Genomic DNA, 55,687 nt, shown 5'->3' on the forward strand with positions numbered 1-55,687 from the left:
CACAGAGGTCAGACGTTTCTTGTAGTTGGCCACCAGGTTTGCACACATCTCAGGAGGGATTTTGTCCCACTCCTCTTTGCAGATCCTCTCCAAGTCATTAAGGTTTCGAGGCTGACGTTTGGCAACTCGAACCTTCAGCTCCCTCCACAGATTTTCTATGGGATTAAGGTCTGGAGACTCCAGGACCTTAATGTGCTTCTTCTTGAGCCACTCCTTTGTTGCCTTGGCTGTGTGTTTTGGGTCATTGTCATGCTGGAATACCCATCCACGACCCACTCACCCAAGATTTGATGGTACATGGCCCCGTCCATCGTCCCTTTGATGCGGTGCAGTTGTCCTGTCCCCTTAGCAGAAAAACACCCCCAAAGCATAATGTTTCCTCCTCCATGTTTGATGGTGGGGATGGTATTCTTGGGGTCATAGGCAGCATTCCTCCTCCTCCAAACACGGTGAGTTGAGTCGATGCCAAAGAGCTCGATTTTGGTCTCATCTGACCACAACACTTTCACCCAGTTCTCCTCTGAATCATTCAGATGTTCATTGGCAAACTTCAGACGGGCCTGTACATGTGCTTTCTTGAGCAGGGGGACCTTGCGGGCGCTGCAGGATTTCAGCCCTTCATGGCGTAGTGTGTTACCAATTGTTTTCTTGGTGACTATGGTCCCAGCTGCCTTGAGATCATTAACAAGATCCTCCCGTGTAGTTCTGGGCTGATTCCTCACCGTTCTCATGATCATTGAAACTCCACGAGGTGAGATTGTCACAGTTCCCTAGCCCTGACCCTCTTCCTCCACTAGAGGCCGCCAATGTTCTCTTGCTTTTCCTGCTCCCTTCACTGCTTTCCTTTTTTCATTCTATCAATTAACATTCCTCCTCACCCTTGTGCACTTCTGCTTCTGTCCTTTGTTCTCATTTGTCCTGCTCTTGTCTTCTTAGTGTCTGCTCTCCTTTATAAACCCCTCACTGCCCTCACTCTGGGCAAAGTGTTGTCAGCTCTACCTGCTTCACCTAGCCTTGTTATCCTTAGCTCCTTGTCCTGTAACCTTGTGTGTCTCTCTCTCGCTCTCTCGCTTTGTGTTCTGCATCTGTTTCTCTTGACCTCCTGGGTTTCGACCTTTTGTCTGTGACCTCGACCTCGCCTTTGGATTCTCCTTGGTTTCTGTCTGCTCATTGCAGTAGCTCTGCACTTGGGTCCTTTCTCTATCAGCTTAACGGTCCTCTCACGAGGTAACCGTGACAGAGATGTTGCATGGAGCCCCAGACCGAGGGAGTTATTTTGTGTTTCTTACAGGAATGCAGCCCCAAACTTGCAAGGAACCTCCTCCATGCTTCACTGTTGCCTGCAGACACTCATTCGTGTACCGCTCTCCAGCCCTTTAGCGAACAAACTGCCTTCTGCTACAGCCAGATTTCACATTTTGACTCATCAGTCCAGAGCACCTGCTGCTATTTTTCTGCAGCCCAGTTCCTGTGTTTTCATGCATTGTTGAGTTGCTTGGCCTTGTTGCCACGTTGGAGGTATGGCTTTTTGGCCGCAAGTCTTCCATGAAGGCCACTTCTGCTGCAGTAAGTTTCCTTGGCCAACCACTGCGTCTACAGTCCTCAATGTTGCCTGGTTCTTTGTACTTCTTCAAAAGAGCTTGGACAGCACATCTGGAAACCCGTCTGCTTTGAAGTTTCTGCCTGGGAGAGACCTTGCTGATGCAGTAGAACTACCTTGTGTCTTGTTGCTGTGCTCAGTCTTGCCATGGTGTAGGACTTTTGACAGTAAACTGTCTTCAGCAACCTCACCTTGTGAGCTTATTTGGGCTGTTCCTCACCCAGTTTTATTCCTCCTACACAGCTGTTTCTGTTTCAGTTAATGATTGTGATTCAACCTACATATTGAATTGATGATCATTAGCACCTGTATAGTATAATTGTTTAATCATACACCTGACTATATGCCTACAAGATCCCTGACTTTGTGCAAGTGTCCCTAGTAGAATTGATGCTGTTTTGAAGGCAAAGTGTGGTCACACCAAAAATGAATTTGATTTAGATTTTTCTTCTGTTCACTCACTTTGCATTTAGTTAATTGATAAATATAATCTATTAACGTCTATTTTTGAAAGCTGGAAACCATCTTTCTCTGCATCTGGTGATGTCTATGGGTTCCAGACTTCAGGCAGTCATTCACTGCAAATAATTTGCAACCAAGTGTTGAAACTCACAATTTAATTTACGATTATGTTAGTTTGCCCATATACTTTTGAGCCACTAAAATTGGGGGGAAACACATATAAAAATGTGTGTAATTCCTACACCATTCACCCAATTTAAGAACAAAAAGTTTACTAATGAGAGGAGGCCATTCGACCCATCATGCTCGTTTGGTGTCCATTAATAACTAAGTGATCCAAAGATCCTATCCAGTCTATTTTTAAATGTTCCCAAATTTTCAGCTTCAGCCACATCGCTGGGGAGTTTGTTCCAGATTTTGACAACTCTGTGTGAAGAAGTGTCTCCTGTTTTCTGTCTTGAATGCCTTGAAGCCCAATTTCCATTTGTGTCCCCGGGTGCGTCTGTCCCTGCTGATCTGGAAAAGCTCCTCTGGTTTGATGTGGTCCATGCCTTTCATGATTCTGAAGACTTGAATCAAGTCCCAATGTTTTTAATTCTACACTTTTGACAATATACCCTAACATTGTGCTTGCGTTTTTATTGCTTCCCCACATTGTTTGGATAGAGAAAGTGAGGAGTCCACATAGACTCCTAGGTCTTTCTCCTGTGTTTCTTCATCTAGTTATATTCCTCCCATAGTGTAATTATAGTGGACATGTTTGTTACCTGCATTTGTTCTCTTGTAATAAACATGTTACTACTCCATCGGTGTGTCCTGAGAATTCATGAAACCACTTCACAATTGTAGGGGGAAAATGGACCTTTATTATTTTAAAAATATTTTCAGGGCGTTGTCTGGATTTGATTGTGGGATACTCTATATGTTTGTTTACTTTAGTGGATAAAAGATTAAGCAAAATCCTATGGGGTCACACAGTATAGTGTATAGTATATCTCTTTACTGTTGGCTGCACTAAACAGCTAGTAATATAAGATCAAATCAAGATACAAGTGTTTCAAATGTGAAAACATATATAGGACACAAGAAAGAGCAGTACACACAAAGAATACCCTGTCTGTGGGCCAGAACTGTCACAGAGAGGCACATGAAGGAGAATGTCTCTGTCCCGGTGGGGAGAGAAGGACAGTGGGAAAGTGAAAATGGCAGTGGAGGGCAGCAGGCTTTTCCACTACAGTGACAATGACGGATCAGCCTATTACAAACCTTCCCTTACGAACTATGACACTAAATAATTTGTGGGTGGAGAATCAGTAAGAGCTCATGCAAATCAGTGGTCACAGAATAAGGAGACATACATATTGTGTGTACGTTTTATGTCTCCTTATTCTATTACCACTGATTGGATTGCATAAGCTATTTATGATTCTCCATGTGCCTCTCTGTGACAGTTTTGGCCCACAGACAAGGTATTCTTTGTGTGTACTGCTCCTTCCTGTGTCCTATATTTCTGTTTTTTGTGTCGGGACACTGCTATGTTGAGTGCAGCCAACTTAACACAATACACACTGTCGAGGGTAATATACGCACAGAGACCCACCGAGGGGCCGGGGGTGCAGTGGGGCTTCTGTGGGAGTATCAAAGCAGGGAAAAGGGATCAAAATATTACATAAAAAAGGTCCATAATAAAAACTAAAAGGAGTGAGAGAGAGGGTCTTCATTAAGTGGATCTTCACTGCAGGGATATCATTGCATCTGTCTCTCTCTCTCCATCACACTCTTCACTTGAAAGCCATTCTGCACAAACAGCTCATCGTTCACAATACAGAGCCTGAGAGACGAAGAGAGAGAGACCGAGAGCTCATCATTCACTATTCACAGCCTGGAGTGAAGGATGGGGGATGAGAGGCAGAGGTGAAGAGATGAGTGGAGCTCTTACCCAGAGTTTGCTGCAGGGACTGTGATGAACGTGCGCGAGAACATGCGCACTGAGTCTCCAGACTTCTCGTTCACTGAGAGAGGGAGAGGAGAGGAGAGAGAGAGAGAGTCAGTGCCAGACACTGTGGGATAGTAGAATCCTCCCATCTTCCTTCAAACGGTCTAGTCCACTATAGTCTAGTGCAATTTGCTGTAGTCTAGCTCAGCAGAATACTGTCCAGCCCCACCCCACTCACCTTCTTTAAACACTCCAGTGACAGTAAACGACAGAATCTTTTTCTGAAAGAGAGAGAGACACCTGTCAGTCAATCCATCAATCACTGAAACACTCCCTCTCTCTCACACACACTGTGACATCCAGAGAGAGAGCGAGAGAGACAGACAGGCAGAGAGAGACACGCAGACACATGGGTCAGTGGACACTCACAGTGCTGGTGTGGACGTCTACCACGAAGGAGCTGGGGTCGTGCTGCGTCTTGGGCAGCTCGCTCAGCAGGGCCACCACGCCCTGGCGTGTTTGCTTCTGCAGGTGGAACCACGAGGCTGTAGCAGGAGGGGCAGGAGGGACATGTTAGAGGGGCGCACAGGAGTCCACCTCACTGCGCACACCATTTGTACTATATCCACCATTCGCACTTGGCTTGCACTGCAGCAGATCAGCTTGTATTGTACATAACTTGCAAGCTGCCATTATGCTGTGTATATTATGTGGAATGCTGACATGAACTGTCTATTCTACTGAATACATTAGTCCTGTGAATTCGGACTGTGTCCATTTTACTGTATATACACACACACACTATATACAGCTTGCACTTACTGTAAATACTGTACATCTATTGTAGTGTATTTTGCTGGATTAGTGTGGTTGATGTTGAGGTGTGTGTGTGTGTGTGTGTTCAGTGGCTGTGTTTGTTCAGTGCCTGTGTGTGTGTGTGTGTGTGTGTGTGTGTTCAGTGCCTGTGTGTGTTCAGTGCCTGTGTGTGTGTGTGTGTGTGTGTTCAGTGCCTGTGTGTGTTCAGTGCCTGTGCACTTTCTGTGTTCCAGCACAATCACACTCACTGGGGTCTTTCGGTTCTTTGACGTTGGAACTGGTCTTGTAACCTTCCAGACTGCACCTGTACACAAGAGAGCAGGAGAGAGAGGGGTCAGCACTGTCACCCTGACCACAGTCAACTGACAGACAGACACACACAGAGGCACAAACACACTGACAGACACACAGAGGCACAAACACACTGACAGACACACACATACAGAGTCACACACACATGCTGACAGACACACACATACAGAGTCGCACACACACTCTTGTGGTACCTGTAGGGGTTCTGAGAGCAGAAGGGGTAGCTGAGGGAGAAGGTGGCCCCGTCCTGATACGCCTCAAGGAGAAGCCATCTGTTCCCCGAGTCATACACTTTGTAGTACCTGACAGAAAGACAGACAGACAGACAGATGCATTAACCCACTACAATAGTAGACAGACACATTAACACACTAAAACCAGACTGACAGACAGATTACACTCTAATAGCAGACAGACAGAGGACATTGATATAAAGACCGACAAAAACAGCTACACAAACACTATCTGACTGAGTCACTCACTCCTGCAGGAAGCGCTGAATCACTCTTTTCACCTTCCTACCAACAGAAGTACTGCCCTGTAGAGAGAAAGAGAAACAGAGAGAGGGAGAGGGAGAGTGTTAGGCAAACCTGTCCTCACTCGGGGACATCAGCTGTAATCTTTATAGGGGCATGGAAGTGTGGGGGGCTGTCACTCACCTTGCAGGCCGGGAGTGTGGTTGGGGGATCAATCTCAAATGTAATCAGTCTGGGGAGGACATGACCATCCTGACAGAGAGACAGAGAAGTTAGTGTGCATGTGGTTGGATGTGTGCGAGCGTCAGAGAAAGTGTGTGAGAAGTGCGTGTGGAAGTATATCTTACCAGCCTGAGCAGTCGGGGGAACTTCTCTCTGATGGCGCTGTCAAGAAAGGGAAGCAGAGGATAGCAGTGTGACTACAGAACCACAGAGCAACACTCTCTCTCTCTCACACGCATGCACACGCACACACAAACAGCCACAGAGCAACACACTTTCTCACACACCTGATGTAGGATGGCTGGTCTTTGAAGTTTTCGCACAGGGGGTTGTGCTCCAGCCACAGCTCCTCCAGCTTGAAGCCCTTCACCTTGTCCAGAACCCTCTCTGACTTCAGCTGGACACGGGGACAGACAGGACAGAGAGGGGCAGTATGTAGTCAGTGGGCAGGTGTGGACAAGTGCAGCTCGGGGTTGGACAGGTGCAGCTCAGGGGTGGGACTCTTACCTCATTGTGGGAGAGGTTGAGGATCTTCAGGTTGGGCACTTTTCTCACCAGAAATCAGAATCAGAAGTGTAATCATTGATCCACATGGATATATGTACATATCAAATATGCATATGTATGTACATATGTGCGTGAGATATGCATCAGTAAATATTGCTAATGCGACCACACGATTAGCAATGATAACAGCTGTTTTGTAAGCAAGTGCGCTGGTGTTTCAAAATACTTTTACTGTCTTCCTTGCTAATTATTGGGCAAATTAGTATTCAATTCTCTGCAGACTCACATTCGGCTCGGCAGTGCCTCTGGCGGTCTGCGTCACTCATTGCAGTCAAGCGCGACATGTTTGCAGCTCGTCGGTCGTCTGTTCTCTGCGCAGAATCAGATCCGCAGCCTCGGCGGCGCGGGTTGCCAGGTTACCGCGCAAGCGTCTTCCTTCATTATGACGTCATTCAGCTAAACAACTTCACACTCTGCTGTATTTCTGCACTGTGTCTAAACACAGTGTGACCTGATTTACAAAAGTACAAGCCAGGACATTCTGAAAAAATATGCATAAAACATATTACAGCACGTAGACATGGTATTTGTTAAAAAATACATAAAATACAAGTATTACTTTCCAGATGTCTGCTGCTGTTTCATCTAGTTGTCTTCCTTTATTGAGCATTGTGTTTGCAACAATAACAAGGGTTTTTCACAATCATTGCCATTGGTTTGGTGGGCACAATATCCCAAACCATTAGCTTAGGTCCCAAAAGAAAGACTTTCCACCCATCGTGCTCGTTTGGAGTCCATTAATAACTAAGTGATCCAAGGACCTCATGTGTTCATGCAGAAGGCACTGCAATATACCAAACTCCGATCACTAAAAATCAACACTATTAACACACTGTCCTCCAGATACAAACACTATTAAACTTAAATGTCCAATCAGCAACCAGAACTTCAGCATGAATGAAAGGGCCACAGACTCCATAATAAAATAATGTCAAACAAGTATTCACAGCTGTTTACATGCTTTTTCACAGTAATAATACAGTAATTAACAGGTCGACTTCCTAGTCATGAATGTGTTTCGGTGAGCTCACCTGTGTTTCAGCATCGCTCTCTGTGCAGCTGTCAGCCACCATGTGTCCTCCAGCAGCATGCCATCCTTGGCCCATATCACACCTTGCTGGTCCACTGCATGCTCTGTTCCCACAGGAGCGAAGGGAGCAGGGCTGTTCCTCTGCTTTTCAACATGTCCTGTGTTTGTTGCTCTTAAGGAGTTGGTTGCTGGGTGTCCTGCTCTCTGACACTGGTGTTATTTTCAGGGGTAAAGCACTGTAAGAAGAAGCCAAGCTGGCCATCCAGTCACCATACCAGCCATGACAGCAGCAGGCAGCGATGCTTCAGTGTGTGAAACTGAAACACATATGTGCTGCACTATGACAGGAGACGCACTGTATGGGCTGCTGTTCCTACATAAGGACTCACACTAATGTATGGAGATGTCACTGATCAAGAGACTTGTATTCACAGAAACTCACTCATCAGCAGAGGAAACAGCTCATTTCAATGAAACGCGCATTTCTAGGAGGGGCGCAAATCCTCCACCAGAAAGCGCATCTTTTGCCAGCATAGTGTCGGCGGAGTGATTTGTGTCCGGATGATTTATCACCATATGATGTTTTGGAGTCAAAATCTGAAGATTTCCGATGCGTATATTCCTGGCTGCGTCACTGCCTCTACAGTATATGATCGTCGATCTCACAGCAAAATAGCCAATAGTTTTCCAAAGGCGTAAGGATGGATACATACAGCAGTAAATACACATATACATCAGCACTAATACAGGTATTTTAGCACAAAGCGCGGGTGTTGTTTTCCAACATGTTACCATTTTACCTAACATTTATATATATATATATATATATATAATTGTACTTACTTACATTAAAACTAAAGTAGCTCATATTCCTTGTGTCTTATCTTCATCCAAAGTGAGAGATTTTAAAGCTGCACAAGGACTTTATGGATTGATACACATACAGGATCCTACTGCCGTATTAACTCGCTGTTTAGCCTGCAATGAACCCTAGACATGTCAGATCAAGTAAAAACTTGAAACAATATAAAGCATGAACAGTATAATACAGGAGAGCCGCTGGGCTGCAGATACACAGTATTACTGCAGGACTTACATTAACGTGTTGCTGAGAAAAATATTGAATCCGATATTGTAGCAGCAAAGACAGTGCAGCTCGGGCTGGTGTCCATAACAGCCATATATCCATATATATCCACACACACATACACTCACCTAAAGGATTATTAGGAACACCATACTAATACTGTGTTTGACCCCCTTTCGCCTTCAGAACTGCCTTAATTCTACGTGGCATTGATTCAACAAGGTGCTGAAAGCATTCTTTAGAAATGTTGGCCCATATTGATAGGATAGCATCTTGCAGTTGATGGAGATTTGTGGGATGCACATCCAGGGCACGAAGCTCCCGTTCCACCACATCCCAAAGATGCTCTATTGGGTTGAGATCTGGTGACTGTGGGGGCCAGTTTAGTACAGTGAACTCATTGTCATGTTCAAGAAACCAATTTGAAATGATTCGACCTTTGTGACATGGTGCATTATCCTGCTGGAAGTAGCCATCAGAGGATGGGTACATGGTGGTCATAAAGGGATGGACATGGTCAGAAACAATGCTCAGGTAGGCCGTGGCATTTAAACGATGCCCAATTGGCACTAAGGGGCCTAAAGTGTGCCAAGAAAACATCCCCCACACCATTACACCACCACCACCAGCCTGCACAGTGGTAACAAGGCATGATGGATCCATGTTCTCATTCTGTTTACGCCAAATTCTGACTCTACCATCTGAATGTCTCAACAGAAATCGAGACTCATCAGACCAGGCAACATTTTTCCAGTCTTCAACTGTCCAATTTTGGTGAGCTTGTGCAAATTGTAGCCTCTTTTTCCTATTTGTAGTGGAGATGAGTGGTACCCGGTGGGGTCTTCTGCTGTTGTAGCCCATCCGCCTCAAGGTTGTACGTGTTGTGGCTTCACAAATGCTTTGCTGCATACCTCGGTTGTAACGAGTGGTTATTTCAGTCAAAGTTGCTCTTCTATCAGCTTGAATCAGTCGGCCCATTCTCCTCTGACCTCTAGCATCAACAAGGCATTTTCGCCCACAGGACTGCCGCATACTGGATGTTTTTCCCTTTTCACACCATTCTTTGTAAACCCTAGAAATGGTTGTGTGTGAAAATCCCAGTAACTGAGCAGATTGTGAAATACTCAGACCGGCCCGTCTGGCACCAACAACCATGCCACGCTCAAAATTGCTTAAATCACCTTTCTTTCCCATTCAGACATTCAGTTTGGAGTTCAGGAGATTGTCTTGACCAGGACCACACCCCTAAATGCATTGAAGCAACTGCCATGTGATTGGTTGGTTAGATAATTGCATTAATGAGAAATTGAACAGGTGTTCCTAATAATCCTTTAGGTGAGTGTATATATATATATCGCTGATTTCCAGAAGCCATTTTGCCGTCACGCTTTACGCACAACTCACGTAATACGTCCGAGCCGGGTGAGCGAGTAAACGCGCAGTGCGCATGTGTGACGGGCCGATATGCGCAGAGAGAGTGAGTGTGTTTCAGTGGACGAGCCTGTGAGCAGCACAGTATTGCAGTGTGTAGTGGGCCTGTATATCGGTTCAGTGTATGGGTTTGTAATTTCAGTACAGCATATCTGTTTCAGTAAAGTATAGTGTACTCTCACAATAGAGATAGTATGTTTTATAGTGTATTAGAAATGTAAGTTCAGTGTTGAGTGTATCTTAGTTTCTATCACTGCTAAAAGTAGCTTACTAATTGAGAAAGTTGCACACTTTAAAGCTCCATTGTTGTAAAACTTTCCTGATGATGATGATGTTGATGTATTACTATTATTTAAAGTAGGGGTTTTCAAACTGGTCTTGGAGTACCCCCTGCCCAGCTGGTTTTTGTTCCAACTGAGGTCTTAATTGCTTAATTGAATCCTTAATTGACTTAAAGCATATACCATTCAATTCAATAATTAAGACCTTGGTTGGAACAAAAACCAGCAGGGCAGGGGGTACTCCAGGGCCGGTTTGAAAAATGTACAGTACATTTATGATACATTCATCACATATTATAAGGTTTCTCATAAAGAAAAGGAAATAGTGCAATATTACCTTATGGTAATGCAATAATAGAAATATTGCTTCTTAATAAATGCAGTGTATCCTATTGCTGTGTGGCTCTGCAAAATCACATTTAAAAATGAATTTGACCAATACCAATTTGAGCATGTTGTGTCAACTTGTTTGTAATCTTTCCACTCTCTAGAATATATTAAAATGACGTATTACCTGCAAAATATGTAATGTTCTGTGTGTCATTGACAACATGGCAATCGCCAGGATCCTCCTCCTTTGTGTTTTCAATATTAGCGTATATCGCTTCCATATTTTCTCTCTGCTCTGTGTGTAGTTGTACAAGGTGAAAGTGCTCACATCAAAACAGCTTTAGAAAATATCTAAAATATAAGCCCCCCTGGACTGAGCTTCCTCCTGACACTGTGCTGGTCTTATCATGAAGAGAAAATGACAAAAGTGTGAGGGGCTCACAGATCTGAATTCAATTTGCAGAAGTAGATATTCTGTGATATTTTGGTAGCTCTGGTAGCTCAACTCAACAAGATATCTACATTAGACCATGTATACACGTGTGTATAAATATATACAGGTAGTGGATACAAATTTTAACAACAATGTAAAGTCACTTAATGAAGTGTTGAGCAGCCAGTATGTGCCGTGACATCGTCTACCAGCGTCTGGAGGTCTGCGGGGTGGATGCAGCACCATTCTTTCAAATCAATCAACTTACGCCTTGAAGGTGAAAAATGCTGTCAGGTGTCATTCCAAAATATCCCATGAATGCTCATTTGGGTTCAGATCTGGTGACTCAGAAGGCCATGACATATGTATAACATCAGTGTCATGCTCATCCAGTTATTGGATTCTACACCGATGCCAGCCTGGATGGGCTAGGAGAAATGATCAGAACTATAATTAATTTTACCTTGAACTGTTGGCCCTCAAGTGGATCCATGACAGAAAAGTTCAAGGACTTTTTATGGGGGATGTTGTTTACAGTATTCACTGACAACAACCCATTGGTGCACCTCAGCACGATCCGGCTGGGGGCTGCAGGACAGTGGTGGGCAGCACAGTTAGCTATTTGTACTTTGGATATTAAGCATCGGCCTGGTAAGAGTGATCAGAATGCAGAGAGTTTATGCAGGCAATATGGGAGAGCACTCAGAGAGGTGTCGAACCCCTGGGGGGGGATTTTCCCTGTGCTCTCTGGCATGATGAAGACCCAGCACTGTGCTTGGTGAGGCAATGGGTAGAGAAGCAGATTTGGGGTCATTGAATAGATCATATCTTTCTAACTAAATGACTAAATAACCAAATACAAAATGCAACAGTAAATGCATTACAGATTTTAATTACAGCAATACCAATGTATTTATATAGGTTAACGGAAGTAAAATTAACACATTTTTTACAACTCACATCAGTCTTAAAGTGTTATTTCCTCATCAGAATTTCCAATGCAGACAAGGAATCAAATTATAATAAAACAGTTTAATTTGAGTAAAACATACAAGATGTGTCCAATGACACTTCACAAAGCACTGTCATTTATATATATATTCCCAGTAATTGTTTTTCACCCTGCAACACATAAGCCCTGACAGTCTTAAACATGTCCTGTCCTCTAGTGGTTACTTAATGCATTGCTAGTGCTGGGAGACTGAACGTTTCTGCATCTCTGCATTAAATTGAACTGATCACAGTCCATCCTATTGGGTACTAGAAGCCTTTCTGTCACTCAAATTCCATCTCTCCGTTAGTGATGGTGCAGTTTTTTACAGACACCTGTTGTTCCACCTGTGAATCTCTGCACAATCTCATGAATGATATTGTTTGCATTTAAACTATGAGGCTTGGTAAGTTTTTCTTCCTCAGCATTTCCACAAATATCTGGTCAATATGACCATAGCCAGGACACCTAACAAACCCCAAATATTAAAACTCTATACATCCCACTACATTATCAAAGCCACAAGGTCACATGCTAAATTAATAAGTTGTCCTGGACTAGCATAGATATATTGGAAAATCTAAGACTATTGTTAGTCTGTGAATGCAGCATTACATTCATTAAAGTTTTACTCTCATATGAGGATATATTAATTTAAGAATTACAAACATGCAGAAGTACAGTTAATTACATAAAATGTGATACAATACACCAGTCAGCTTCTGTAGTGTAATGATTTACAATAAATATACTACCATTAGTTGAAGAATAAAGACTACAGTTGTAATTTGGGTTCAGTTATCCAAAGCAGTTTATTATTCAAGCGATCGCAGGGAGACAAATCAGAAAGCAGTCTGACAGAGTTTTCCCTGGCAGCTTAAGATCTCTCTGCATGCAGGCAGGACCCAGCAGTTTATATAGACAGTCACACACAAAACAATAATTCAAAGAGATCTCTTATCACTGGGAGAACTTAGATTTGCAGATATATTGCCACACCCGTCTCACTCTCTTCTCCATCCCTTCCCTCTCATCTGCACATTCTTATCATAACTAGAAACATAGGAGGCCTATTCACTTTGCTTCAGCACATTTTACTAGAGTATTTTTACCCCTGGGCTGGTTTAGTAAATCACAATATAATAAAAGTCTCCACAAGAAATCTACAGTTAGCATCATAACAATGAGTGTTTGTATTATTCCACTTTTCTTGTCACAGATACCCTCTTGTGATTTCCTTACAACAACTAACAGGTTGCTATTGGACACATTTGCACACTCAGCTCATAAACACATATTAACACAAGCAGACTTAAGAGCTCCAATGTAATTGTGTTGGCTACCCCAATACAAGAGAAATGCATGCAGGGACATAGAGCTTTAATGGGCAGACTGCCTGTCTTGGCTGTATTTTGTCTTCCTGAAGCTTAACCCTCACTCTTATAAAGGGGAGACAATGGTAATACCATTCTCGTTTTCGGTATAGAACAGTGGGTAGAATGTCTCTGTGAAGCTCACATCGAAACTGTAAACTAATTCACGAGTCTCCACTTTGTAAAAGGACAGCTGCTGCTCCTCACAGTTAACATACACCCCCACCCTACTGGGCAGCAGCCTCCACTCTATTGGGGTTCGGGGTGCAGTAATGGCACTGAACTTTGTTACAAACCAGCGTTCTACAGCCCAAGCACCATTCTCAGGCCTTAGGTAATTTCCCCGAAGAGCAGATCCTTTGAAGATGCCGACTCCCCAGTTTTGATTGTCGTCCACTTCTGCCTCCCAGTAGTGTCTACCTGATCTAAATCCTGATTTACCCTAGACACAGCAATGAACAACAAATCTTGATGGCAGTGGCGGGCGATGAATATCATCACGCATCACATGCTTCCCATCATCGGAGACCTTTAATATGGCGTGGGCTGAATCATGGTCCAGTGTCACATCAACTGCAGGAATAGAGAGGACATATCTGTTGAGAGAGGAGTCCTTGAAACTAACGAATGTACCTTCTCTTGCATGTGTCTTGTCTGTGCTGGTTTGCATTCCAGCTCTGTTACTAACCTGCATGACATCCACATGTTTAACTGAGAAATTAAAAAAAAGGGGAGTACCTGCACACTCACCACAGCTCTAATGCAGACATACAAGTATTTAAGTATTTAATTATTAAGTATTTAATCCCATGCTTGGATTGGATTAACTTTTATTAACTGAGAAATTTGAAATAGGATGTGATAAGGGTTCAAGAAACTTGGATTGCAAACCAGCTCAGAGAGGTCCAGTTTTGGGAACCTCTGCTATAATGGACTGGAAGTGTTGCATTACCATTTGATTGCTGCACACAACTGAGAGTGTGTAAGTGCAACTGTGGATTAAGAGACAGAGGTTGAGTGATGTAGTGACTGAAGGATCAAAATGACCTCACAAACAGTACCCCTCTGTATGATTGTGTGTGTGAGAGAGAAGGATTTCACAACGATTTATTCTGCCTATTACTGTTTATAATATGCATGTACCTGATGCACTCTGGATCCATTTCCACACTAGGAAAAACAAAAACAAAAACAAAAACATTTAATTTTTTTAATTGACACCCGTCTTCTATTAAACAGCAGTAATGCAATTGACAAACAGATAAACAATGAACAGAAAGGTGTTACTCTTGAGGCATTAGGTAATTAAAACTTCAGATCATTAATGCTAACAGTGTGTTAAGATCTCTGAAAAAAAAAATATATATATATACAGTGAAGGAAAAAAGTATTTGATCCCCTGCTGATTTTGTACGTTTTCCCACTGACAAAGAAATGATCAGTCTATAATTTTAATGGTAGGTGTATTTTAACAGTGAGAGACAGAATAACAACAACAAAATCTAGAAAAACTCATTTCAAAAAGTTATAAATTGATTTGCATGTTAATGAGGGAAATAAGTATTTGATCCCCTATCAATCAGCAAGATTTCTGGCTCCCAAGTGTCTTTTATACAGATAATGAGCTGAGATTAGGAGCACTCTCTTAAATATCAGCTTGTTACCTGTATAAAAGACACCTGTCCACAGAAGCAATCAATCAATCAGATTCCAAACTCTCCACCATGGCCAAGACCAAAGAGCTGTCCAAGGATGTCAGGGACAAGATTGTAGACCTACACAAGGCTGGAATGGGCTACAAGACCATCGCCAAGCAGCTTGGTGAGAAGGTGACAACAGTTGGTGCGATTATTCGCAAATGGAAGAAACACAAAATAACTGTCAGTCTCCCTCGGTCTGAGGCTCCATGCAAGATCTCACCTCGTGAAGTTTCAATGATCATGAGACCGGTGAGGAATCAGCCCAGAACTACATGGGAGGATCTTGTTAATGATCTCAAGGCAGCTGGTACCATAGTCACCAAGAAAACAATTGGTAACACACTACGCCGTGAAGGACTGAAATCCTGCAGCGCCCGCAAGGTCCCCCTGCTCAAGAAAGCACATGTACAGGCCCGTATGAAGTTTGCCAATGAACATCTGAATGATTCAGAGACCAAAATCGAGCTCTTTGGCATCAACTCAACTCACCGTGTTTGGAGGAGGAGGAATGACCCCAAGAACACCATCCCCACCGTCAAACATGGAGGTGGAAACATTATGCTTTGGGGGTGTTTTTCTGCTAAGGGGACAGGACAACTGCACCGTATCAAAGGGACGATGGACGGGGCCATGTACCATCAAATCTTGGGTGAGAACCTCCTTCCCTCAGCCAGGGGATTGAAAATGGGTCGTGGATGGGTATTCCAGCATGACAATGACCCAAACACAGAGCCAAGGCAACAAAGGAGTGGCTAAAGAAGAAGCACATTAAGGTCCTGGAGTGGCCTAGCCAGTCTCCAGACCTTAATCCCATAGAAAATCTGTGGAGGGAGCTGAAGGTTCGAGTTGCCAAACGTCAGCCTCGAAACCTTAATGACTTGGAGAGGATCTGCAAAGAGGAGTGGGACAAAATCCATCCTGAGATGTGTGCAAACCTGGTGGCCAACTACAAGAAACGTCTGACCTCTGTGATTGCCAACAAGGGTTTTGCCACCAAGTACTAAGTCGAAGGGGTCAAATACTTATTTCCCTCATTAACATGCAAATCAATTTATAACTTTTTTGAAATGCTTTTTTCTGGATTTTTTTGTTGTTATTCTGTCCCTCACTGTTAAAATACACCTACCATTAAAATTATAGACTGATCATTTCTTTGTCAGTGGGCAAACGTACAAAATCAGCAGGGGATCAAATACTTTTTTCCCTCACTGTATATACATGATATTGGTGCTGCCATCAGAAACTACAATGTACATTTCTATGCTGATAATACTGTACTGTATTCCTCTGCACCCTCCATTAAGCAAGTTATCTCACAAATAAACATTCGCTCTTTGATTTAAAATTGACAAAACAACATATATGCAAATTGTAATACATTTTTACAATGATCCCACTGAAACTTGTGTTAGTACATTACAAGATACTCATTAACAGAGTTTCCACATACAAAAAATTGGCTTTGGGATTTGGCTTGATGAAACACTGTAATTTAAAACACACTTAGTAGAACTTACAAAGAAACTCTACAGAAATAAGGCATGTTTTACTTCACTTGCAAAGAAAATTGTCCAGTCAACTTTTTTGTCTGTTCTTCACTACAGTGACACTATTAATATAAATTGAGCTGTACGTATTTTAAAACCCTTGAAAGCAATTTACCATAGTGCCTTAAGCTTATAACTGGAAACAGATATTGAACACTCAGTTCGCTCAGTTAGGAGAAAGCAGCATCAACTTTTATTTATCTATAAAGCCCTGTTGTGCAAATTACCTTACTATCTTTTGGCACTATTAACATTCAAAATAACACAGTATGACACTCATTCACGGATGGTTTATTCTGGAAACTCCTTTTGTTTCCACTCCTCTTGGAAGTACAGCCTTTAGTTTATGGAACGCTTTTCACAATCCAGAACTCAGGTTAGACTCTCTGGTTTCACTTGGTCACTTTAAATACCCGATTAAGGATCTGTTTTTAGAGGAGTGTGTGTGTGTTTTTCTTGAATTGTAATTTTATCTTGTAGGTTTTTGTTTATGTTAATTGTTGATTTTGAGATCATGTATTGTATGATAGGCTTTTACATTATTTTTTATTTTTATTCGGAATATTGTACACTGGCTTTTTATGACTTCCTTTGTAACAGGGCACCCTTGAAAAAGAGACCTAGTTCTCAATGGGTTTTCACTAGTTAAATAATGGTTAATAAATTAAATAAATAAATAAGACTTAGCAGTGTCCTGCCCTCCGAAGATGAATGACGCTAGGAGGAAATACAAAGGATGAAAAGACTGTGCCAAAAATAAAATAGGAAATACATGAATAAATAAAACACAGAAATAAAACATGAAATAAATACATACATAACTATATATATTTCGATGTATTTCCTTTTTATATTTATTTATATATATATATATATTTCCTGTTTTATTAATTTATGTATTTATTTATTTATACACTGCTCAAAACGAATTAAGGGAACACTCCAAGTTCAGAAATCAGTGTTAAGTGTTCCCTTAATTTTCTTGAGCAGTATATTTTAATTTTGGCATGGATTACCCTCCATCCTTTTATCTGTGTTCCATCTTTACTTTAAAATTGACATCCATTGTTGTTATCGCCTGATATTAATTAATATGTTCCTGTTTAATCCCTTTTGATTCATATTGGGTGACAAAATGTTAGATTATGGTAAAAATAAAAATTATACACACACACACACACACACACGCAGACACGCACACTTGGGTTATGACACAGTGACTTGGGTAGGAAGGTATTGGTGATTTGTGTGTAGACTTGAATATTGAGCATTTTTATTTTATTTCGAAAGATCAATTTTAAATGCAACAATTTTTATTATTATTATTATTATTATTATTATTATTATTGTCTGTTGCATAAACCAATGATTTGTTCATGTTGTGGATGTGTCTGGATGTGACTGCATGAACCGAACGAAAGACAGACAAAACTGTGATTGATCACCTGCAAAATCTAAATTGTTTATTTCTATTAATTTGTCAAACAAAATATAAAAACACAATACAAAGTCATTCACTCCTACAACGCTCTGTAGGGCAACACAGCCATCCTGACCGATCTGACTTCTGCATGACTGTAAGAGACCAACATCCACACAGGGAATTACAATGTAAGAAATACTACATTACTTATATTACCCTTTAAAATCAAAAGTGTAATTTACATGTGAGTTTCAGCAGTGCCCATGCTGCAAGTGAAACATTTAAACGTTCCCATGTCATCACATCCAAAGTTGCTGTGTTTCAAATTTTTTTTTTTAAATAAAATGTTATTATACAAACAAACATGTTGTCTAGTTATATAGTGTGCGGATAGGAAGATACTGAGTCAGTTATGTCTTCCGATGCCAAAGTGCACTTGGTATTTGTTACGGATAACTACTTTTTTCTCAAAAGTTTATTCTGACTTTCTTCTCAGACTATAACCCCCCGGCACGCAGCCTCATTGAAACAATGACAATTTGTGGAGCTCATTTCGCTTTTTTTTTTCCTTTTTCTTTTCTGCCTATATCAGCTGCGTATTGTGTTCCTTTATTTCTCTTCCCCTGCGTTTTACTAAGAAGTCAGGTTGAGATTAAAACATTAGCACTGGAGATTTAGGCTAGACCCGCGATTGTGTTTCTTGTGACAGTCGTCTGAAGTTTGCAGGGACTTTATAGCCAATTCACTTTCTCTGGTTCCCAACATGCTGGGGCAGTGGCCGTTTTGGAGACATGCATGTGAACAGAATCAGAATAATGGAGAATTAAGGAGCGCAGCTGCACTGCAGCTCTGTGGCATTTCTGCAGTCTCTTCTCTCACACAGATGGGCAATGACTTGTGATCAGTGCACTGGAGTCCAGACACAACAGCCCCTCTGAACGGACAGCTCAGACCCACAAGATGAAGATTATTACTCCGTTTAAACCTCCAGCTAGACACCGGTAGTCACAGTCAGTGCATCATAGACTGACTGCCAGTCAACACATAACCTTACTTATATTTATTACACACTATGCAGGTTTAAATAAGTCTATCTAGACCATGGGTTCTCAAACTTTATCAAAACGAGCCTCCCTGAGCAATGACAAAAAATACTGCCCGTCCTCATAGTTTACTAAAACAATACAACAATCCCATCTGCTCCCGTTAAGACGTCCAATTAAGCTTACCTAGGGTCAATTCATCAGTGACTGAGCTGACTGGCTCACCACGGTACTTTTGTTTGTGTGAGAAAGTGTCAGAAATAACAAATTGCTGTAAAAACCCATGATGAATGCACCCCATTATGTTTAATGTATTGCGTAAAGTAGCACTATAATTTAAAGGTTTGGCAGTAGCAGTAAAATGGTCCTAGATGGATATTTAGGGGACGTCACACTACTGTATTGTATATGTTTAAATACAACAATCACCATTTGGCAGCGCAACAATAATTATTCAGTATGTTTACATACTGGATGCAGATGTTCGTCAATGATTGTAAAAATTAAATGCTTTGCTGGTCAGATCTGCGCAGACTGATGACATCCTGCACAGTATGAACGCACCCGTACATTATTTGGTTGTATCAGAAGTAGACTGTCCAATGTATTTGGTGGACTAAATGTAGTTACTTTGTTTGCATCATATGTATTTGTTATTGTACGTGTTATGCTGCCATTTCTTATATGCACTAATCATGTAAATATCCGGTGTTTTATTAACCGAGCTCAATTGATTATTGCATCCACGTATGTGAGTTTCAGTTCTAGAATGTATTTGTATTTTTTAAGGTCACTGTGTCCAATTAGATCAGCGGGATTTGTTTGATCGCAACCTGGTGCGTATTTCTGAAGCTGGGATGCATATGCACAGAGTTTTACATTTGTAATTGAGCACAGGTGTGAGTAGGTTGCCGCATTGAGTGTGGCCTGGTTAAAAGGACCGGTGAAGAGTGAAAGGGAGACAGAAGAAATAACATGAAGTACAACGAAGCCGTCTTGGGCTGAGGTAAACTGAGGAATAATAATAATAATAATAATAATAATAATAATAATAATAATAATAATAATAATAATGGACAATGGACAATGGACAATGGACAATGGCGTGGCTGGAGTAAATACAAGGCTGAGGTTTAGGCTGCAGCTGCTCTCCTGCAGATCCAGCAGGTGGACCAGCTTGTTGAGCCGGCTGCCAACCAGCATGCGGATGAAGGCGGGGGAGCGGGTGCAGGGCGTGTCAAGCCAGGGGTTGTACATGATCGGCTCTTCCAGGAGCCCCTGCAGCACCCGAGGCCCCCCTCCTCCCGGGGCCGGTACAGCACTCCTCTCCTCAGCCAGTGCAAACCGTCCCAGAGAAATCCAGGACAGCTCTCTGCAGCTCCCCCAGCATCCCGGGCGGTGTCTCTACACACACTAACCGGTGCCACAGTGTGGAGGCCACTAAGTTGTTGACGAAAAGTGTCCTGCCTCTGTAGGAGAGCTGGGGGAGCAGCCAGGGCAAGCAACCCAGCTGTCCTTGCACCTCCTCCAGCACCCCCTCCCAGTTATTCCTTTCACTGGCCTTGTCTCCCATGTGCACCCCCAGGTACTTAAAACCTCCCCTGCTCCAGGTGAGCCTGTCTGGTAGTGCTGGGGGGCTGCAGCCTTCCCACTGCCCCAGGAACAGGGCACAGCTCTTAGCCCAGTTCACCTTGGCTGAGAACAGAGTCAAAGTCTGTGAAGGTGGTGTCCCACTCCCCCATAACCACCAGGTCGTCAGCATATGCTGACACACGGACAGGGGGGCTGGGGCAGTGTGGCAGGGACAGTCCGCTGATGACATTGCGCAGTTCATGGAGCAGGGGTTCGATGGCTAAAGAATAGAACATGCCTGAAAGCACAGCCTTGCCTGACACCCCTCTTCACAGGGAAGGGAGCACTCCATTGATCAAAAATTGACCTGCCGGTTACTCTGGTCAGAGTGTACCACAGACCCCATGACCTCCCTCAGTCTGTTGACCAGAGCTTTGGAGAGCAGCTTATAGTCCACACACAGCAAGGTCTCCAGTTCTTTGTCATACAGATCCCCTTTCTTGGGCAGCAGTGTGATCACTGCCCTTCTGCAGCTGAGCGGCAGCTCACCCTGAGCCAGACTCTCCGTCTACACGGCCAGCAAGTCCTCCCCCAGCTGTGGCCAAAAGGCTCGGTAGAACTCTGCGGGGAGTCCCTCTATGCCAGGGGACTTAGCATTGTGCAGCCCACTGGGAGCAATGGAGAGCTCCTCCAGTGTGAGCTCCCCTCCAAACCCCTTTTCCACTCTTTGGGGACCTGTGGAAGAGGTTGGATGAACCTGCATGTGTGGGGCGTGTCTCCGCCTCCTGTCTCACTGGAGAAGAGCTGCGTATAGAACTGCACAGCCCTCCCTCGGATCTCCTCTGGCTCGCGCAGCTCATGCCCGGATGTCGTGCAGAGACAGTGGACCAGTTTACTCTGGCCGTTCTTCTTCTCCAGACTGAAGAAGTAGCGGGTCGGAGCATCCACCTGTGACCTCAATCTCGTCAGTGCTCCCTGTACCTTTGTATCCAGCAGGTCAATGAGCGATGCTTTTTTGCTCTTGAGGTCCGCAACAAGCCTGCTATTGGGAGTGGACTCCACAGCCCATAGGAGCTCCAGGATGTCGGTCTTCAAAGCCCTCATAGACTCATAGACTCTTAATGACACTTGCAGTGTACTGCTGACAAAAACTGGTGAATCTGCACCTTCCCCACATCCTACCACTGTCCCAAGGAAGTAAAACCATGCTTTTGCACTCACCATTCCTGCCAGAAAAAAATTAAATGTTCTAAAATGCTTGTCATTAGTTAAAAGGGTGTTAAAATGCCAGTAGGCACCACTGGTCTTAACTGAGGGGATTAAAACAGGTCAGATGACAATACAGTGATCAGACAAACCAGTAGGAGTGATAAAACAAGACTTAAAAGTGCTAAGATGATGTTTAAAACAATAAAAGCACAATCCCGTACATTGATCCAGGTGTACTGTCTTTTATTCTGATTAAAATTCCTCCAAACATCCTTTAGCTCACACTTCTGTATAATCCTGTGCATCTCAATGCCATCCATTAATGCCTAGACTCCCAGTTGTAAATTCATCAATATGAAAAATGTAAAGTACAGGAAAAACAAGAGGTAACAGAGAAACAAAGACGAGTAAAAAGGAAAAACGTATTATTCATTGTCGGTTCCAAGGAGGAGGCTGGCCCGTAATGTACTAATCAGCGCTTTCAGTCTCCATCTCTCCAGATCAGTGAAACCGTCAGTGCCAGAGCCCTTTGCCATGAGATGCTTAATAGACCCAGATAGCACAAGACGTTGGGCCAATGTCGGCATATGGTTGGCATGGTCGGACAGCAGTATGGTCGGGGGGGTGACGTATAGCCGACGTCGGCATATGGTTGGCACGATCGGACTGCAGTTACGGTCGGCGAGATGGATCATGTCCGACTAAATGCCGACAGACAAGATATCAGTGCAACTTGTTTTAATGGATTGACCTATATAGCTTTAAAATATAATACGTATGAATAATGATAGTAAATATATTTGACACTGTGAATAATAATGATAGTAAATATATTTGATGCTGTGAATAATAATCAGTAAATATATTTGATTCTGTCAGAAAGAGCAGCTGCAGTATTTTAAATATTAAAATGTACTGTTTAAATGTACTGAAATGTAGAATATATCATTGTCTGAAGTACCGGGTTATATGTATGACACATTAACTGTTGTTTTCAAAGTAACATTTTTAAACTATCTAATTTTCTGTATCGCGGAATGGCTTATGTAAATGGCAATATAGCCAGTTGAGTAATGAATTATGTAGCGAATGTATTTCAATTTGTAACTAATTTGTCAGAAGTGAAAAACACCAGTTTTCACATTTTCTTGGCATTGTATTTTTCTTCAGTGAGCCGGTTTCATTCCTATATATAGGCATTGTGTGTGAAGATGCCACAGAAACGAGTTGTTTGTTTGTATTAGAGGACACTGAATTAGCCACACATGTAACTTAATGCCTTCAGGACAGAAGGGAACTTTCACATAACTCTTTTAAAAGTTGTCAGTACTGACAATTACAGTTATAAGAATGATGGTTTATTAAATGCCTTGTAGTTTAGTTATATTTTGTTTATCTGTTTATCTAGAATTGAGCCAGATGTGTCCAGATGATTCAGGAACTCAGTCACTGAGAAGCAAGACCAGACGTGTGTCGTTTATTCTTTTATTTTATCTACTATTTGTGAATAAAATTGGTGCTCATTATTCCTTAATGCCTCTGCTGGCTACTGCATATTTACTTATTTAATATTAAATGTGTTATTTAATTGGGCTTGGTTCTGTTGAGCATGTATAAGACATCAGCTTTTTAAATAACTATGTGAATTGGATAATACAAAATGTACTCTCTCAAGCTTCCTGCATCCTTACCTCACAGGGAGAGAGAAAACAAAGCATTGACACAGTGACAGTAGTGGCTCCGAAAACATTGCAGGCTACAGGACGAGCACAGCGAAGCAACGAGCAACACTGGATACAGGAGAAGAGCAAAGGATACTTTTGAGGATGAACATTGGCAGGTCAAAACACGGATGTACCGACCGTTGTTGGACCGACGTAGGCACTATGACGTTGGCCCAACGCTGCTGTGCTATCTGGGGAAGCAAAAAGTCGTGCATGATCTGGGAAAAAAATCCTACACTACTACCGACCTCTTTCCCTTAATTTTCTCAAAAAAACTCCTGATGCAAAGAAAGCTGTATCCTTCACTGTAACTCTGACTCGCCGTGGACGTGGAGGCAAGAGAGGAATCCGTGAAGCCACCCTCAGTCACTCTCCGAGCCCGAGTCGTCCCCGGTGGCTGCCACGATGCTCCAGCGTGTAGCCAAACCTTTTCCCACCAAGCCACTCGGTACCCCAGCTTTACTATCTTACCCACCAGGTCTCTTACTGCCACTACTTATCCCAACACCGTCCATGCTCCGCTTTTTTGCAGCTACCCCTCCCAGCACCTTCTTAGCGTGTTTTTTCCTCAGTGTTTTAAATTCTACCTTGTATTGTCCTTCTCCACTTCCATCTCTACAGTCCCCACACACTCTACAATGGATGTTAGATAGCGTTACCCTCCGGGCAGGAGCTGTAGGTGGTAGCACTAGTGTGAAAGTGCTGTCTAGCACTATACCATTCACTACAAGCTGATTGACCAAATCAGTGGTTTTTAAGAAAATAACAACTCATCCGGGAGGCTTGATCACATCCTACTACCTCCCCAACCACTAACACACACCTCTCTAGGGGACAGAACTGCACCGGGGCAATCTTGACTCCATGGCGTCGAGTCAGTTTCTCAACAGACGCATTCAGGGGGCCTGACCCCCCCCCCCCCGAAACGGGAAAAACTACCACTACTGCCCCTTCCACTCGCCTGTTTCGCTACAATCAGAAAAAAGTGAAAACTCTACAAAAAGACAATATAAACAAATTGGAAAAAGTAAAACATGAAAAAAAGAAACAGAAAAAGGACAGAGCTCTCAGCAGCACTCCAGCTCACTCCAGGCCCCTCCCACACAGTGACAGCATGCACCAGAGAGAGAGAGAGAGAGAGAGAGGGAGGACAAGAAAGCAGGCAGGCAGGTAGGTAGGTAAAGGGCTCAACTGGAGCTGGGCTTCTACTGTCTGCAACTTCAGGACTGAAAAGGTAAAAACAAAAATCTGATGAGCTGCTCAAATTATATACAGATCTGTTCTTTAAAAAAACCTGCCAATTCTCAAATTTTTTGCCGACTGAATGAGCTGTTCTCACACATAGTTGTCTCTTACATAACACTGAGGTGGACTTATGCCTTGATGTTTAATACTACAGGAAAATGTGATTACTCTTATAAATGAATACTTATTTTAAAATTAAAACAGATGACCAAGTTAAAATTCACGTCCGTTGTTATCTTGCAGTTTTTGAAACCTGTAGTATGTGTAACCTGAACTGCTGCATTCTTTTGCACATGCACAAACACACACCTAGTACGTAATGCATTTCAGCCTTGTTCCATGTTCCCGGTCACTTACGTTTCCCATTCACTCCCTCTCTTTTTATAGAGTTTTTTGTATATGAAATATTATTTAAGGAAAACTATACAGCTGAAAAAACTAATTAATGAGACAAGACCTAACTAGTTTTTGGTCTCAAATTGCACATTTCCTCTGTGTTTGTGGTAGATGAATAACACAAGGCATAAGGTCATTTTTTTACCTCTGGAAGTTAGTCAGATCCTGGTATTCACACCATCCGATCTATATTTTAAACCAAATTTAAATCTGGATTGGTTGTCATTAATTAACCTACCACAACATATATGATTTATTTAGTTATTGTACACTATGTGAAAGCAAATAGTATTAGGTTTTTGCGATAGCTTTAATACCTCCTGGTTAAATAAATATAATAAAAATTAAGTTTGGCCATTAGGGAAAAAAGGAAATAAACCTTAGCAACTTATTTATCTTCCTTCCTTTATTGTATCTTTGTCCCAGCCATGGCATCCGCCATGAGCCTCCTGTCGGAAAAGCAGTTCCTGTGCTCCCTGTGCCGGGATGTGTTCTCCAAGCCCGTGACGGTGCCGTGTGGGCACAGCTTCTGCATGGCCTGCATCGAGAGGCACTGGAAGAGCAGCGGTGCCTACCAGTGCCCTCTCTGCAAGAAGAGGTTCAAGGAGAAGCCGGACCTCAGCGTGAACCGGCTTCTGGCGGAAATCACAGAGGAGTTCAAGAAAACCAGGATGGTCAAGAGTGTCGCTGCGTCTGAGAAAGACCCCCCGGTCCCCCAGATAAAGAAGGTATCGCCGTCCATTACTAGGGCACAGTTGGTCCGCAGCTCTGGTCCTGGGGAGCTTCACGGTCTTCTGGTTTTCATTGGAGCCTAGCTTTCCATTGCAATTACTTCAGATCGATGTAGTCAAGATGAATGTGAACTGTGGCCACCGATTAAGGAGACCAGTTAGACTTGGGAGAAAGCAACTAGCCCCCCTGTTGTAAAATTAGCAGCGGTCATGTATCAATTGCAAACCCAATCCGTGTGTTCTCTGCCGCCCGTGTTTTGCTCGGGACAACATGGCGCACCACTCCAGGTGCTTACTCTCCCTCCGTTTGTCCACAGGCACAGCTGGGGAAGATTCTTGCAGAACATCAACAGAAGGTCCAGGACAGAATGAAGAAGCTGGAGGAGATCAGCCAATGCAGGAAGCTTATGAAAGTGAGTCCCATTGTAAGCATCATACTGAGGAGAGTTACTGAAGGGCACTAGTGAGAACTGATGGATTTTTTTTTCATCCAAGGAACGACCTAAACTAGAGAGTGAGCTTCCATATTTTACAAGTCTATCATCATCATCATCCAAAGTGCCTTTCTTTATATTTTTATGCCTTTTCCCCTTCCTCTTTCAGGACTCCGCAGAGAGAGAGATCGAGGAGAGCAAGCAGGTGTTCGCAGCGCTGTTGTGCTCCCTGGAGAGGAGCCAGGCCGAGCTGATCGAGCTAATCGAGCAGAAGAGGCGAGAGGCGGAGTGGAAGGCCGAGGGGCTCATCGCGGAGCTGGAGAAGGAAATCTGGGAGCTGCAGAGTAGAAGCGTGGAGCTGGAGCAGCTCGTCCAGACTGAGGACCAGACAGAATTTCTACAGGTTCACTCCCATGCCTTCTCAGTTGGCGTATATAATGTTTAACTTGCAGTGCCAAAAAAAACAACACAACAACATTTTGACAAGCGTGTTTTAATTCAATCACAAAGGAAATGCTGACCTTCTTTCGTGGGCAAAGTAAAACCTTATGACTATTCATTTCCTCTGGTCTTCCTCTAGCGTTCAGCATCTCTGTCCAGCCCTCCCTACATTAAGAACTGGTCAGACATCACGGTCCTTGCTGACCCAAGTTTAGGGGCTGGTAGGAAAGCTGTAACCAACCTTGTGAAAAAATGTCAGGAAGAAGTGCAGAAACTCACAGATATTGGTTAGTATTATTGTATTTATTTTTGTATTTATATTAATATATACACACACATTACGATAATAAATAGTCTCAGTGTTTCCTTATGTATAATAAAAGGTTTAGTAATCATTATTATTAGCTTATCTGTTATCAGTCAATAAATCAGACCTTTCAGCACTGTCTTCCCTGAGTATTGCATTGGAAAACAAAGTAAAGAAAATACAGAATTATTACTTTTTTAATTGATGGTTCTTGTACCACTGTCATCTTCTTTACAGAGCTGAAGAGGATCCAGCAATATTCAGGTATGGGATTCTGCTCCGACTGATCAATCATGTAGACAGTAAGAGATTTACAATGAAACGTCTAGCTCCCTTGTTATTTTACTCATATTACTTGTTTTCGCATCCACAGATGGCGTGACACTGGACCCCAATACGGCGCACCCCTACCTGATCATATCTCAGGATGGCAAAAAAGTCCGCCTGGGAACCAAGCGGCAGGCAGTTCCTGACAATTCGAAGAGATTTGACCATGTTGCCAACGTGCTGGGCAAACAATTTTTCACCTCGGGAAGACACTACTGGGAGGTGGACGTGGGGGAGAAGACTGAGTGGGATTTGGGTGTGGCCAAACAGTCGATTGACAGGAAAGGGAAGATTACCGTGAGCCCGGAGAATGGATACTGGTCAATGTGTCTGAGGAATGGGAACCAATACACAGCCAACAATGCCACCTCCACACCTCTCCTCCTGCAACCCAAGCCTTGGAAGGTGGGGGTATATGTGGATTATGAGGAAGGGCAGGTATCCTTCTACAATGTGGAGACCCGGACACACATCTACACTTTCATGGATACCTTCACTGAGAAACTACGGGCTTTCTTTGGCCCAGGTCTGCATCATGATGGGAAAAACTCTGCCCCACTGATCATCTCTCCTGCCATTCACAAGAGCTGGGAGACCGAGTTGGTGTGAGTGTGGTGTGGATGGCAGCTAGGAGCCAGGGGGTTTCAGTCACTGTTAGTTTCCCATGGGGAAGAGAAATACATCAGAAGAAAACTGACTGTGTGTTTGGGTTATCATTTCAAAACTAATCTAGATTTCTAGTCTTTTCCATAAAAAACTAAAACAAACAAACACATACACAAACAAAATCTTTGATGTTGTTTTGTTTTATATTCACCAATTGCGATAGTATTCTGGGGTCAAATGCAGGGGCACTCTCCCTCCCCGCATCCCCCGCCACGTTAAATCAGGAAGCAAATGGCTTCCTGTGGTGTAGTGGAGAGGCAGCAGGAGCGCCCGGAGAGAAGAATCGACTATGGTAATGGATTGTGTTTATGGACTTTGATTTGCCATTTGATGTCATTTTTGATTTCATGTGGGTTGTGAGGGAACTGTGTTTATGTATGTAGGTACACTCAAATACATTTTTCTTTCTGGGGTTTTGTATGTCTGTTGTGTTTGATCCTTGCAGGCACTGTACAAAATAAATTCCCCCACAGTGCCACGCAATATAAAGAGATTTGTATGGTTCATGTTCTGAATAAAGAAGTGCAAGTCACATTGTGTCTTCATAATGAATACATGTGTGTACACTGGGCCTCTTGTGCATTCCTTCTCTCCCAGCTGTGCAGAATTGATAGGATGTAGAAGACATGGGGAAATACGATGCTGTTCACATGTTGGCATTAATGAGTGTAATGGTATACTTTCATGCCTTAATCTTTTGCCATTATTTCACCTTGATTTACATCCATGCTGTACCTCAGACCAGAGGTTGAGAGATTAACTACACAACCTCCACAGTGCCAGTTACAGGCTGACATAACTCCCACTCCTCCAACTGGGCAGGAAGCCAGAAAGCATCCAAGAGCTCAGTACCATCGCCAGGGACAGTGCTGTTGTGTGCAACTGGCAGATGCCCCCCAAAGTTTTTTCAGTCATGACAAATCACTGAAATTGATGGAAATTTTAATTCATTTAAAATTCGAACTGGTGTGCTTAATTTCTGAATGAATAATCAGTTGCTCCTGAGTATCATAAGAGTTGTAATCCATTCACAATTGAATAAACAAATGCAACAAAAAAGAGATGTTCCCTTTTTTGTTAACTTCTGTCTTTGGGTACCTATGATTCCAACATTCTTCCACTTCCAACCAAAAATAAAAATCCCAGGCTGCACGTCTTTCCACACAGGCACATAAAAACAAACAGCGTCAAGCCTGGGCCCGCCCCCTCCCTCCATCAAGTGCTGCTCATTTCAGAGCAGCGGGCGGAGCTACACTAAACAGGCATGGGCAGCTTTTCAGTTAACACTAGAGAGCACTGCTGGAGTCTGCTGACTACCTGCACTGCTCACCTGGCTGTGCAGAGGCAGAAAGACACAGAGACTTGACACGAGACTCACTCAGGGCCTGAGATAAGAGAGAGAATCCAGGCAGACAGGGTGTTGACTGTGGAGCTATTTTTGGGGGGCTGTGGGAGGACTGAGTGGGCAGCACCAGGACAGTAACTGTGGGAGAGGGGGCTCACCTGGACCCAGGCTTCTCTTCTGCCACCTGTGGCTACAGCACTGAAAATGCAGAGTGAGTGTTTTCCGATTCTGTTAACATTTTCTAACATTCAAATGAATCTATTCAAAGCACTGAAACTTTAAAAGCAACCAAGGCTCCACTACAGGCAAAGAGTTTTCATTAAGCTAAACTGTCAAAAGAGCTATTTACACTTTTTTAGGGCCAAAGCATGGGATTCTGTTTACCTGAGAAGAAGGACCCAGATCGGATTCAGATTCCCTTATTATTTAGTCAGAAAAATAAAGCATTCTACAGAAATTCTCCCTGGGACTTGGTGTAACATAGCAGTCTGGGTGTTTCCTGTAGGGCTGCATTCCATTCGAGGCATCCAGTGTCACATGGAAATGTACAGACAATGTTGTTATTTAAAATAGGCTTCTTTATTTCTGTGTAAATAACTTGGGAGTAGGCCGCTGGTAAATGATCAATGTATTAAACTCTGCACACACACTAGCTAGCTCTACCGTTTTCCATGAGAACTGAGATTACTGGTTAGAATCATTTTAAGTTCTGGAATAGAGCTTTAGTGGCCCCACAATGCCTTCTAATTATAATAATAATGAATGGAACTTAGCGCTTTTCAAGCACCCAAAGTCGCTTCTATCAGGAAATGGAGACCACGCTCAAGACAGCAGATCGATAAAACTAGTGAGAAGGCTCAAACTGACATACGTGGTGCATCTCTGTATTGTTTTCCAACAGACTGTAAACAACCATACCTCATTTTTTAATAATGTATTGATAAGTAATTGTTTAACATGGTAGAAAAGGGGGAAAAAACAATACAACTTTCAGAGTCTCTGACTTCACAAACTGACAAACTGAAACTGGCATAAGACTGCTTTGGTTTCCAGTTTGAATGTGCTAAATTGGAATGAAATTGCAACCAAATAACATTAATTCAGCCCCGTTCAGAAAAATTGAAACAAGGAATGATTTATTAGCCATCATTTGGAGATGAAGTGGGGAATGCTGAAAACATTTATAGTGCCTAAAGGCACCATTAGGTGTCAACTTGCCTACTTTGTGAATGTTAATCTACACTTCATTGAATGCCACAATTCAATTTGGAAGCAAACAAAAACTTGCAGCTATACTGGTTTTATCAAGTATCTTCCCAAGTCTAAAAATAGACTTACACAACACAACATGAGCAAAGCACAAGATATAACATTTGTATCCAGCACAGTATTAGCATTGGTTGTCAACAAACCAAATCAACAGTATAACTAGATTCCCTTTTTCTGTCGTAGATCCGACGTCCCCTGGTGGCACTCTCTCTGAGGAGCAGTTCCAGTGCTCCATATGTCTGGACATATTTACCGAACCAGTCTCCACTCCCTGTGGGCACAGCTTCTGCATGGCCTGCCTCCGAGGCTACTGGGACCACAGCAAGGTGTGCCAGTGTCCCATGTGCAAGAAAGTGTTTCCCGTGCGCCCCGACCTCAGCATCAACCGGGTCCTGGCGGAGATCGCCGAGCAGTTTCAGAATGTGAGCGTGGGCGGTCCGGCGGGCAGCTTCGCCCGGGCAGGGGATGTGCCCTGCGACGCCTGCATCGGGCGGAAGGTGAGGGCGGTGAAGTCCTGCATGTCCTGCCAGGCATCCTTCTGCGAGAGCCACATCCGAAACCACCGCAAGGTCCAGGCACTCCTGAGCCACAAGCTGGTGGAGCCCATCTACAAGCTGCAGGAGAAGATTTGCCAGAAGCACCAGAGGCTGATGGAGGTGTACTGCCGCAGTGACCACACCTGCGTCTGCGCACTGTGCGTGGAGTCGGGCCACAAGATGCATGACATCGTCTCCACAGACAGAGAGTGGAAGAAGAAGATGGTAGGCATCTTCCCAGTCTCCTCATCATGTAGTACGGGGGTTTCATTCTGCAGGGTACTCTAAGAATGTCTCACCTTCCAGAGTTATTCTCCGTAGATCTTTTAATGAAACGAAGTGTTAGTGAAATGTAATTGGCCTCTTTGTTTTGCCATTTAGCAGATGTACTTAGGTCCCAGTTCACCAGAATTGGTAACATCAGGTGTTTAACAGTCTGGTTCTACCACTCAGAACTGACTAGATTGCATTGTGTCCCCACAGGGTCAGCTGGGAAAGAGAAAGTCAGAGGTGAGACAGCTGATCAAGGACAGAGTGAAGAAGCTGGAGGAGATCAGGTACTCCATGAAGATCATCAAAGTGAGTCTTGTCAAATGTCTTGTCAATAAGGAGTGTCCTTTTATTAAAAAGTGGGCTTCATGTGTTCAGAACAATTACATCATACAAGCGCAGCGTGTCATGAACAGAAGTGATCCACACAGCCCCCACTTCCCTGCAGTAACAGGAGCTTGAAGCTCGGTCGTCACATGAACCTGGACCAACTGGTCCTTCCTGTTCAGCAACTGACGCGAACAGTAGCCATAACATTCTTTTTAACAGAGCGGGTGTTAACTGATCCAAAAAATGTAAAATGGATGCAAAAAGGGATTTTGCAGGGGGAATCGAGTTGAGCTAGTGAAAGTTAGGAGCTAGTTCTCAGCACTCAGCTGAGACAATGTGTAGTGGACTGCCTACTAAGATCAACCTCATTTAAAATCAACTGACCTAATTCCATTGGCTGAGATGATGTGGGAGTGTCTGATAGTCTGAACCAGGTTACAGGTAGTTATAGGATGTCTGAAGAAAAAGTTGATAGATCGAGGAGAAAACTGCTATATAAAGTAACATGTTACTATTCCAGTGTAAGATGGCTATTGCATTACTGCTGTACACTTTAGTGAGGTATTTGTGTTTACAGAAAGAATATTCCAAAGGCACAACAGAACAGGTTACAGATAAGAATCGTGGCATGTTTTTCTTTTGTTATAAACTCCCTGGGTCACACAAAGTATCTTTTGTTCTAGAATCCACCTTTTCACAGCAAGTCAGCAAATAAATAGCAACACGAGTATGATTTTCACATATTTATAGCATTAGTTTATTAGTTTTATTATCTGAAAAGCCCATCTGAAAAGTTACATATTGCATTGGTTCTGAATGTTTATTTATCTTCCATGAAAGATATTAAAATGTGCCTATTCATCTTGCTTTTGTTGTAAACTTGCTGTAATGGCCTCTTCATAACCACCATGGACCAGTACACACATTCTGCCATGATTTGTTTTCCCATTTCTCATGCTTTAGTTTATTTGTGGCCTAGAGACTGAAGCAAAAAAAAAAAGTAGCTGGTACAATAAAAACAGAAAATGAGATGACAATATGATTTTTTCCTTCTAACAGTTAATCATTACGAAATGTAGTCCCAAATTGAATGGGGTTTTCAAGGCTTGGAAATACCTCGAACTAATGGGCAAATGAGAAACAAGACAACTAAATATTTACTTGGCTAAATGGAAAAAGCTCTCCGACCAGTTTTGCTAGGCATTGCCTGCATGCCTCTAGAGGTAGATATACATGATAGGAGACCATTTAGTCCATTTCATCACAGCCTCACTTGTGTCACTGCAAACGTCATAAAAATGACGACAATCATCAATAAATGGCATCTGAAGGTGATGAGACACAGGTGAGCCATCATGTTAGTTTACCACATGTGCACGTTTTTGTTCCACATGCCTTTGAACTTGGGGGGTCCACACAAGTCCCAGTATAAATCCACAATGCTAATTCTGCCATCTTCTGTCCCCCCTACAGAGCTCTGCCCAGAAGGAGATGGAAGAGAGCTGGCAGGTGTACGAGGAGCTGATGCGGGCCTTCGAGAGGAGCCAGGCCGAGGTGATCGTGGCCATCGAGACAAGGCAGAAGGTGGCGGAGAGGCAGGCCCAGGGGCTGATCAAGAAGCTGGAGCAGGAGATCTCTGCGCTGAAGAAGAGGAACGCCAAGCTGGAGGAGCTTTCACACACCCAGGACCAGGTCGTCTTTCTCCAGGTGACTCTCTGCTTCCATCTGGCCAACTAAGACACCACCACCAGAGAAAGGAGTTTATTGATGGCGGATGGCTGTGATGGAAATGGCTGAGCATGAAGAACGGGTTGGAAAATTGCCACTTTCACAGGATGAGTTTCACACTTTCTTTGTAGAAGCCAGAGAGAAATCTAACAGAACAGATCCATTACCTGCTGCACGTGAGGGTAATCAGTCAATTGATATCATGATTTTTATCCCTGTTTCCTGCTTTTTAGAGAAACAGATCCTAGTACTTGGCTACAATCCATTACGTTTCCCTCCATCAACCACAAGTAAAAGGAGAGAGAACAGGATCACTGCATTGGTATAAAAATGTATTCCATCATAAAGGTTAAACTAATAATAAAGTATTTTCTCTCACTTTCTGCTGCAGGGATTCCCAACCCTCTGTGTTCCTCCAGAGCACACAGACTGGTCCAACACCCGGGTCCAAACAGACCTCTACGTGGGGACGGTAAGGAAGTCCGTGTCTCAGCTCGTGGACAGATGCCAGGAGATACTGAAGAAGCTGTATGGAAGAGGTATCAGCACTGAGCAATACAATATTGGCCATTTGGTCATTTAGGATTACACAAAATACTGCTAGCACAGGAATTGTGGTAGTCAAATTTTTGTCATTGCAATTTGATTAAAATTGTGTCTCTATTCTCTGCAAACTAACTGAAATTTGATTAACTGATATCTGACCTGTTTTTCCCCCCCAGAGCTGAAGATGATACAGAAATATGAAGGTATGTATCTGAACCTCTATACAGCTTAAAACTGTAGCTGGGTAAAGCTCTTGACATTTAAATTCATACTACTGATGTCAGTAGTAGAGCAACCTATTTAAATACAATTTGAATTTTAGAAGGGGGTTTCTAGAAGTGTATTGGGATAATTGATTTTACAACATCTCCTCCTTTGCTCCATAGTCGAGGTGATTCTGGACCCCATCACGGCGCAACGCAATCTCGTCCTGTCCGAAGATGGGAAGCAAGTGAAATATGATGCCAGGAGACAGGCGGCCATCGAGAACAACGAGAGCTTCCACCCGGCTCTCTTCGTCCTGGGCAGAGAGGGCTTCAGTTCGGGGAGACAGTACTGGGAGGTGGAGGTCGGGAAGAAGACATCTTGGACATTGGGGGTGGCCAAACAATCAGTCCCCAGGAAGGGAGACATTAAACTGAGCCCGGAGAAGGGCTTCTGGTGCCTGTGGCTGAAGAACGGTGACGATTACAAGGCACTCTCGTCCATCCGGGTCCCCCTGCACCTGACCTCCAAGCCCCAGTTCGTTGGAATCTTTGTGGACTATGAGGAGGGGCAGATTTCCTTTTATGACCCCAGGACACAGACTCACATCTACACTTTCAATGACGCCTTCACAGAGAAACTCTACCCACTCTTCAGCCCCTGCCTCAATCACGACGGTAAAAACTCTGCCCCACTCATAATCTCCTCGGCAAGCTGAAAGCGGAGAAACAAATAACAGGGTTGAAGACAAACACAGCGTATACTGCCCCTTGTGTTGCTAACGAGGTTTAATTACATGCACTTTATTTGTATATTTAACATCCTGATGTTTTGTATTTGCATTTCTTAATGTGTATTATTTGTTTTTCACAGCCAAAAGGTAAAAGTTTTTCTAATGTTTCCAAAATGTGCACCATGTTTCTGGCGAACATGAACCTTCTAGATGTAGAAAAAAGCTGATCCTTTGGTTTGTGTTCCCTAGATTCCCAACTGCGTTACCAGCCACAGCTATGCAGTTGCATCCCCATTCTTAACATTTTATAAAGTCAGGAAAAAAATACAAAAATATATGTTACAACAGGTGAAGTTTAGGTTTTCAAAACCTTACTACATACCCTTTAAGAAACTTCTCAACAGCCTCTCGGATTGTTTTACTTCACAGATAAAATCATCATATCGAGATCTGCACTTTCAGTATTGTTAAATTGTGCTTTATGTTTTAACTAACTCATACTTAGTGACCTTTTAACAATATGGGATGGGTTTTGTAGACTGTAGTCCTGTAAGGAAATTACATCTACTAAAATGTGATTACATTCATATTTGTAAAATTATTTTTGTATTATGTATATGTACAGAACAACTAGTGTATTAAAGCTATAATTTAGAATTTCTCCCAAGGACAACAAACCCTGATACAAAGTGTAACGTACAATTGTTTTGTGATTTCTGATTACTGACAATAAACACTGGTTTCTTTGAAAATGTGTGGGTCTGGTGGATTCTTTCCTTTTCCCATTAAGATGGATAAAATAAACAATAGGAGGACTCAATAAGAAGAAATGCAGCCGTCTCAGGGAGCAAAGTTAATAGAAAAGTATCATTCCTTTAGAGTTGAGGATCTTGTTGCCCTGTCTTTCTACACATAACCTACATAATTTTATCTATACAAACCGCCTACAGAAAACGGGTGTGTCCATAGTCTGAATTGCTTAGTATCTTAAAAGTGTCCCAATACAGAATTATGTAACACAGTACATCCTGTGACTGTGACTTTACTGGCACCTTGTGGTCACTCTCAGCACTTGCAATTAAAAAATTTTTTGTTCCTGGGTAGTAAGTGTTATTTCCTAATTGCTTATGCCTCCAAGTATAGAAAAAGGCTATTATTCCCCACAAACTTTGCTTTTGTGACCAGGACAGTGATATTTTGAAATTTAACAATTAGGAAATAACACTTACTACCCTGGAACATTAAAAAAAAGTGACACGGCGTTATTAGCAACATGGTTTGCTACAGGCCACTTTAACACACTCACATGCTTTAATTAGTTCTCTTTTTAGTAGGAAAAATTCCCAGACAGTAGCTCAAAATGAAAGGAGTTCATTGTAAGGTTTTGAGCTCATCCCTGATATTCCAGTCCTATTATACTATAGATGAAGAGGCATTTGGTATCATCAGGTGATTTCCCCCCCTGTCACATTTGAAGACACCTTTCGCAACATGCAGGCAATCACAGAGCAACTATAGAGAACTGAGTTTAGTCATGCTCAGTTTAGGTCATGCCTCCAAGTTTAATACCCACTCTAGGATGCTCAAACGTCTAATGTCAAGAATCTGGTCCATCCTGTTTCTTTAAGAGCAGCCGCCTCGCACAAGAGTGCGGGAAAGGGAGAGGCCAGGCAGGGTCAGTGTACTGAACTGACAGCCAGCTGGAGGGGTGGAAATGCTGCCGGTACCTGAGCAGTGTGATCCCTCTTCAGATCACTGGAAGCAGACAAATGGACACCCACCGCTGATCCCCGAATGAATCAAGAGTGAGCGGTGATTCTGCCCATTCTTAGTGCAGCAAAACGACTGAAGGAATTCAACCTTGTTTACACAAGACGGGGAATCTCTTCACCTGTGGCTTCAGCACTGAATACACAAAGTTGACTCTGGTGTGGGACAGGACCATTAAAGGGCTGAGGACGAAGACTGCAGACAGCCATGTGAAAACATTGAAGATTGTGCCCTTTTCCAGCTCCTTAAGACAGGGAGCTCACGACAAGATCGGTCAGTTCAGTTAATTTAATTGGTAATACAGGGTTTGAAATGAAGTAAACAGCTAGGGGTAAGCTAATATATACTATTTTTAGTTTTGTTTTAGTTTTTTTGTGAAATAAGAACCGATTTTATACGTTACTTTTTGTTTTGCAATAACATTTATGCGTTAGCTCAGGAATAAAGGTTTGATCAATTCAATGTTTCCAGAATTGCAAAAGCATGATTCTAAAGGTCACTGTTAATGGGTGTGTGTGTCGTTATGCATGTCATAGGTAGGAGTGTTCTCATATAGCTTATTTTTTGTATGTGCTTATGTACATTGTCACTTTTCTCCATCGTTTTCAATCAGTATCCAGACAGAAATTTTAATTCACATTTAAAACTACAATTCACGAATAACTATTTTCAAGAAAGTCAGTAGATAGTTGCCAGCAAATTATACATCCTTTTCATTTACATGCTTTGCCTGCTGAGAAGTGTCATGGATGAATGCACTGTTATATACAATGTGAACCAAACTAAAAAGTGATGTAGAATTGTGTAACTAATCAGTATTGCCATAGTCAAATTTTACAAGATGCCAGGTTTATAATTTGAATTTGCTCTAGTCTATGAGCATGGAGATCCCACGACTAGATTGCATTTAAGGATGAATTAACATTTATGTAAAATGACTATCTTCCTCTTTCCAGATGGATCAAATTTCAGGTTGTGAATGGCTTGCCATTTGTTTTTTTATTTCGGATAAACCACCTTGTGTAATTGGTTGTGCTCTCCCCCAGCATTCCTGATGGCTCACGGCTCTTCTCTTCTTCTCAGGAATGTCAGTTCCCAGGAACCTCCAGTCCCCAGAGCATCTTATATGTTGTATATGCCTGGATGTTTTCACCAACCCAGTGTCCACCCCATGTGGGCACCACTTCTGCATGGCCTGTATTGCAGAGTACTGGAGTCAAAGCGATGTGCGTCAGTGCCCACTGTGTAAGATGTCATACCCCGTAAGGCCGGACCTCCATGTCAACAAAACCTTAGAAGAAAGTGCCCGTGATGTCAAGGAGACCAGTCCCTGCCAGGCCGAGGGATGCTTTGCCAGGCCTGGGGAGGTGCCCTGTGCTGCCTGCACTGGGGAAAAGCTCAAGGCAGTGAAGTCCTGCTTGGTGTGTCTGAAATCATTCTGTGAAACTCATGTCCAGCCTCACTATCAAACAGCCGACTTCGAGAAACACCAGCTGATCGACCTTGTGAAAAACCTGGACGACAAGATGTGCAAGCAGCACGGCCGGCGCCTGGAGAAGTTCTGTGTCAGCGACCAGACCTGCATCTGCACCATGTGCACAGAGGCGGACCACTGGTCACACAAAATAGTGCCGGCATCCAGAGAATCTAAAAAAAAGAAGGTAATACTGTATATAAATATTAAGAAAAGTGGAAGTACACCAATGTAAAGAGAGAGGAAGAAAATTAGAGATTCAAAATGTTCACAGTCAAATCTGGAAACATTGTGTTTGGAGCATTCTCTGCAACCAAAACTGAAAGAAAATAAAATGTGGCATGGAATGGATATAACTCTCATTTTTAGCTCTCATTAATATTTTTACATGTCTTCACACATGGAATTTGTTTTAATATTAATGATTAAATTCAGTTAAGGATATAATCTGTGGTCGTATTCTCACCATTTGGTGTGATTAAAGGTGCTCTTTCCCTGGTTTGTCCGCAGCCTCAGCTGGAGAAGACAATGGCAGAAGTGCAACAGATGATCCAGGACAGACTGAGGAAGGTTCAGGAGATCAGACAGTCAGTGAAGCTCAGCAAAGTGCGTCCTGTCAATATAAATCCTACAGGGTTGAGTACTGCAGTGCTCCATGATCAAGCCGTTGCTCTGTGTGAATTATAATCTACTACATGTAGGCTTTCATCAAGGTATTTTAGACACAGGATAGGTTTCTGTAGACTTTAGGGTTAAAAACAAACCTAGGCAGGTCTCTCTACCAAATTGCATCCGATTCCAGTGTCCCTGTCTTCTGCATCTCGTCTCTCATCTCTTCAGGGCCACACACGAAGTGAGATCGAAGACAGCAAACAAGTCTTCTCCGATCTAGCGCACATCTCTGAGAGGAGCCAGGCTGAACTGACCAAGGCGATCGAGGAGAAGCAGAGAGCAGCGGAGAGGCAGGCTGAGGGGCTCATTGAGGAGCTGGAGCAGGAAATCACCAAGCTGGGGATGAGACGCAATGAGCTGGAGCAGCTGCTGCAGACGAAGGACCACATCCACTTTCTACAGGTCAGCACGTCTTGCCTCTAATGACCCAATCTGCAGAAGGGCAAAATAAACGTATTCTGTTTACACAAAAGGTGATTAAAGTCTTCCAGGTGATGCTGAGCGTTTCCGTTCTCCCACTGCAGAGGTTCCCCTCGCTGTGCATCCCGCCACACACCAGGGACTGGTCTGAAATCACTGTTCACACAAATGCCGCTCTGGGAACCGTGGGCAGAGCGGTCTCATGGCTGGAGGAGAGCAAGCAAGAAGAGGCGGAGAGACTCTCTGAAGCTGGTTGGTGCCATAATATCTCACATGTTTTAAAAGGAGCAACTGCAAAATTCTCCAAAGTTATGTTATTCTCCAAAAAATGTTTTCTCTTTCCTAATATAGTTGATGTGATTCTGGATGCCAGAACAGCACACCCCGATCTAAACCTCTCTAAGGATGGAAAAATGGTAAACCATGCTGCTGAAAAAGGAATGGTTTGGCAAGGGGGAGAAGAGTAATATTCCCCAGAAATCTGCAAAGCTCTGTGGTATCCCGAGAAAGAAAGGCTTCAGCTGCAGGAGACATTACTGGGAGGTGAGGGTGTGGAAGAAGACATGCTGGGCTTTTGGGAATCTCCACACAATGGACCAAGGGGAAGGAACTCTCTAACCTGTGGGGTGACAGAATTGGGGCGATACAAAGGAACTCCAGAACAGGGTTCATGGCCCACGATTATGATCAGATGCCCATCTCCCTTATTAACCTGGAAACCCAGATGGTGGGTGTGGACTATGAGGAGGGGCAGGTCTCCTTCTACAATGTGAAAACCAGGTTTCATCCAGGTCTCATCTGTACATTTTCACTGACACCTTCATGAGAGTGTCCATCTGTGCTTACACCTGTATGATGGTTCCCCTCATGGTGACCCACATTAGCTGGTCATCTGCCCAGTTTTTGAAAAGTGAAAACAATTGGTTAGCACTCCAAACCATCTGCAGGAAATATCTGCTGCCTCTCTGCTACCTCCTCATCTGTCTAATCAAAGCTCTGTTTTATTGAAGGTCAAACAGTTTTGCAACTCTTCTCTGGTCTGGCTGAGCACCAGATGTGAGCTGTGTTGTAAGTCTGAGGTCATGGTCTCCTTATTTGGGAAGTTAGGAAGTTCCTCAAAACAAAATGGGCTGCACTAGAATTGCACTGTCAACCACACCACAAATAGGTTGGCATCTTCTTTCATTGACATAGAATGTAAAAAACAAACCAAACACTTTATCTCCAATTCTACAGATGAAATAACCTGATTGACAGCATTCCATTCAATGAAGTTGTAAAAATGTATAAAAAAAACCTTAATATATATATATATATATATACTTATATGCAAAACGTTAAACCGGCCCAGTGTTTCACAACTCAAAACCTCAGATTTCTTTGAATACACCTGCCAAATACAGTTTAAATACAACCAAAATTGCATACGAGTTTTGTGTACAATTGCAAAACAAGACAATGTAAAGATTGAAAAAAATAAACACAGCATTTCCGGGCAACCGTTGCCTTCTGCAATTACACCAGTCCTGAATTACCATGCAACTTACACAAGCAACAGGCAACGCTGCCTCAAAGATGTATTTATGCTATTCCCTGGGATGTAATAAAATCTGATTTATAAAATGCTGTTGTCCAAGTTGCTTTTCCTGCAAAGGCTTGTGGATGTGAAACTCGAGTGCTCGTGCACCATGGCTCACTTCCTCATATTTGCCATCACACTCTTTTCAATGGGTCTGCAAAGAGCATTGGGGTGTGTCTACGCAAAACAGCCGAGTCCGGAGGCTGGGGCTCTCACCTCACTTCACAGAAACGAAACTCAGCAGGCACACAGTTCCCTGCAGCTGAGAAGGTAATGCAAACTGTGTACTGTTTACCCAATCTTAAATATATATGCTGAATGTAGGTTGTTTTATTTCCAAACAACGCCTCACTACTAAAGATAAAAAGGTTTTAAGTTGACATAAACAAAAGACATGATAGGATATTGCTTATTATTTTGTTGCTTTGTTCACATAGCCTTCTTTTCGGTTGGATTTATTTCTTCTCTCTTCATCTTTTTAAGAGAAAGGAATCCAAAAGCACGGGTAGAGTATATTCATATAATTGAATTAAACACCATGACTTTGGCAGAGGGAAATTATTGCATCACAAACAGAGTGACTGCTGTGATCGAATGAGATTCCAGACCAGGGTTTGTAAAGAGAGCAGATCTCTGGAGGGGTTGTCAGAGACTGTGTAATGACCCAAGTGAAACATGATACAAAAAAGCAATGGCTTTGTAAAAATACAATTTAAAATATATTTATCAATATATTTATATTTTTTAGCTCAAATACATGTTGTGGGTAAAGAGTTAATATGTTAATCTGGGTGTTGCCTGCCAATATTAATTGAACTCTTTGCTGTCTTTATGTGATCACTTAAATTGCAGACTGCTGTCATGAAACATCTCCTGGTAGCCTCAGTGCATACCTCTTAAACACACTTCAATAAGGCATCTATATTCAATCCCTTGCCAGGAAAGATGTACACTGGTTAAGGAAAAAAAAAGGACTATTCTGTCTGCAAATGTCTTGCTTTGGAGTAAAGATGTGAAGAAGAAAAAAAAGTGGAACATGTTCCCACACATTAAAGGTCTGTGTGATGTACAGTCTCTTAATGAACAGCACAGCACTTTACCGGACTCAGATCTCAGCAGAAGACAAACACTTTATATAAACACCCATCGCCATTGAATGTTCCTCCACCTCAGGGGAAGATAAACTACAAAGCGATAATTAATTTGATACATGCTCACGACTTGTGTGGACTTATCCGGTCTGACAGAGGCAGTTTGTATTGGTATCATTTTCTTGCCAATTTATTTTTTAATTTTATTTTTTTCCTGTTTCAGACAGGACAGTAGCCAACACCTTCAGAGCCACGCCTCTTCTGCAAACCTGTGACACCATGGTTGCGTTCCCATGATAGAGACTGAGTCCCGTACAAGGCAAAGGAAACTAGGTAAGGGTCACATTAATATCAAACTTTTTCTTCAGATTTGTGGTCTTAGAGGTAAACTATTATCAGAGTAGCTTAAAGCAGTGGTTCTCAAATCTGTACCACCTACCCTGCTGGTTTGTTTCAACTGAGCTCTCAATTACTTAATTGAACACAAAATGTCCTAAATTAGAGCCTTTTATTTATTTTTAACAGTAGGTGTTTTAAGTTAAGTATAACACTGTGGAAATTACATTATTAAAGGAACCAACTTTTTGTCAGTTACACAATTTAAAGAGTCAAATGTAATCAAATTACTTCAAATGAGGGTTCAAGTAAGTAATTGAGAGTTCTTGTTGGAACAAAAAACTAAACAGCAGGGTAGGTGGTACTCCAGGACAGGTTTGAGAACCACTGGCTTAAACCAAATGCTCAATTTTAATTTCCGTTCGTCTTTATCATGTTACAGGGATGGCGTCCCCAACCAACATCTTAACGGAAAGCCTCCTGAAATGCTCCATTTGCTTGGATGTATTTGACAAACCCGTCTCCACATTGTGCGGCCACAACTTCTGCCGGAAGTGCATCCAGCTACACTTGAACTACAACGAGGTGTGCCCTTTGTGCAAGACATTTTTAATACAGAGGTCTGATCTTCGCATTAATACCACGCTGTCCGAGATTGCGGAGAATTTCAAGAAAAGTATTGAGAATTGTACTGACGAATGCTCTGGCGAGCTTGGAAAAGTGGCCTGTGATGTCTGCACTAGTGGGAAGCTCAATGCTGTGAAAACCTGCCTAATGTGCCTGACTTCGTACTGCAAAAAGCACCTGAAACCCCACACTCAGTTCAAAAGGTTCAGGAAACACAAGCTTGTTGATCCTGTGGAGGATCTGGAGGACAGGTTATGCCAGACCCACGAGCGTCCCCTGGAGCTTTTTTGCAGAGATGAGCAGATCTGCATCTGCCTGATGTGTGTCGAGAAGGACCACAACACCCACAAGATTGTGACTGCTGAGACTGAGTGCAAAAATAAAAAGGTAGGAAAACTGCAATAACATTTGATGAATTCCTACACATTGGGAATAAGAATCACTATATTATCCAACGGGCACAATCACATTAACAGGCACGGTCACAATAGATAGGAAAAGCAGATGGATTGAGAGCTGCTGATTATAGTTTGGAGGAGGGGTAGACTGGCAGGGGTAAAAGCAAGATGCTCAAATCTCAGGGGCCTATTTACCTGACCCTTTCCAGTTTCAATTTTGTATAGTAACTCCTGTGTAGCTTTCTAATCAAAAGACATCAGTAGTGGTCCAAGTGTCATCTCTGCTGTAGCTGGACCAGATATGCCACTAGAGGGTGTCATTGATCTTCATATTGCCGATTATTTTTGACTTGCAGAATAATGTTAATTTTCAATGTTGCAAGAAGAAATGCAAAAACTCATTCTGCTTTTGCTCCACAGGAAAAGCTAGGGGACACGAAAGCTGAAATGCAGACGATGATCCGGGACAGACGGAAGAAGGTGGAGGAGATCAAACAGTCAGTGGAGCTCAGCGAAGTGAGACCAGTTGAACAGTCTTTTCAAATCCTGTGGAGTAGGGTAGTGCATGGATCAGTGCTTGGGACAGTTACAGTTAACTGTTCTAAGTTATAGAAATAATGAAGATTGATGCTTTCTTTGGTAGTGAGAAATTATGAGTCTTTTAGCATAAATTAAGGAGAACTGAAGTGGGAGTTAACTTCAGACAAAGAACAATAATCTAATAATCTTTCTCACAGTACAGAGTGAGAGATTACGGAGATTAAAAGGCAAGTTGAGGATTCATTATTCTTGTAAATAACCTTAACTCTGTTTTGTCATGCTCTAGACATCCACCCAGAAAGAAAGCAATGATATTAAGGCAGTATTTCAGGCAGTGATGTGTGCTGCCCAGAAAGCCCAGGATGAGATCATTACACCCATTGAGGAGAAGCAGAGAGAAGTTGGGATGGAGGCTGAGGTGTTCATGAAAAAGCTGGAGGAAGAAATCGCAGAGCTCATGAAGAGAATATCTGCGGTGGAGCAGTTCTCCAGCAACGAGGATCACATTAACTTCTTGCAGGTGACTAGATGACCGGACACCGTGAGCAGTGATGCGGGATCGCACAACAAAGTGTCCTAGAAGGAAGTCTAGTGTCTCGGCTCCGCTGGTTTGAGCGCCGCAGTCCAGAGCTGTTTGTAAAGCAGCCGCTGAGATCCGTCCTGATGAGCAGCAGCGACTGCGGGTTTGAGACAGAAACACTGCGAGCGACTCACCTGACCAGAGAGGACTGTGTGTCTGTTTTATTATTTGTGCTTTACAGGACTGGAAACAGCGAATAAATACACGTTTCTGTTAGAGATACTAGAAGAGCTGGACGTGTAGAGACAACATTATATTCACACAAGCATGTTCCCATAAGAATACGTTTCATGTGCAACAATAATACTAAATAGCGAATATGTATTGATATTATTATCGTCATCATTTGTGCTGGTATATATGTATTTTAAACGCACAGCGTGACTCCCTTCACTTATTACTCTTACTACAGATTTGTAACTGCAAACGATACTATTTGCCGTATTATTTATAATGTACTTATCAGATCCTTAACCAGGGCAAGTTACACTTGAAACACAATACACACGTTTCACATTAATCATCCGGATACAATAGAGCAGCTTTAATTGAACTAAAGTGCGCGTCTCAGTCATGGCGTTTATGGACGCATTTATTAAACCCGTCCTTAATGTTTTAGAGGAAACCCAGATCTGCTGTATGTATTTATTCATTAATTTAATTGTAAATGGACACGTTAATGACTCGTGTTCATTCACACTGACTGTGTCTGGATTGTCCTGCACACATTCACACACACAGCCTGAACACCGGCCAGCTGTCATACTGTTTAATACATTATTATCCTTCAGTTTATTGTCACTAGTCTGTGAATCACAGTGTTTAATGCACTGATATGAACTGTATCAGTCATTGTCTCTGTACTGGATTTCACTCCATGCTGCCAATACAACTGTAATTTCTTCGTGATCGCTCGGCTCTTGAGATTATATTTCCGACACAATGTGTCTGCTGTCCTCCTGTGTCTCAGTCAGACTCACTCCTCTGATAGAGACTCGTGTCCTCAGTGGACGGACGTCACGGCGCGTCCAGCAGCGGCCAGTTAACCGGCTCTGAACCGGCGCGTCCGGACGCTCAGCCAGTGGAAACGGGACGTAACCGTACCTATGATCCGTCACAAGAGACAATGGTCAGCTAATGAGTATTAAAAAGCTGTGAATGGCAATTCAATGAATGTAATGGACCTTTTGTTTAGACACTTTGAAATGCTGTATATTAAACATGTATTAAAAGTATTATTAATTTGTCATTAATAAATGCTATGCAATCCAAGCTTGTTGCCATTTGATTCATGAATATTGAATCATCTTTCCCTCTCCCTTAGAATTTGTCCTCCCTGCAGCCCCCTCCAGACCTGAAGGAACTGGATGACATCACTGTCAACACTGACCTCTGTCTGGGCACTGTGAGGAGGCATGTGTCCAGGATGCTGCAGAGCATTCACAGAGAGCTTGAGGAACTGCCCTCCATTGGTAAGATTCAGAACTACAGCATACTACCTCATATCTGTATCCCTCAAGGTAACAAGAGCTATTCACATGGTTGTCCCATACATATTCAGGCAACAAAATTACATTATGAAGGACGGATTTTATGCTGGTCAAAATCAGAATCAAAAATGATCTTTCTGAGTAATACAGGAGCCAAAACCAGCTATTCCTGAATTTAAGATCTGTAATATTGTGAAGCAGACAAGTAGGACGGATCCCCAAATTGTCACCTTTCATGAAACCATTAGCATCAGGAGTGCGTTGGGTGTTAGATGCTGTGATACCTTCTTCCATAACTTACAATATGAGCAATTATGCTTGAGGGAGCTTATACATAAACAGATTTATATGTAGACCTGGTAGCACATTTTTGATTATCACTATTTTTTCTCCCCCCCACCAGAGCTTAAGAGGATCCAGAAATATTCAGGTACATATTTATGAGATTTTGGTATTGTAATATTATTAAATCTTAACTGACATGCTCATTGTCTCTATTAAATATTCATGTCTGTTGTTCACAGAGGATGTGACGCTGGACCCAAAAACCGCACATCCCAGCCTGGTCATGTCCTGGGACAGGAAACAAGTCAAGGACGGAGACCAGAGACAGGACTGCCCTGATGACCCAGAGCGGTTTGATCATTTCGGGAGTGTGATGGGCAGCGAGGGCTTCACTTCAGGGAGACGCTACTGGGAGGTGGGGGTTGTGGGCAAGACTGGCTGGGATATAGGAGTGGCCAGAGAGTCCATCAGCAGGAAAGGGCAGCTCAAACTCTGCCCCGAGAAAGGCTTCTGGGCCTTGATGTTGTGCAATGGAAGCAGCTACAACGCGCTAACTGACCCCCCGACCCCTCTTCGCCTGGATCCACTGCCCCAGAAGGTGGGGGTGTTTGTGGACTATGAGGAGGGGCAGGTCTCCTTCTACAATGTGGAGGAGAGGTCTCATATCTACACTTTCACTGACACCTTCACAGAGAAACTGTACCCATACTTCAGTCCTCATCTTATCGACGGTGGCAAAAATGTAGACCCACTGATCATCTCTAGCACTGATAGATATAAATAGTAGATGCATAGCATAAATACTCCTTCTGTGGCATAGCAGATTGACAGGTGTGATTAGAGGATCTGCACTGAAAACATGAACCACTGGGAGGCAGCATTCCCTCGGGATAAGACAGTTTGCAGCCAATTCCCCACCTGCTACCACACAGGAACTGCACTATTCAAGGTGTTTCAGATGGGTTATTAAACACAAAGTCCTCACCAATTTGATTATATAATTTTTGTGTGGATCTAAATTGTTGTATTTTTTATTTATTTTAATTTTAATTCCTGGGCCAAAATCAGGTTTTCTACTGGACGGGTTTTTAATTGTACAGGAATTGAACACTTGCTAATAAAGATAAGTTTAAAATTGCTCCAGTGGTCTTTTCAATTAAATTTCAAAGGCTTGGATCTTGGTCAGGTACAGATGTCCTCATGTCAAATCAAATACAAATATTTGGTGAGGTATTTTCAACATATACAGTAAATATACAGATGAAAATATAGCCGATATATTTGAAATATACTAACAAATGGGACAGTTTTGGCATGTATATGAAATGTGTAAGAAAATATTTGATCCATATGGGAAAACACTTTTTCAAAACATAAGAAAGTAAACCTTTACAAAATACAGACTGTCAAGCACCCTGGCAGCTTATCTCAGTGCAGTAAACCAAATACAAAGGTGACCAACGGACACTTAATAGCACCTCATTCTGTTTTTTATTGCTGACTAAAACAAATAAAAGCCAGCAGTAAAAGCACAGCACAGACCGCCATTTTGTCAGGCTCACCTGAACAGTCTCAATAGTGTGCAGCACAGCAGGTTGCCCATTTGTGTGGAAGAACAAAATGGCTGGCGTTATTGGCACAACACTAGCAAATCATTCCAGATAATGAAACACCGTAAAGCATCTGTTGGTCAATCAACTAATTGAAAAGGTACAACACAAGACTGTACACCCCTGCAGCAGTACAAAGCACAGCAATATTAATGGCATGACTAACAAAGCCTTTTAACAAGGAGTAATTGTAAAACACAAACTATTACAGCAGTAAAGTAACACAAAACAAGCATGAGGTACAACACACAACCCATCACAGCAGTATAGATCAACACCACATTTAACATAGTAAGTGCATTAAACCCAGGTCTTACCTGTTGCTGAAGTCTTTGCTGATGGTTGGACGCTGGCACAGTTCAAGTTGGGTAGCAAACGTATCTGCAACATAGCGGAGTATGAAGACATGCCAACGCTATACAGTAATACAGCCAAGTCTGAAGTGCAGTACAGTAACACAAAGCACTGCATCGGTACAGTCACACAGAGCAAGGCTTACATACAACACAGCAACACAAACCATTAGGCCCCCACAGCACGGTAACTGAAAGCACTGCAGCAGTAGTCACACAAATTAAGCATGAGGTACAACACAGTAACAGTAACCAGTACAACAATATACTACAGTAACCCAAACCACCAGTCCAGCATACAAAATGCTGCAGAAGTATACAACCTCCTTATGAGCAATATAGTATGTAAATAAACTCAGTTCTTACTTGTTGCAGAAGTATTTGTAAAATGGTCAAATGCTGGGACAGTAGAGGAAGAAGGGGTTTCTTCCTCAATGGAAGTCATGTTTATGAAATTGTGATAAAAAAAAAGCACCACACATTTTAGTTTTACATACAATGACTATTAATATAATATATAGCCTATGTAGCCTATAATTCAGTTCTGCTGAAATGGGAGTACATTCAGTATAGCGTAGTAACACAGACCATCATGGTCAACACAATTACAACTGGTTACAGCAAGAGAATAAAACAAGCCATTTAATAGTACAACAAAAAACTAAAGTTGTTGCATTTATCAAGTCAGTTGAAGTTAAGGGTCTACTGAGAAAAAGATTCTACATATTACACTATGAAAAGGAAAACCCCTTTGAGTTTTCAATGGTTGGAAAAAATCTTGAAGTTTCATTGGCGAGAATTAATTGCAGAAATATTCTATTGCATCATGTGAACCACTGGGAGGCACCATTCCCTCGGGATAAGACATTTCAAACCAATTTCCCATCTGCTACCACATAAGAACACAATTTGATTATGGTTGTATAAATTGTATTTTATGATACATTTGTTATTTAAAATCAGGTCTAAATCAAGTGGGATTTACAATTAAATGTATCTTACATCTACTTTAGTTTTCTACTGGACAGGTTTTAAATTGTACAGGAAATAAACACTGGATAATTACAAAATGTTAACATTATCCCAGTGGTCTTTTCAATTAAATGTCAAGGTTTGGATCTTGTCAGGTACAGATGTCCTTTTGTTAAATCACAGAGAAAACTATAGGGAGAGGTACTTTCAAATATACTGTAAATATTACAGGCTAAAATGTATTTAAAACAGATCCCATATATTGGAAATATAGGGTACTAACAAACAGTTTGACAAATTAAAAATATGGATCACACATTTTCAAAACATAACAAAGCCATTTATAAAGACACTATTTCGAGCCATTCAACTTGTCAAAGCAGACCCTGCGAGTTGATCTCAGTGTAGTAGGCCTAAGACAAATACAAAGGTGACCAACGGACACAGAACAGCAGCTCAATCAGGTATTTATGGCCGACTAAAATAAACAAAACACAGCAGTAAAAGCACAGCACAGACCGCCATTTTGGCAGGTCAATAGATGTGCAGTGCAGCAAGGTGCTCATTTGAATGGAAAAACAAAATGTCTGCTGTGATTGACACAACACCAGCAAATCATTCCAGGTATTGCCACCCGTCAGTAAATCGACCAATTGAAAAGGTACAACGCATGACTGTACACCCCTGCAGCAGTACAAAGTACAGTAATAAAAATCACATGACTAACAAAGAGGCATTGTAAAACAAACACGTGTGTTACATTTAGCATACAAATGCTGCATCCAAGGCACAAGAAAGCAAACCTTTTAAAATACCCGATGCATTTTAGGCCCTGACAACAACCTGAACCCCAACCCCAGCCCACATCAAACATGTAAGCTGGAACCACACAAATCTACACCTGATTCAGTTAACTCTGAAAAAACACAATCCCAAGCTGAACAAAAGCATAGGATTATGGAGAACTAATTTAGCTTTCATTTAAATGCAAATGTACCTAAATAACAACATAATTTACTCTAAGCATTGCAAATGCAACAGTTAGACCACCTTTAACTGGATCTGCCAACTTTAAAATGTGCCATTGCCACATTGCCTGATATTGCAAAACCATAATAACATATGCATCACATTTACAGAGAGATCTATCCAATGCAATACAATACCATTTATTTCCATCCCTCAGCATACCGCAGTAAATCAAGCCATCAGCACAGCAGCACAAACCATTGATGCAGAATAGTAATAAAATGAAACCTTGCTGTCGTAGAAGTCTTCAACTGTGCTCGAGCCATCCATGACATTGACATAGCAAAGCATCTCCGCAGCACAGCAACACACGCCATGTCCACAGAACAGCACAGTAACACAAAGCACCACAGCAGTGCACCATGATATACACCACACAAACAATCAATCAATCAGAACAGCACAAACTGTGTCATCCATATAGTACCCACAGAGATGCACTCATGTCCAGGTCTTGGGCAGGCTGCTGGACGTGCGTCACACCTCAGACAGTCCTGAAGGGTGGGGCTGTGCTTACCTGAAGGGGAACCCAATGCTCCATGTGATGGAGAGTCTTTTATCAGGGCATTCCATGTTGAAGCTGGAGCTGCCAGAAAATCTCACCACCAGCAGAAATGAAAGGATGGAGCAGATCTCCCAAAAAACAGTCCAGCTCTTTCCTCTCGCAGCGGCTCCAGAACAGTACAGTGTTAAGCCCTCTACGCTAAAAGGCCAGGCCTCCTACCACGGGAAGCTCAACACTGTACTACTTTTACTGAGGGGTTACGTCACTTTGCAATGGGCTCATTATGCACGAATGAGCCCCGTTACACACTGTTGCAGCAGTACAGACCAATAGCACAAATCATTGCTTTACATTAATATATTAAATAAGGGCCTACCATTTCAGACCCTAATAGTAGCCTGGACCACATACCCTAGCCAACATCAAACCTTAAAGCTAGGCCCATAGAAATATACAGATGATTCCATGAACTTGGTTAACTGGGGACTGTGTAACCCTTCAATAATTAAAACTGACAATTGCCAAATATTCTAATTTTGTCACCGCAGCTGCACCCAAGCAGAGTGACATCTGGTGCAGCACAGTAACACAAACCATTGCATCAGTACAACACAGAAACTCTTGCAGCAGCAAAGTAACACATAACAAGCATGATGTACAACACAGTAACCCAAACCAATGTGTCAGCACAACACTGAGCAGTAGAGATCAACACCACTGTTAACAGCACATTAAGTACATTAAACCCAGATCTTACCTGTTGCAGAACAACTCCTTATCCGCAAATCAAAAAGCTCTGAAAATCGAAGGTGTGTGGTTGTCAGTAGAAACAAGGTCGTATTCGTGCAGCGCAGATGTCCGCAGTTCTTCACAGATCTGCAGAATTCCAGTTTCCCCATTGTTCGAGCAGCGCAGATCTTCACAGATCTGTGGAAATCTGTGGTACAAGAACGCAACCCAAGAGTTTTGAGAGTGCGATCATTTCCTCTAAAATAAATACAAATATTTGATTAAAAAGTGTGTTTCATAAAAGCTAGTTATGTTATCTATAATGTTACAGTTATTATCATTAGCTATTATATGCAGACTGATTAAAAATAAAAAAATAATAATGAGTAGCTTGGCTACCGAGCATGGTCGATTCAACTGGTTAGTTCCTAAACTGCAAGTAACCGTTCATTCAGTACTTGAAAGTAAGAAACCTGCAATCTGGCATCTTGCAAGATATTAACTGCAGGAAACTAAACTGAATGGTGCTACAATATGACTGGAACAAATACAATAACTGAAGTGACATCTGAATTGTGAAATAAAATCCATTTGTAAGATTGTTGTGTTTATTTCTTTCTTTGGTTTTGGAGGTACAATACTTATTTTGAATGTAAGTTAGTCTGTGATTCTTATATATATTTACAGTAAAATTTAAATGTAATATACATTTAGGTCAATATGCCAAATGTAATTAGCATGTCTAAAATGTGACTAAAACTAATGCAATTTTAGTTGACTAAAACTAACACAGACTTTAGTCCATTTTAGTCCCGTTTACTAAAATTCAAGAAAAGTGCATGAATAAAATGTGACTATATCTCATATTTATAAACATTTTGGTCTATGACTGAATTAATATTGGTTGTCTGAGTGCTCTGATATTGTTTTCTTTTTTGTTTGAAGTTTTATGTTTTATTGAATGTATATGTCTGAAGTTTTATTGAACATTCACAGCAAAAAAAATATAAATGTGTTTGCATAAGGGGTTCTGCCACAGACCGTGCTGGGGTGTTACCGTAATATACAGTACATATACTGTACTACCTTTCTGAAATGCGAATCCGAATTCCGAAACACATCTGTCCCCAAGGGTTTTGGATAAGGGATTGTGAACCTGTAATTGAAAAATCAAACCCACAATAACACTAATAATCAAAAGAAAAACCCACCAACAAGTCATAATAATAAAATAAATGAGCTGCCAGCACCCCTCGTAACATAAAAATAATAGCCTATGTCTGAAATGACCTCACACACAATGCTAATATAAAACTTTGCTTACTAAAAAATACAGAAATGAAATAACTAAACAGTTTTGGTCACACGCTAAGGTTGGAGATTGAGTGAACAATCGCTACACTACCACTGTTAGCCCAGGCGTAATCACTATAAAAACCCTAGCCAAACGAAACACAGGAATATATAAACAAGGAAATCAATAAAAAGGATCCTAACTAAAATTGGCAATACAAAGATCTAAGACTTTCCCCTGTTGATTTCAGGAGCATAAAGTGCAAAGCCCGCAACACCGAACCTTGGCTTGTCTCCACAGACAGCAACACCACACACCACCACCACAAGGTGAGTATGGTATCGGGCCCTGTGGGATTTGTTCTTCGCATGCCTATTACCTTTAACCCCGATGTTTTTCTCTTTCAGATGCTTTCAAACCACACCACCACAGGTAAGTGCCTCCGCCTGATGCCGCGATCCAGGTACTGTACTGTTTCTGGTTGTGTGTGTCTCTATCTCTCTAGAAGCACACCACTTGGAGGAGGGCAGAACTACAACGTCTGCAGGTCAGGGGCGCAGGTGAAGCAATCAGCTGTGGAATGCGCGTGGATCCAGGGGGGAATGCACTTCTGTCTATGCAACTCGGCAAAAAGAATAAAAAAAAACAAGTGATAATGAAGTGTGAAAGAATCAAAACCACACAACCAATAATTTAATAAAGATCCATAATCAAAAGCAATAAAGAAAACCACACAGTGGTAAAAGTCATAGAAAAGTAATTAGTGAATAATGAAGAAAAACAAAACATAAAGGGATTATAGTCAAGTCACGACACACATAAATAAGCACAGATTTGTCAGCGACACACAATGCTCTGGCTCAGGGCCGTCCCAACGTCCAGGGCCCCTAAAATATGACAAATATAAAACAAACAAAAAAGGGAAGGGTGGGGGGGTAGTTACAGCGGCATGGTGGAGAGAGAGATGGCATCTTTTAAAAGAGCAAACCCGTAGGGTGGAGAAAAGAGGATGAGGACAAGGTAGAAGTATTCTACAGATGTTATTCATTATTTATTTCACCTCACCTGTTGTGTCAGAGAAGGACAGGCTCAATCCTACTCCAGCAAATGGCATAACAATTACAAAACCATTCAGACGGTCACAGATCACTCAGTTTAAGAACAACCTAATGATTAATCCAGTATATTATTTGAGGAGTTCAGATCCAATTATGTAAAATCGTTGTGTATTAGTACACTGTGAACAGAGTTTTCCATCTTGACATTTTGAGCTCTCTATGGGTGTGTGTTGCTTCCACCAAAACATGGATGGTCTTGTTTTGATCAGTAGACTCTGTCTGGTTCCAGAATATGTCATAATTGTCAATATTTTCTGAGATTTTGTATTCCTACAAAAACCCACATTTTTCACATAAGAGAATGCAGCACAACAGTGAAGAGTACACATGGGATTAAAGAGAAGCACACAGATTTGGTGCCCTTTTAAGGGTACCAGAGGGGTTTGTCAGATTAAGGGGTTAAATATTAAACCAAAACGATTCAATTTTTTTATCTCCAATTGCTTTTTGTTCTATGCTATAATTTCAGAGAACACTGAGACATTAAACTGCATACATTTCAATCAAAACTGGAAAAATGTAGGTGTTCTAAACCTTTTGTCTAGTAGTGTAGTTATTTTGCTAAGGAGTTTTTGAAGAGAATGTCAGCGGAACTTTCTCGCTTTTGTAAATTCCAGGTAGTGGGACCTTATCATGTCATAACTTTGTGAGGAATTAACATATCTTCACAAACTATATATAAAGCAATAATCCAGCTCAATCAGACGAAGTAATCTCATTTTTGAAAATGTTGGTGATGTGACTGGTTTGGTGGTGGAGGGTCACATCACTTTGATAACAAATAATTAGCTAGTAGTTAACTACTACAGTTTGCCAGTTGTCAACTAATGATTTTTGATAGTATTGTATGTATTATTTAATTTTGTTTTTTAATGTGCGCTGTGCAATATAGTGCATGTACAATATAGTATTTTTGGTGGGGGTGTTTTTTACCTACACTGTTTCTTAGTTATTGCTTAGTTATTGCTATTATTTCAATGTGCACAGTACACTATTTACATTTGTATTTATTAGTAAATATATATATATATATGTCTTCATCATGTACATGTTAAAGTGCAATAAATGTTCTGTGATTCAGTGACTATTTAATTATTTCTTTGTCTTTTAGTTTTACCTAAACATTTTTGTTGAAATCTCCTAAGGGCCATTAAAAATGAATCAACATCAATACTGGTCAGGAGATCCAAGTGTACACCCCTGGCACTTTAATATTATCCCAAATCTCTTCTCAGTCCACCACCAAACTTTGACTTGAAAGGGTCCAAAGCAGTCCGTGTCTGTAAAGTGAAAAAATGACTTGTTGAAACACAGGCTTGCGGCTGGCAGGTCAGCAATCTTGGGGACAACCAGTCTGGCTTTCCACCTTTGGCATTTTGTTCAAGTGTGCTGGAAGCCATGGATCGCATCCCGTCCTCGCAGGATCCAGAACATGTGGTTGATCTCAGCAAACACCCTCTCATCGATGGCACAGGTGGCTGTCGATGTCTTGGATCAGGAGTTTAGTAAATGGGTGTCTAGGTTCTAAAACGAAGAGGTGCACTGAAGAGTGTTCCATAACTTCGGTGTGATGGAGCTCTATGTACTCATCCAGCTCAGGGGACAGAGTAAGAAAGCGACTGCTTGTGGGGATGGGTATACCTGCCTTCAGGAGACATGGCTCATCTGGGAAGCTGTCTTAATTAACTCTCCTGAAGATGAGGTTCTCTGCTTCTTGATAAACCTTTGCCGTAAGGACCCCA

At 42.2% G+C, this 55,687-nt stretch overlaps 3 protein-coding genes and 1 long non-coding RNA gene across 5 annotated transcripts; 3 read left to right on the plus strand and 1 right to left on the minus strand.

Moving 5' to 3' along the window:
- Positions 1-4,454: 4,454 nt before the first annotated feature.
- Positions 4,455-5,422, minus strand: LOC136767725 (uncharacterized). The gene is made up of 3 exons (XR_010821886.1): positions 5,321-5,422; positions 5,063-5,118; positions 4,455-4,543 (listed from the first exon to the last, which is right to left on the minus strand). It is a non-coding gene; the product is annotated as an uncharacterized LOC136767725 (long non-coding RNA).
- A 19,296-nt stretch (positions 5,423-24,718) lies between these two features.
- Positions 24,719-29,159, plus strand: LOC136768718 (E3 ubiquitin-protein ligase TRIM39). The gene is made up of 7 exons (XM_066723052.1): positions 24,719-24,799; positions 25,633-25,934; positions 26,255-26,350; positions 26,541-26,774; positions 26,952-27,099; positions 27,357-27,383; positions 27,493-29,159. Exons 2-7 carry the CDS (start codon positions 25,635-25,637, stop codon positions 28,053-28,055), a joined length of 1,368 nt encoding a protein of 455 aa, XP_066579149.1. The 5' UTR covers positions 24,719-24,799; positions 25,633-25,634; the 3' UTR covers positions 28,056-29,159.
- A 229-nt stretch (positions 29,160-29,388) lies between these two features.
- On the plus strand, positions 29,389-35,819 carry btr12 (bloodthirsty-related gene family, member 12). The gene is made up of 7 exons (XM_066723051.1): positions 29,389-29,668; positions 30,910-31,487; positions 31,746-31,841; positions 33,336-33,569; positions 33,982-34,129; positions 34,313-34,339; positions 34,523-35,819. The coding sequence occupies exons 1-7, from the start codon at positions 29,662-29,664 to the stop codon at positions 35,056-35,058; spliced, it is 1,626 nt and encodes a 541-aa protein (XP_066579148.1). The 5' UTR covers positions 29,389-29,661; the 3' UTR covers positions 35,059-35,819.
- A 5,396-nt stretch (positions 35,820-41,215) lies between these two features.
- Positions 41,216-47,473, plus strand: LOC136768716 (E3 ubiquitin-protein ligase TRIM39). Of its 2 annotated transcripts, none has more exons than XM_066723049.1 (8): positions 41,216-41,258; positions 42,303-42,412; positions 42,858-43,429; positions 43,861-43,956; positions 44,267-44,500; positions 45,885-46,032; positions 46,454-46,480; positions 46,575-47,473. In XM_066723049.1, the coding sequence occupies exons 2-8, from the start codon at positions 42,373-42,375 to the stop codon at positions 47,117-47,119; spliced, it is 1,662 nt and encodes a 553-aa protein (XP_066579146.1). In that variant the 5' UTR covers positions 41,216-41,258; positions 42,303-42,372; the 3' UTR covers positions 47,120-47,473. The 2 variants fall into 2 exon arrangements, with proteins under 2 accessions (XP_066579146.1, XP_066579147.1); XM_066723050.1 differs by lacking the exon at positions 41,216-41,258 and adding an exon at positions 41,845-42,043.
- Positions 47,474-55,687: the final 8,214 nt, after the last annotated feature.

The sequence above is a fragment of the Amia ocellicauda genome, chromosome 14 (assembly GCF_036373705.1).
Source record: "Amia ocellicauda isolate fAmiCal2 chromosome 14, fAmiCal2.hap1, whole genome shotgun sequence".
NCBI classification, from domain to species: Eukaryota; Metazoa; Chordata; class Actinopteri; order Amiiformes; family Amiidae; genus Amia; species Amia ocellicauda.

Bases quoted from the DNA above. Each gene is read 5' to 3' on its own strand.
- LOC136768718 (XM_066723052.1), top strand. From the start codon at position 25,635: ATGGCATCCGCCATGAGCCTCCTGTCGGAAAAGCAGTTCCTGTGCTCC. The intron at 26,775-26,951 runs GTTCACTCCCAT...GTCTTCCTCTAG, and splicing joins ACCAGACAGAATTTCTACAG to CGTTCAGCATCTCTGTCCAG. The intron at 27,384-27,492 runs GTATGGGATTCT...TCGCATCCACAG, and splicing joins GAGGATCCAGCAATATTCAG to ATGGCGTGACACTGGACCCC.
- btr12 (XM_066723051.1), top strand. The intron at 31,842-33,335 runs GTGAGTCTTGTC...TCCCCCCTACAG, and splicing joins ACTCCATGAAGATCATCAAA to AGCTCTGCCCAGAAGGAGAT. The intron at 34,340-34,522 runs GTATGTATCTGA...TTTGCTCCATAG, and splicing joins GATGATACAGAAATATGAAG to TCGAGGTGATTCTGGACCCC.
- LOC136768716 (XM_066723049.1), top strand. From the start codon at position 42,373: ATGATAGAGACTGAGTCCCGTACAAGGCAAAGGAAACTAG. The intron at 42,413-42,857 runs GTAAGGGTCACA...ATCATGTTACAG, and splicing joins TACAAGGCAAAGGAAACTAG to GGATGGCGTCCCCAACCAAC. The intron at 43,430-43,860 runs GTAGGAAAACTG...TTTGCTCCACAG, and splicing joins CTGAGTGCAAAAATAAAAAG to GAAAAGCTAGGGGACACGAA.